The sequence below is a fragment of the Mustela putorius genome, unplaced genomic scaffold (assembly GCF_011764305.1).
Source record: "Mustela putorius furo isolate JIRA1106 unplaced genomic scaffold, ASM1176430v1.1 tig00004201_pilon_pilon_pilon, whole genome shotgun sequence".
Classification (NCBI taxonomy): Eukaryota; Metazoa; Chordata; class Mammalia; order Carnivora; family Mustelidae; genus Mustela; species Mustela putorius.
In genome coordinates, this window is record NW_025422316.1 from 714 (window position 1) to 72,802 (window position 72,089).

Sequence of the window (72,089 nt, forward strand, 5' to 3'; positions counted from 1 at the left end):
CTTACCCCTATCCTAATTACTTTAACTTAAAGTGCAATGACGAATCATCATTGAATGACTATAGAAAGGCATAGAATAGAATTAAAAAAACAAACAAAATCACACAAGATCCAACATATATGGTCGCATATAAAAAATCACTTTAGCTTTAAGGACACACATGCGGCAGAGAGTAAAAGGTGGATAAAAAGATATTCCAGCTAATGAGTAACAAAAAAAAAAAAAAAAACAAGGGCATGGCAATAACTATACACCGACAACAATAGGGTTTATATATAAGCTACAACATCACCACAGGAGTCAAGGAGGTCAATATACAATCAGAAAAGTGTCATCAATTCATCAATCCAGTATTGTATAATCATGTCCTAAGTATTGAGCCACATAAATATATAAACAAAGACTAACCCAAAACAAAAGAGCTAGAAATAATAGCAATACAATCATATCTGGGGACAATAATACCCCACTCTTACCTATTATGGATAGATCATCCAGAACACGAAAATCATAAGACACAAATAGTGAATTTAGTAACACTGATGCTGGACAACTGGTGTGTGGCTCAGCTGCAGTTAAGCCCTTGCCCTTGTGGCTCAGGTCTTTATCCCAGGTTTCCTGAGATTAGTCCACATTGGCTCACCTGCCTCAGAGGGGGTCTTTTCACTCTGTCCCTGCCCTGGCCCCGTGCCCATTTCTCTCGGCTCTGCTGCCGTGCTTCTCTCCTCTCCTCAACCAACCAAACAAACACGTAACAAACAAACAACAAGACTATGTCAATTGAACCTAATATATTTACAGGCTAGTTCCCTCCAATAGTATCATAATAAATATTCTTCTCAAACACAGGTGGGAAAATTTGCTAGGGATAGATAACACTTTGAAACCACAAAACAAGAGGTCCCCCCAAAACAATAATATAGAAAGCATATCAATATATTTTCCAGCCAAATAATATGAAAACTAGAAATCATACCAGAAGGAATTTGAAAATTTTACAAATACACCGACAGACATACACATTTTTAAACAAACAAAAAATCAAAAAAAGAAGACAAGTGGGAATAAAAATACATCTTGAGGAAAATAAAAAAAAAAATAAAAAAACCAAACAAATTATGAGAAGCAGCAAAGCAGTATAAAAGGAAATTTTAATAGCTATAAATGTATAAAAAAAAATATTTCAAATAAAAGAACTTAATATAAAAGTTCAAAAAAATACAAAAAGAACAAAGTAAACTTAAAAGTAGCAAAAGGAAGGAAAAAAATAAAAATTAGGGCAGAAATAAATGAAATATAGAATTAAAAAACTAGAAAGTCTTATGCTCTAAAGCTAGAACTCAACCACAAAAGGAAGTTTGAAAGAACCCAAATACATGGAGACTAAAGAGCATCCTTCTAAAGAATGAATGGGTCACCGGGAGATTAAAGAAGAATTGAAAAAAATCATGGAAACAAATGATAATGAAAATACAACGGTTTCAAAATCTGTGGGACACAAACAAAGGCAGTCCTGAGAGGAAATATATAGCGGTACAAGCCTTTCTCAAGAAACAAGAAAGGTCTCAGGTACACAACCTAACCCTACACCTAAAAGAGCTGGAGAAAGAACAAGAAAGAAACCCTAAGCCCAGCAGGAGAAGAGAAATCATAAAGATCAGAGCAGAAATCAATGAAATAGAAACCAAAAAAACAATAGAACAAATCAACGAAACTAGGAGCTGGTTCTTTGAAAGAATTAATAAAATTGATAAACCCCTGGCCCGACTTATCAAAAAAGAAAAGAGAAAGGACCCAAATAAATAAAATCATGAATGAAAAAGAGGAGAGATCACAACTAACACCAAAGAAATACAAACTATTATAAGAACATACTATGAGCAACTCTACGGCAATAAATTTGACAATCTGGAAGAAATGGATGCATTCCTAGAAACATATAAACTACCACAACTGAACCAGGAAGAAATAGAAAGCCTGAACAGACCCATAACCAGTAAGGAGATTGAAACAGTCATTAAAAATCTCCAAACAAACAAAAGCCCAGGGCCAGACGGCTTCCCGGGGGAATTCTACCAAACATTTAAAGAAGAACTAATTCCTATTCTCCTGAAACTGTTCCAAAAAATAGAAATGGAAGGAAAACTTCCAAACTCATTTTATGAGGCCAGCATCACCTTGATCCCAAAACCAGACAAGGATCCCACCAAAAAAGAGAGCTATAGACCGATATCCTTGATGAACACAGATGCGAAAATACTCAACAAAATACTAGCCAATAGGATTCAACAGTACATTAAAAGGATTATTCACCACGACCAAGTGGGATTTATTCCAGGGCTGCAAGGTTGGTTCAACATCCGCAAAATCAGTCAATGTGATACAACACATCAATAAAAGAAAGAACAAGAACCATATGATACTCTCAATAGATGCTGAAAAAGCATTTGACAAAGTACACAGCATCCCTTCCTGATCAAAACTCTTCAAAGTGTAGGGATAGAGGGCACATACCTCAATATCATCAAAGCCATCTATGAAAAAACCCACCGCAAATATCATTCTCAATGGAGAAAAACTGAAAGCTTTTTCCGCTAAGGTCAGGAAACACGGCAGGGATGTCCATTATCACCACTGCTATTCAACATAGTACTAGAGGTCCTAGCCTCAGCAATCAGACAACAAAAGGAAATTAAAGGCATCCAAATCGGCAAAGAAGAAGTCAATTATCACTCTTCGCAGATGATATGATACTATATGTGGAAACCCAAAAGACTCCACTCCAAAACTGCTAGAACTTATACAGGAATTCAGTAAAGTGTCAGGATATAAAATCAATGCACAGAAATCAGTTGCATTTCTCTACACCAACAGCAAGACAGAAGAAAGAGATATTAAGGAGTCAATCCCATTTACAATTGCATCCAAAACCATAAGATACCTAGGAATAAACCTAACCAAAGAGACACAGAATCTATACTCAGAAAAACTATAAAGTACTCATGAAAGAAATTGAGGAAGACACAAAGAAATGGAAAAAAAATGTTCCATGCTCCTGGATTGGAAGAATAAATATTGTGAAAATGTCTATGCTACCTAAAGCAATCTACACATTTAATGCAATTCCTATCAAAGTACCATCCATCTTTTTCAAAGAAATGGAACAAATAATTCTAAAATTTTTATATGGAACCAGAAAAGACCTCGAATAGCCAAAGGGATATTGAAAAAGAAAGCCAACGTTGGTGGCATCACAATTCCGGACTTCAAGCTCTATTACAAAGCTGTCATCATCAAGACAGCATGGTACTGGCACAAAAACAGACACATAGATCAATGGAACAGAATAGAGAGCCCAGAAATAGACCCTCAACTCTATGGTCAACTAATCTTCGACAAAGCAGGAAAGAATGTCCAATGGAAAAAAGACAGCCTCTTCAATAAATGGTGCTGGGAAAATTGGACAGCCACATGCAGCAGAAAAATGAAATTGGACCCTTTCTTTACACCACACACAAAAATAGACTCAAAATGGGGTGAAGGACCTCAATGTGTTAAAGGAATCCATCAAAATCCCTGAGGGAGAACACAGGCAGCAACCTCTTCGACCTCAGCCGCAGCAACATCTTCCTAGGAACAACGCCAAAGGCAAGGGAAGCAAGGGCAAAAATGAACTATTGGGATTTCATCAAGATCAAAAGCTTTTGCACAGCAAAGGAAACAGTTAACAAAATCAAAAAGACAACTGACAGAATGGGAGAAGATATTTGCAAACGACATATCAGATAAAGGACTAGTGTCCAAAATCTATAAAGAACTTAGCAAACTCAACACACCCAAAGAACAAATAATCCAATCAAGAAATGGGCAGAGGACATGAACAGACATTTCTGCAAAGAAGACATCCAGATGGCCAACAGACACATGAAAAAGTGCTCCATATCACTCACTCGGCATCAGGGAAATACAAATCAAAACCACAATGAGATATCACCCTCACACCAGTCAGAATGGCTAAAATCAACAAGTCAGGAAAGGACAGATGCTGGCGAGGATGCAGAGAAAGGGGAACCCTCCTCCACTGTTGGTGGGAATGCAAGCTGGTGCAACCCTCTCTGGGAAAACAGCATGGAGGTTCCTCAAAATGTTGAAAATAGAACTGCCCTATGACCCAGCAATTGCACTACTGGGTATTTACCCTAAAGATACTAACGTAGTGATCCAAAGGGGCACGTGCACCCGAATGTTTATAGCAGCAATGTCCACAATAGCCAAACTATGGAAAGAACCTAGATGTCCATCAACAGATGAATGGATCAAGAAGGTGTGGTATATATACACAATGGAATACTATGCATCCATCAAAAGAAATGAAATCTTGCCATTTGCGACAACATGGATGGAACTAGAGCGTATCATGCTTAGTGAAATAAGTCAAGCAGAGAAAGACAACTATCATATGATCTCCCTGATATGAGGAAGTGGTGATGCAACATGGGGGCTTAAGTGGGTAGGAGAAGAGTAAATGAAACAGGATGGGATTGGGAGGGAGACAAACCATAAGTGACTCTTAATCTCACAAAACAAACTGAGGGTTTCTGGGGGGGGGGGGTTTTTGAGAGAAGGGGGGGTGGGATTATGGACATTGGGGAGGGTATGTGCTTTGGTGAGTGCTGTGAAGTGTGTAAACCTGGTGATTCACAGACCTGTACCCCTGGGGATAAAAATATATGTTTATAAAAAATAAAAAATTAAAAAAAAAGACAGCTAGACTAACTCAGAAAAAAAGAGAGAAGATTCAATAAAATCAGAAATGAAAAAGGAGACATTATAACAGATACCACAGAAATATAAAGGATAAAAGACAGTTAAATGCCAGCGAATCAAAAGCCTAGAGGAAATGGACAAATTCCTAGGCACATACAACCAATCAAGACTGAATCATAAGGACATAAAAAATGTGAACAGACCAATAAGGGGTAAGGAGATTGAATCCGTAATAAAAACCTTCTAACAAATAAAAGTCCAGATCAGATGATTTCCACAGTGAATTCTACCAAACATTTTAAGGCAAAATAATACAAATACTTTTTAAACCCTTCCCAAAGAGTTGAAGAGGTTGAAATACTCCGAGGCACATTTTACAAGCCAGCATTATCTTGATATCAAAACCAGACAGGAGCACTACAAAAGCAAAACAAAACAAAACAAAAACAAACAAACAAACAAAAAAAACAAAGCAGCACAACAAAAGAACTACTGGATAATATTCCTGATAAATAAAAATGTAAAAATTCTCTACAAAATGCTACAAAACTGAATTCACCAGCACATATCAGTAAATGTGATGCATTATATTAATAGAATGATCAATAAAAACTCATATGATCAACTCAATATATGCAGAAAAGGCATTTGACAAAATTCAACACCCTTTCATAATAAAAATACTCACCAAACTGGGTACAGAAAGAATACACATCAACATAATAAAAACCACATATTCCGTGGAAGGATTCAAGATGGTGGAGAAGTAGCAGGCTGAGACGACATCAGGTAGCAGGAGATCAGCTAGATAGCTTATCTAACCATTGCAAACACCTACAAATCCAATGGGAGATCAAAGAGAAGGAGAGCAACCATTCTAGAAACAGAAAAATGATCACTTTCTGAAAGGTAGAGCCGGCAGAAAAGTGAACCCGAAGAACAGGAAGGTAGACCATGGGGGGTGGGTGTGCAGCTCCCGGCAAGCGGTGGAGCAACGGAGCACAAAATCAGGACTTTTTAAAAGTTTGATCCACTGAGGGATATCACCCCAGAGGCTAAACCAGAGTGAAGCCCAAGAGGGGTCAGCATAGTCCCAGGTCCCTCAGGGTCACAGAAGGACCAGGGGTGTCTGAGTGTCACAGAACTCACAGGTATTAGAGTGGGGAAGCCGGCTACAGAGACAAAGCTGAGGAGTGAGCTCTCAACCCAGGGTTACTTTGAACCAGGCATAGGCAGGATGAGCTTGGAGCATGGCCAAGGGCCAGGGAGACGGGAGTAATTGAGCTCTTTTCTCCAAGCATGGCCAGAGGCCAGGGAGATGAGAATGACCAAGGACTTTTCTCCAAGTACGAGTGACAGAGCACTTTTCTCCAAGCATGGCCAGAGGCTGGGAAGATGGGAGTAATTAAGCACTTTTCTCTAAGGGTGCACTGAGGAGCGGGGCCTTGAGCTCTCCACTACTCTGGGCAGGATTGTGAGACCGCCATTATCATTCCATCATCCAGAACTCTACGGAAAGCCTTCAGGGAATAAAAGCTCCTGGATTACTTAGCCTTACCCCAGGTAAGGGCAGGACAAATCCATCTCGGGCAAAGACACTTGAGAATCAATACAACAGGCCCCTTGCCAGAAGACCAACAAGAAACCCAGCCAAGATCAACTTCACTTAGTAAGGAGAACAGTGGAATTCCAGAGGAGGAGAAAGCAAAACAAGGAATTCGTGGCTTTCTCCCAATTATTCATTAGTCTTGCAGTTATATATTTTTTTCTTTTTTCTTCTGCTATTTTTTTTAACTTTTACCCTTTCCTCTTAATGATTTTTAACTAGTTTATTTTTAAAATACCTTACAAAAAATAATAATCTATTTTGAATCTTCATTATTATAGTCATATTTTATCCTCCATTGTACCTAACTATATATTTTTTTACACATAGGGTTTTTTCTTTTAAAAAATTTGGGGTATAACTTCTCCTAATAGAACAAAATATACCCTAAATCTATCTCCAAGATTGTTCTAGTGTCCAGCCTGAGCAAATTCTCTCCAGTTTATTTTTCTTTATTGTCCCAACCAACTTGCTTTATCAACTTGTTTTTTAGAACTTAAATTTATTTATCATTTTTTTAAAGATTTTATTTATTTATCAGAGAGGGGGGGGGAGAGAGTGAGCACAGGCAGACAGAATGGCAGGCAGAGGCAGAGGGAGAAGCAGGCGCCCTGCCGAGCAAGGAGCCCGATGTGGGACTCGATCCCAGGACGCTGAGATCATGACCTGAGCCGAAGGTAGCTGCTTAACCAACTGAGCCACCCAGGCGTCCCTTTTTTCCTCATTTTTATAGGTTTATTCCATCCCTTCATTGTGCCTACGCTTATATGCTTTTCATCCTTTAAAATCTTGGGAGGTAGTTTCTTCTAAGAGACCCAAATACTCCCAAAATTAAGTGAGTGACCCTGTTCTAGTCACAAGTCTAGTATATATATATATATTTTTTTCTTTTTTAATATTTTTTCCTTTTTTTCTTTTTTTTAAACCTTTTTTTCCCCCTTGAACTTCTTTTTTATCCCCTTTCATTCTCCCACAACTTGGGTCTCTTCTGATTTGGTTAAAGCACATTTTCCTGGGGTCTTTACCACCTTTTTAGCATTTTATTTGCTCCTTTATGTATTCTTATCTGCTCAAAATGACAAGGTGGAAAAACTCACCACAAGAAAAAGAACAAGAGGCAGTACCAAAGGCTAGGGACCTAATCAAAACAGACATTGGTAATATGACAGAACTAGAGTTTAGAATGACAACTCTCAAGGTTCTAGCTGGGCTCGAAAAAGGCATGGAAGTTATTATTAGAAAACCCTCTCCAGAGAGATAAAAGACCTTTCTGGAGAAATAAAAGAACTAAAGCCTAACCAAGTTGAAATCAAAAGAGCTGTTAATGAGGTGCAATAAAAAATGGAAGTTCTTACTGCTAGGACAAATGAGGCAAAAGAATTAGTGATATGGAAGACCAAATGATGGAGAATAAAGAAGCTGAGCTAAAGAGAGACAAACAAATACTGGACCACGAGGAGAGAATTTGAGAGATAAGTGAACCCATAAGATGACACAACATTAGAATAATTGGGATCCCTGAAGAAGAAGAAAGAGAGAGGGGAGCAGAAGGTATATTGGAGAGATTTTTTGTAGAGAATTTCCTTAATATGGCAAAGGGAACAAACATCAAAATCCAGGAGATGCAAAGAATGACCCTCAAAATCAATAAAAATAGGTCCACACCCCGTAACCTGATAGTAAAATTTACAACTGTTAACAACAAAGAGAAAATCCTGAAAGCAGCCTGGGAAAAGAAGTCTGTATTGTACAACAGTAAAAACATTTGATTGGCAGCAGACTTATCCACAGAGACCTGGCAGACCAGAAAGAACTGGCATGATATATTCAGTGTTAAATGAGGAAAACATGCAGCCAGGAATACTATATCCAGCTAGGCTATCATTGAAAATAGAAGGAGAGATTAAAAAGCTACCAGGACAAACAAAAGCAGAAAGAATTTGCAAACACCAAACCAACTCTCCAGGAAATATTGAAAGGGGTCCTCTAAGCAAAGAGAGAGCCTAAAAGTAGTAGATCAGAAAGGAACAGAAAACATATATACAGTAGCAGTCACATTATAGGCAATACAATGCCACTAATTTCATATCTCTCAATAGTTACCCTGAATGTAAATGGCCTAAATGCACCAATCAAAAGACAAAAAAGCAAAACCCATCAATATGCTACCCAAGAAACTCATCATAGACACGAAGACACCCCCAGATTTAAAGAGAGGGGGTGGAAAACAATTTACCATGCTAATGGACATCAGAAGAAAGCTGGGGTGGCAATCCTTATATCAGATCAATTAGATTTTAAGCCAAAGACTATAATAAGTGATGAGGAAGGACACTATATCATACTCAAAGGGTCTGTCCAACAAGAAGACCTAACAATTTTAAATATCTATGTCCTGAACATGGGAGCAGCCAACTATATAAACCAATTAATAACAAAATCAAAGAAACACATCGACAATAATAAAATAATAGTAGGGGAATTTAACGCTCCCCTCATTGAAATGGACAGATCATCCAAGCAACAGATCAACAAGGAAAAAGGCCTTAAATGACACACTGGACAAGATGGACATCACAGGTATATTCAACACATTCCATCCCAAAATAACAGAATACACATTCTTCTCTAGTGCACATGGAACATTCTCCAGAATAGACCACATCCTGGGTCATAAATCAGATCTCAACCATTATCAAAAGATTGGGATCATCCCCTGCATATTCTCAGACCACAATGCTCTGAAACTAGAACTCAATCACAAGAGGAAATTTGGAAAGAACACACAAATACATGGAGACTAAACAGCATCCTTCTAAAAAATGAATTGGTCAACCAGGAAATTAAAGAAGAATTGAAAAAATCCATGGAAACAAATGATAATGAAAACAAAAGTGTTCAAAATCTGTGGGATACAGCAAAGGCAGTCCTGAGAGGAAAATATAAAGCTGTACGTGCCTTTCTCAAGAATCAAGAAAGATCTCAAATACAAAAACATAACCCTACACCTAAAGGGGTCAGAGAACAACAAAGAAAGCCTAAACCCAGCAGGAGAAGAGGAATAATAAAGATCAGAGCAGAAATCAATGAAATAGAAACAAACGAACAAAAAAACACACAAACAAAACAAAACAAAACAAAAAAACCAATAGAACAAATCAACGAAACTAGGAGCTGGTTCTTTGAAAGAATTAATAAGATTGATAAAGAAAGAGAAAGGACCCAAATAAATAAAATCATGAATGAAAGAGGAGAGATCACAACCAACAGCAAAGAAATACAAACAATTATAAGAACATACTATGAGCAACTCTACGCCAACAAATTCAACAGTGGGGAAGAAATGGATACATTCCTAGAGACATATAAACTACCACAACTGAACCAGGAAGAAATAGAAAACCTGAACAGACCCATAACCAGTATGGAGATTGAAACAGTCATCAAAAATCTCCAAACAAACAAAAGCCCCGGGCCAGATGGCTTCCCAGGGGAATCCTACCAAACATTTAAAGAAGAATTAATTCCTATTCTCCTGATACTGTTCCAAAAAAATAGAAATGGAAGGAAAACTTCCAAACTCTTTTTTTTCTGAGGCCAGCATCACCTTGATCCCAAAACCAGACACGGATCCCATCAAAAAAGAGAACTACAGACCAATATCCTTGATGAACACGAATGCAAAAATTCTCACCAAAATACTAGCCAATAAGATTCAACAGTACATTAAAAGGATTATTCACCACGACTAAGTGGGATTTATTCCAGGGCTACAAGGTTGGTTCAACATCTGCAAATCAATCAATGTGATACAACACATTAATAAAAGAAAGAACAAGAACCATATGATACTCTCCAGAGATGCTGAAAAAGCATTTGGCAAAGTGCAGTGTCCCTTCCTGATTAAAACTCTTCAAAGTGTAGGGATAGAGGGCACATATTATCAATATTATCAAACCATCTATGAAAAACCCACTGCAAATATCATTCTCAATGGAGAAAAACTGAATACTTTTCCGCTGAGGTCAGGAACACAGCAGGGATGTCCGTTATCACCACTGCTATTCAACATCGTACTAGAAGTCCTCGCCTCAGCAATCAGACAACAAAAAGAAATTAAAGGCATCCAAATTTTGCCAAATTGGCAAAAGAGAAGTCAAACTATCCCTGTTTGCAGACGATATGACACTGTATGTGGAAAGCTTAAAGGACTCCACTCCAAATCTGCTATAACTTGTATAGGAATTCTGTGAACTGTCAGGATATAAATCAATGAACAGAAATTGGTTGCATTTTTTTTATACCAACAAGACTGAAGAAATAGAAATTAAGGAGTGAATCCCATTTACAATTGCACTCAAAACCCTAAGATACCTAGGAATAAACCTAACCAAAGAGACAAAGAATCTATACTCAGAAAACTCTAAAGTATTCATGAAAGAAATTGAAGAAGACACAAAGAAATGGAAAAATGTTCTATGCTCCTGTATTGGAAGAACAAATATTGTAAAAATGTCTATGCTACCTAAAGCAATCTACACATTTAATGCAATCCCTATCAAAATCCCATCCATTTTTTTCAAAGAAATGGGACAAATCATCCTAAAATATATATGGAACCAGAAAATATCTCGAATAGCCAGAGGAATATTGAAAAAGAAAGCCTAAGTTGTTGGCATCACAATTCCAGACTTCAAGCTCTATTACAAAGTTGTCATCATCAAGATAGTAGGGAACTGTCCCCAAAACAGACATAGATCAATGGAACAGAATAGAGAGCCCAGAAATACACCCTCAACTCTATGGTCAACTAATCTTCAACAAAGCAGGAAGGAATGTCCTATGGAAAAGAGACAGCCTCTTCAACAAATGGTGTTGGGAAAATTGAACAGCCACATGCAGAAAAATGAAGTTGGACCTTTTCCTTACACCATACATGAAAATAGACTGGAAATGGATGAAGAAGCATAATGTGAGAGAAAGGAATCCATCAAAATCCTTGAGGAGAGAACAGGTAATAACCTCTTCGACCTCAGCAGCAGCAACCAACTTCTTCCTAGGAACATCGCCAAAGGCAAGGGAAGCAAGGGCAAGAATGAACTATTGGGATTTCATCAGATCAAAAAGCTTTTGCACAGCAAAGGAAACAGTTAACAAAGCCAAAAGATGACTGTCAGAAGTTATCTGGGAGAAGATATTTGCAAATGACATACCAGATAAAGGGCCAGTATCTATCCAAAATCTATAAAGAGCTTATCAAACTCAACACCCTAAGACCAAATAATCCAATGAAGAAATGGGCAGAGGACATGAACAGGCATTTCTGCAAAGAATACATCCAAATGGCCAACAGACACATGAAAAAAATGCTCCACATCACTCGGCATCAGGGAAATACAAATCAAAACCAGAATGAGATACCACCTCACACCTTTCAGAATGGCTAAAATGAACAAGTCAGTCAATGACAAATGCTGGCGAGGATGTGGAGAAAGGGCAACCCTCCTACACTGTACGTGGGACCACTCTGGAAAACAGCGTGGAGGGTGCCTCAAAAAGCTGAAAAAATAGAACTAGCCTATGACCCAGTGATTGTAGTACTGGGTATATACCCTAAAGATACAAACGTGGCATTCTGAAGGGGCACATGCACCCAAATGTTTATAGCAGCAATGTCCACAATAGTTAAACTATGGAAAGAACCTAAATGTCCTTCAACAGATGAATCAGTAAATAAGATGTGGTATATATGTACAATGGGATACTATGCAGCCATCAAAAGAAATGAAATCCTGCTATTTGTGATGACGTGGATGGAACTAGAGGGTATTATGCTTGGCAAAATAAATCAATCTGAGAAAGACAACTATCATATGATCTCCCTGATATGATGAAGTGGAGATGCAACATAGGCGGTTTCGGGCGTACGAAAAGAAAAAATAAAAGAAGATGGGATTGGGAGGGAGACAAACCATAAAAGACTGAATCTCACAAAACAGACTGACTGGGGGTTGCTGGGGGGGGAGGTGTGTTGGGAGAGGATGGTGGGGGTATGGACATTGGGGAGGGCAGGTGCTATGGTGAGTGATGGTGAGTGCTGTGAAATGTGTAAAGCTGGTGATTCACAGACCTGTACCCCTAGGGATAAAAACACATTATATGTTTATAAAAAATCAAAAAAATAATTTAAAAAATCCATTAAAGAAAAAACACATATTGCACGCCCAGACCTAATCTCATATTCAATCAAAAAAGTTTGAAAGTTTTCCCCTTAAAGATCAGAAAAAAGACAATTGTGTCCACTTTCACTATTCTCATTTGACATAGTACTGGATGTCTTAGCCAGAGAAAAAAGGAACACAAAGAAATAAAAGACTCAAAAAAAAAAAAAAAGGAAGAAGTAAAATTTTCTTTTTTTGGATAACATGAACTTACATGTAAAAGAATCCTAAAAAATTCACAAAAAATTTTGAATTAACAAATTTAGTAAAGCTGCCAAATACAAGATCAATATATAAAAGACAAGAATTTTGTTTTGTTAAGTTTTCTTTTATATGGAATGCTTCCCAGTTTTTCATGTCATCCTTGTTCAGTGATCAAGCTAATCTTCTCTGCATCATTCCAATTTTAGTATATGTGCTGCCAAAGTAAGCACAAGACAGGAGCATTTTAACACTCTAATGATGAACTGTCTGAAAAAATAAAGAGAACAATCTAATTCACAATAGCATCAAAACTAATAAAATACTTAGGAAAAGATTTAACTAAGAAGATGAAAGATCTGTACCCCATAAACTATGACATTGATAAAGAAATTGAAGGAGACATAAATGGAAAGATAGCTCATATTTATGAATGGTAAGAATTAACATTGTTAAAATGTCCATACTACCGAAAACCATCTGTAAATTCAATTCCTATCAAAAATCCAATGTTAGGGGCGCCTGGGTGGCTCAGTGGGTTAAGCCGCTGCCTTCGGCTCAGGTAATGATCCCAGGGTCCTGGGATCGAGCCCTGCATCAGGCTCTCTGCTCAGCAGGAAGCTGCTACCCTCTTCTCTCTCTGCTTGCCTCTCTGCCTGCTTGTCATCTCTCTCAGTGAAATAATAAATAAATAAATAATCTTTTAAAAAAAAACCCAATATTGTGTGTTTTTTACAGAAGTAAGTAAAGAATCCTAAAATTTATATGAGACCATAAAAGACAACAAATAATTAAAGCAGTTCTGAGAAAGAATAAAGAAGCGAAATTACACTCTTGATTGGAAACTATACTACAAAGCCCTCATGCTCAAAACAATAAAGTATACTGGCATAAAAACAGACCCATAAACAAGTAGAACAGAATTGAGAGTCCAGAAATAAATCCTTTCATACAGTCACCTAATATTTGACAGGGGCCAACATATATAATGGGTAAAGATAGTCTGTTCAATAAATGATATTTAAAACTGAATAGTCACATAAACCAGCATGAAACTGGAACCTTATATTACTCATAAATCTTAACTTGAAATAGATTAAAGACTTAAATGTGATGCATGAAACTAAATTTCCTAAAGGAAAACATAGGAAAAATTCTCCTTGACATTGGTCTTGCCAATAATTTTTTGGATACCAGACCAAAAACACAAGCAAAAGAAGCAAAAATAAATAAATGGTATTACATTAAACTAAAGTTTCTGCATTGCCAAAAAAACAAAAGAGAGAGAAAGAATGAAAACACAATCCACAGAATGGAAGAAAATACTTACAAATCTTATATCTGAAAAGAGGTTAATAACCAACAGATACAAATAGAAAATAATATATAATTTAAAAAATAGCAAAAGTATCACAATAGACTTTTTTTTTTTCAAAAAAGTTATATAAATGACCAACAGGAGCATTAAAAAGTGCTCAACGTAAAAAACTCAGGGCAAAGTCATTATGTTGTTGTTGTTGTTGTTGTTTACCTCTGAAAAAACACAGCAAGATATTACTACTACCTATTAGAATATATACTACCAAAAAAATAAAACTAACAAATTTTGGTAAATATTGGGTAAAATGCGGAACTTATGCACTGTGATAGGGATATAAATTTGTATGGAAAACAGTATGGAGATTATTCATATTATTAAAAGTAAAATTACCATATGATTCAGTAATCCCACCTCTAGGTATATATCTAAAGGAAACGAAGTCACTATTCGAAGACATATCTGCACTCTTATGTTCATTATAAAATTATTAACTCTAAGCAAGAGATGGAAATAACTTCAGTATCCATTAATGGATGAATGAATAAAAAAGTATGGTAAATATATACTATGGAATACTACTTAACCATGAAAAATTAAGAAATACTGCCATTTACAACAGCATGGATGGATCTTGAAGGTATTATACTAATTGAAATATTTCAAAGATTTTATATATTTTTTTTAATTTATGTATTATGATATCCCTTACATACAGAATCTGAAGGAAAAGCAAACTAATGGAAACTTAGAGTTGAGTTGACAGGAGGTGAACCTGGGGTGGAATAAGGTGGTCAAAGGGGTACAAACTTGCAACTATAATATGAAAAAGTTCTGGGGATCTAATGTACAGCATGATGATCATAGTTAATAATATATACATACTTTTTTATTGTTCTTCCCTTTATTAAACTTTGCATATATCACATTCTTACAAGTTGAAAAGTTTATAGCAATCTTGTATAAAATAGGTCTGCTGCCACCATTTTTCTAAACATTTGTTCATTTTGTGTCTCTCTGTCACATGTTGGTAAATCTTGCAATATTTCAAGTTTTTTCATTATTATTGTATTTGTTATGGTGATCTGTGATCAGTAATTATGACCCACTGAAATCTCAGAACTAATTTACTTAAGGTATATACATTGTTTTTCCTTAAAGACATAATGCTTTTGAACAGTACAGTATAGTGTTTATTTTTTATATGCACTGGGAAACCAAAAAAAATAATAATGATTTGACTTAGTTAATTGAGATAATCGCTTTATTGAGGCAGTCTGGAACAAATCCCACAAGACCTCTGAAGTTCATCTCTACTGTACTATATACATAAAAGTTGCTAAGAGAGTAGATCTTAAAATTCCTTACCATACATGCATAAAAAACAGTGGCAACTATATGAGATAGTAGATGTATTAACATTTTTATGTAGATTATATTGCAATACAGATGTATGCCAATTTATCAAATTGTACAAAATTTACACAATGTTAAAGTTTGCAGTGTTATAAGAAATCATTTCTTAAATTTACAAATTACAATATGTCAATTATTTTTCAATAAAGCTGGAAAAAACTTTTTGTAGAATTAATCTATTTTTCAAAAAAGGAATTAAGGAAGTAGAAACTGCAACTAACTCTGAAATAATGATATACAACATCCATTTTAGTTATATACACTGTGACAAACACTATTAGTTAGTTTACAATGAAGGAATACTTATGAAGCATGAAGGATGGTCTATAAATAAGGCTGAAAGAGCTCAGTTTTAAGGTTTAAATTTAAAATCTTCTTTTGAAATACTAAACTGACCACCCAGTTTTCCAAACATAAATGTCTTAACTGCATGAATTTATTTCATACAACTCTATAATCTAGTTTTTCATAAGAAAGCAGCATGCAAATTTTGAATAAGACAGACTTGCTTAAGTTTCTTTATGTTCAACAGTAAAGGACACTTCCCTAAAAATAAATAGAAGAAAAATCAGCATATTTATTATGATAATTATTATTCATAATGAGATTCGTATTGAATTAAGGAATATATATCCTCAGAGGGGGTAAAGTAAAATGAAATTTATTTTGGTAAATGTGTCTATGAAGAGTCAATACAATGCATCAATATAAATGAATATTATCATTTTGAACAATTTAATTACTATTATTAGAATTATTAAAAGTATAAAAATAGCTATCATTTTAGCATGGAATAAGAGACTCTCGTGCTCCATGCTTCATTACATCCACACAACAACTCTGCATAATAAGTATTATCATCACCATTTCATGGGTGACAAAACTGAGGCTAACACATTTAGATAACTGGTTTATGATTACATGGATGATAAAGATGCATCACACTAATTTAGGCTTCATGATTTCAGAATTGTACTCTTTCCACTGCACATTCTATTACTCTGTAAATACTTGGCTTGTTTTCATTTAGTTCTTTAATTTTATTCATGTGGCGATGGCTTAAAGCTTCATTTAAAGGAAGCGTAAAAATTCATTTCGCCAAAAGCTCCCAAGAATTAAAAATGTCATGGATCTAATGTAGACATGGATATCATTAGTTAATGGGTAACTATATATTTTCCACTCTAGTGAGATAAAAATCAGAGTATTTTTCTAAGTTTTAGTCTCTGAGTATTAAAAATGACTTTGTTAAAATAGAAATATTTAGACAAAGGTGATCAAAAGTCTGGATCAGGTCACCTTAAGATAAATATTAGGAAACTGAGGAAACAAATGGAGATTTGAACACTGAGCTATGATATAATGAATGGTTTAAAGTATGGTAGTAGAGCATAGAAAAGCCCTTTAAAGCCTGGTCTTAGCCTAGCATTGCAGCTTCTGGGATATCTGTCTATCTATCATCTACCTATCTATCTATCTATCTATCTAGATATAAATTTGAAAACTTTTTTAGACAGGAGGGGATGAGGTGGGCAGGGCGCGTGCTCCTCTCTTAGGAAGGACTCTGGGCAGAAAGCATGCCTTTCCTGAGCCTCTGGGCCCAAGGAGAGGCGAACATGGCACCCCTGAAGGCAAGGCCCAAGAGGCACCAGCTCTCCCGAAGCTCTACTTCCCTGACACGACAGAAGCCTTGCTGAGGAAGCAGCAGAGAAGTGCTGTTCGCTCCAAGCCAAAGCCTCTGCGAAAGCACAGCATTCGATGAGAAATGTTCTGCGGGCTGCTGCTGCTTGCCTGAGCCCAGTCTCATGGTGGGAGAAACCCGCATACAGCAAAAGCCTCTTTGCCTGGGCATCTCCCCTGGGAAAGCACAGCGTTCCTTGGGAAATCAGAGTTGGGTTTAGGGCTGCTGCTGCTGCTTGCCTGGGCTAGTCTCTGCAGCTGGGTGGAAGATACCCGCATGGAGCAAAATACCCTTTGCCCTAGCATCCCCTCTGCCTGAGAGAGAAGCCATGTGTGGGGAAGGCGCAGCATGCCGCCCCCGGAGAAGAGAAGGAGCCGTGGGCCTTGGGGTCGGGAAATGCTCGGGAAGCAGGATAGCCTGCCGTGGCACGAACAGCAGGCCGCTGGCAAGACAAGTGTCACCCGCTCCCTGTGTGGAGAGATGGAAGCCTGGCTGCTAAGGAGACATGAGGCGACGTCTAGGGCAGGGTCGCGTGCTCCACTCTAAGGCAGGAGTCTGGGCAGAAGGCACGCCTGTCCTGTGCCTCTGGTCCGAAGGGGACAGCATCTCCTTGGCCACCTGTCCCAAGGGCAGACTTGGGCTTGCCACCAGGTGCCATTCCTGGAACTCGCAGAAACAGCCCCATGGAGAAACGGGGCAGTCAGATGCCGTCTTCCACCAAGATGTGGCAGGGAATTGGGTGGCAGGGCGTGTGCCAGGGAAGGAGTGGAGACAGTCCCCCACAGTTCCCCATCCCAGTGCACGGGTCGTGTGCAGTGATCCTGTCGCCTCCTCTCCCATGTGCTGAAGGACTGGCCTAGACCCCGAGTCTGCCTGAGCACCGGACAAAAGGCAAAGCCTTACCTACCCCAGGAGATGGTAATAGGCATAGAGTGCCATGCTAGGCCACGCACGCTGCTGCAGGGTTGTGACTGTGTCTGCTTAGTTCGGCTTAGTAAGGTGAACCCCGGGCGTGAACTTGGAGCCCGGGAAAGCAAGTCCCAAGAGGCACCAGCTCTCCCGCGGCTCTTCTTCCCTGCCGCGACAGAACGAAAACCCAAATTCTTGCTGAGGAAGCAGCAGTGAAGTGCGGTTCATGCCAAGCTGAAAACCTCTGGGAAAGCATAGCAGTCGCTGGGAAATCAGAGTCGGTTCTGTGGGCTGCTGTTGCTGCTTGCCTAGGCCTAGTATTCATAGCAGGATGGGGAGAAACACGCATAGAGTGAAAGCCTCTATGTCCGGCATCCCCTCTGGGAAAGCACAGCATTCTTTGAGAAATCAGAGTCCAGTCTGAGGGATGCTCCTGTTTGCCTGAGCTGGTCTGCACACCACGGTGTAATAAACCCGCATGGAGCGAAATCCTCTTTTCCTGGGCATCCCCTCTGCCTGAGAGAGAAGCGCGGTTGCGCCTGTGGAAAGAGCCTTAAGGAAAGGGACACGTCTTTCACTGGGCTCCCCAGGAGCATCTGTGGAAGGTGCAGCACGCTGCCCAGGGAGAAGTGCAGGAGCCATTGGCCTTCTGGTCTGGAAACGGTTGCGAAGCAGGAGAGCTGGCCCTGGCAGGCACAGCAGCCGGTGGCAATACAAGTGTCTCCCGCTCCCTGTGCAGAGAGAGGGAAGCCTGGCTGCTAAAGAGAGAGGAGGGGATGAGTAGGGCAGGGGCGAGTGTGCTCCACTCTTAAGATGGAGTCTGGGCAGAAAGCATGCCTGTCCTGAGCCTCTGGGGCCGAAAAAGAGATAGCAGCTCCTTGGCCACCTGTCCCTGGGGCAGACATGCTCTAGCCACGAGGCGCCTACCCTGAACTCGCAGAAACAGCTCCCTGAAATAACGGGGAGTCAGATGCCGTCTTCCTCCAGGATGTGGAAGCTTGGAGGAGGCACGGGGTTTAAGGGGAAGGAGTGGGGACAGAGTAGATGTCCATTATCAGATATATAATTTGCAAATCCCTTCTCCATCTTTACGGTTTCTCAATGGAGCTTTGATAGCTGTGTCTTTCAAGAAATATGCTAATACTTTCCTGGTACACGGAGGTATGACTAGAACATTATCAATGTTGACCTTTGCAAAGAAAATCATGGCTTAAGATATATGTCGTCTGCAGCTGTTGGGAGTGTTCTGTAATATCAAGCATATCTAGTTAGTTGATAAGTTTGTTCAAGTCTTACATATCTTACCAATTTGATGACCATTTGTCTATATAATCTTAAAATAAAGGTGTTGCAATTTTTTTCCATTTCTCTTCTAAGGTAGAAGTTATGATTTTTGTTCTTAGTTTTTCCCTATATATCCCCAAATCTGTTATTAGGTATTAAAAGTCAAGAATTATTATACTCCCTGATGAATTCATCCGTTTACTCTTCTGTAATTTTGACTTGATCTTTATGTCTGATAATGAAATTTGCTTTAAAAATCACTTTTCATTATCTTGATATAACCACCAAAGTTATAGTGTGATTACTGTTAATATAGCATATTTTTTCCTTTACTTTATAAAGCACTTCTATATTTAATCCTGAAAAAATTAAACAGCTTTTTAGCTCCGGAAGCATCTTTCTAAATTATCTTTTCTTTTTTTTTTTTTTTTTTTTTAATGAATCAGTAGCAATTTTGGTTAAGGGACCTAAACTGAAAGTAGGTTTAGAACTTTATTTATTTATTTATGTATTTAGTAAAAGATTTTTATTTTGTTATTGACAGCGAAAGAGAGAGAGAGAGAGAGGAAGCGCACAAGCGGGGTAAATCACGTGCAGAGGGAGAGGAAGAAGCAAGCTCCTTGGGGTGCAAGTAGTCCCATGCAGGGCTGGATCCTTGTACACTGGAATCATGACCTCAGCCAAAGGCAAACATCTGCTTAAACAACTGAGTCATCCAGGCACCCCTAGAAAATTAAAAAAAAAAAAGACCTTTTAAAAACATTTTTTGTTTTTTTTTTTTTAATATTTTATTTATTTGACAGACAGAGAGACAGGAAGAGGAACTATAAGCAGGGCAGAGGGAAAAGGAGAAGCAGGTTTCCCACTGAGCAGAGAGCCTGATGTGGGGCTCCATCCCAGGACCCTGGGATCATGACCTGAAAAGAAGGGACACTTATGGAGGAAGCCACCCAGACACCTCTTTTCTTTGTTTTTTAATATATGGCAACTGATGCTTCCCAGCCACGAGGAGCATATTACCCATTGATTAAATCTTTGATAACAACCTATTTAAAGAGGTGTGTAAATATATACTTACTCAGATTTATACACTTTGTGTTTTCTTCATAGTTTGGGGCTGGACCCCATGGTCACAACACTGCTTCCAGTCTTTGCTTTCCCATCTTTTGATACCAGGTATTTGGTCAGCAAAGCAAATTAGTATCAAAATTGATAAGCCCTTGGCACCATATCTCTGGAGCAGGGGTTTCTCTTAGCCAAGGCCCAGAGCAGTTGACCTCCCCTCGCTAGAGCTATAGCCCCAAGGACTAGGTCCCTGCCACCAGAACTCAGTCTTACATGTTATGCTAAGCAGACAAAACCAAAACAGGAAAGCTCCGACAGCTTTCACTGGCATGCCTCATCTCCCACTCCCTCCCTCGATGTCCAGGCAGTACCAGATGCCAGGGAGGGGTCTTGGTCCAACATATGGGAGGGAAGGAAGTAGCCACGAGCAAGTACCTGCCTCTCTGTGCCTTTCTTTCATGAGCAGGTTGTAAGGAGGAGGAAGAGGAAGGGGAAGAGAGGTGAACTTCAAGGGGTGAAGGCCTCAGGTAGGCAGCTGGCTCCTGCCAGTAGGAAAGGGACAAAGGAGAAGGCAGTGAGTCTTGCAGGGAGGGTGGGGGGTAAGGGTTACAGCTTATGACGGAATCTGGACAGGAATAATAGGGATACTAGTCATTTGAGTCCACCATTGGCAAGCTGGGCTGGGTGTCATGGCAGATAGGCCTCCCTGAGCAACGGCACATGAGAGAAGGTGGAATTCTTCTCTGAGGAGCAGGTGGAGCTTTGGGTGTTGGGAAAGCATAGACAGTATTGTTCCAGGGCCAAGGACAGGTCCGGGTACACCTGGATGGAGGTTAAGGCCACAGTATGATCCAGGTCTCCTACCACCAGCTTGAAGGTACCACATGCCAGCCACCCCTCATTATTGTGTAGTAGAACTCTCTGGTGCACTTATTGTCTTATCCATCAAATGACTCCTTCAGCAGCTTGAAAACCACCTCCACAGGCATTCCAGGATATGGGAGGCTTCCAGAGTGAAAATTTTGCACAGGATCACCCCAAAAGACCAGAATTCACTCTGGTGGATGTAGATCTGGTCAAACATGGCCTTAGGGACCATCCACTTCACAGGCAGTCCACTGTTGGTTGTCTTTTTATAGTAACTGATGTGGTGATATCTCTGGCAAGGCTGAAGTCTGAGATCTTCATCATGCTGTCCTTTGTCACCAGCACTTCCCTGGTGGCCAGGTCTTGGTGTATGCACTTCTTGGAGGCAAGGTACTCCATGCCTCAGGCTACCTGATAGGCACAGGATACAAGGTCCTTGGAGGAGAGTTGCTCTGCTGCATTGTGGCTGATATTGTAACAGTACTCCAGGTCAGGAGGCCTCTGGGCCTGCAGGTACTCCTGTATGTTGTCTTTGGAGGCATATTCCGTGAGAGTGTACAAAGGACCGTCCTGTGTGTGCAGGACCCAGCAGGTTGATGGTGTCCTTGTGCTGTCCAATCATCTTCATCATCTCCATTTCTGAGATTAGGTTTGACAGGCCTTTCTCTGTTGCATCTGACTTCAACATCTTCACAGACACTTTAGTCAAATGGTTGGATTTGTTTTTTGTCCAGCCCAATCGCCTCCTCCAACACCACCTGCCCAAAGTAGGCCTGTCTTAGGGGTCTGCCTAAACTGCCTACAACCAGCCTGCCTCAAGGCAGTTATGAACTCTAGATTATCCTCAAAAACATTAAACCACAAGCTAAAAGTTCTCTTCACTAGGTCTCTGTTGCAGGTCTAATTTTCTTATCTTTCATCATTTTATCTTTTTCCTAATTCTTATTTTCAGTATAGTTCATTTTGCTTCCAGGTGTGTTTCCCTGGTTTCTGTATGCTGTTTCATAGGGAAGAATTATCCTGTCATAAAATTATTTCTTGAGCATTCATTACATCTCTCAGTTTAAAATGGGTTCTTTTATGGTATTGATTCATTTAAGTTTTCTCAAAATGGGAAGAATTTTCAAAATGGTGTTTTCCTCAAGTTTCAGAGTATGTCTTAGCCTCATCTTTACTCTTTTTGAAATTCACTTATCACTTTTTGAAATTCACTTATCTTGTCCCTCTTTTTATCTTTTCGAATTAAAATGTTTTATTTTTACTATTCTTTTATTTGAGTATAGTTGATATTCAGTGTTACATTGGTTTCAGGTTTTCAATATCTCCATACATTATTCTATGATCACTACAAATATAGCCACCATCTGTCACCATATAACACTATTATAATATCATTGACTATATTCTCTACACTGTCCCATATCTCTTTTTAAAATCTCTGATTTTTATGTTTTCTGTTATTCCAATTTTCGACCATCATTTTACTTGGTTACTTTAATAAAATATGCCTGATTACACACACTTTGCTGAAAACCATAGCATTTGATTTATAGTAGTTTTCTTCTTTTTTTTTTTAAATTAACATATAATGTATTATTAGCCCCAGGGGTACAGGTCTGTGAATCGCCAGGTTTACACACTTCACAGCACTCACCACAGCACATACCCTCCCCAATGTTCATAACCCCACCACCCTCTCCCTACCCTCCCCACCCCCCCGGCAACTCTCAGTTTGTTTTGTGAGATTAAGAGTCTCTTATGGTTTGTCTTCCTCCCGATCCCATCTTGTTTCATTTACTCCTTTCCTGTCCCCCATATTGCACCTCCATTTCCTCATATCAGGGAGATCATATGATAGTGTCTTTCTCTGGTTGATTTATTTTGGTAAGCATAATACCCTCTAGTTCCATCCATGTCATCGCAAATGGCAAGATTTCATTTCTTTTGATGGCTGCATAGTATTCCATCATATATATATATATATATATATATATATGGCTATATGATGGATCTATATATATATATATATATATATATATATGATATATAATTCATTTGTTGATGGACACTCTAGGTTCTTTGCATAGTTTGGCTATTGTGGATATTGCTGCTATAAACATTTGGTGCACGTGCCCCTTTGGATCATATAGTAGTCTTCTTTACCTCTATCAAACCCCAGGAAGCTTTATTTATTTATTTACTCACATAAACAGATGATCCAACACAACGTTTTTTTTTTGATGTTCAAATGTATTATAATGTCTTACCGCTTAACACTATGCTTACTGCTCTCTTTCACTGTCTGACTAAATCCTCATCATCACTATGCCATTTAATCAGAAAGAACATTTGAACTCAGAGTTCTCTCCATATCAGGGAATGAAGACTCCACCCTTCTGTTTGTGCAGGTAAAATAAATGTTGATATTGTCTGTCCTGCACATACTCCATCCTGTTCACCAGAATATTCACCATCAAAATATATACAAAATAAAAACCATACCTCACCACTTCTATTACCACCCAGCATGCTAAAAAAAAACACCATCATATGTTCCTGAATTATTGACTTGATTGATAACCCCACTTCCACACGTACTGCACTCCTTTCTCCCTGCAAATTTATTTTGGTACAGCAACTTAACCTAAAAATCAAGTCAGATGATTTTATTCTGCTGTCGAACGTCTTTTGGTATCTACCCCTTTCATATTAAATAAAAACTGAAGGCGTTTCAATGTACTAGAAGGTCACGCATCAATACGTTCTTACCTCTCTCCACCACTATGAACTCCTCATTGGCCTCCTTGCTTTTCCTCAAGAGTAACAGACCAGTTGTTCACACAAAGTCTATATACTTACTTGCTCTGCCTAGAGCAATCTTTTCCTTTAATATGTGTATAACACCCTCCCTCACTTCCTGGGTCTTTGTGGAAATAACATCTCATAAATGAGATATATAACCACCCAACACAAAATAAAATTAACTTTCCTCCCAGCATTCTCCAATGGCTTTTACCTTTCTTGTATTTCTTTGTAACACTTATCACCATCAACCATCAATCATTATTCTATTACTGGTTTATTTTCTTATTGGAGACAGCGCGAGAGAGAGAATTGGGAGGGGGCGCAGAGGAAGAAAGAAAAAACACCCCACGGCCTAGAAAGCCTGCTGGGGAGTTACATCCCAGGACCCTGAGATCATGACCCAAGCCAAAGGCAGTCACTCAATGGACTGAGCCACCGAGGTGCCCCTCTATTATTGGCTTATTTCACTATTGTATTTCAAAAGAATGTAAGCTCTTTGTGGTCAGGTATTTTATATGTTTTATTAATTGAAGTATTTTCAGAAAGGTAGCTGGCAGATTGTAAGGGCTCACTAAACTGTATTTTGTTGTTATTATTGGGCTCCTTTGTGGGCTTTACCTCTTACGCTAGACGTCTATCCTTCAGATGTAAGCAATAAGAATAGAACCCTGCTGCCTGTTCAAATGAGTAAAAAGCCTGTATTAAGTGGATATTTTAAAAGCTAAATGAATGGCTTAATAGTTGTATATAGGGGGAAAGGGAACATATTTTCCACGGTTTAGAAGTGGAGTTCTTTTTTTAGAGTTCTTGTACAAGCCTACACTATTGAACGATAATGGGCAGTTTTACATTCCAATTATACAAACACTTTGGTAATTTATATCCTTTTTTTTGTAATTCATGACTGGATCATTTAATTCCTTAGGAGCATTATAGCATTTCAACTTTTCCTGTTCAATAAACTTATTGGGGTTGCTACCTTTTTTATTCAAATGGAGAAATAGTCATGATTTAATCTAAATAAAGTGTTATTGATTGTGTTGTTTTCTAGGAATGAGTCGCACATGCTAGTTTAAAAGTTTTGTTAAATTCCCAAGTCTGTCACCGATAAAAGCCTTTTGTAGATTAGTAACTTGATCAAAACAGAAAAGTTATGTAACACTCAATTGTTATACTATCTTTGTTTCCATCTTGCATTGTAATAACACCCATCTTAACTCTATTTAAGAAAAGTCATCGCCAGATGGCTTTCTGGCATTGATTGCATGATATGAAATCTAATATAACTAAAAGTTTTTGTTTTTTAGTAGCATATAAATCAATTTAGAAAAATATATGTATTTGAATATAAGGTAAAGTTTTAAATTATTTGGCAATAGTAAACTAAACTTTTTTTTGTAAATTTTTATTTTCTAAAATTTCATTGAGCTCTTTTGCAATAAGAAACAAGTTACAAAAAATTAAGGTTTATTTACCCCAATTCAAAATTATTAGGAATATAATCATAGAGGTTGAAGTATTTAAAATATTGAACCCAAAACATTTTATTAGGTAAATTCGTGAATGCTGAGCATTCACTGTTAAAATATACTAATACTATTGATAGACTGGTAGAAGCCTAAATCAAATATTTATTAAATATTTATATCCATATCTTTTCATGGCGTGGTCATTCATTTAGTTAGCATTAAATAATATTCCATTGTTTGCATGTACTACACTTTACACTTTTTGACCTTTCACCTATGGAAGGATATCTTGGTTGCTTCCAAGCTTTTGTCAGTTATGAATAAAACTACTATAGACATCTTTGTGGGTATAGATTTCATCTTCTTTGGATAAATACCAAGAACTGCTACTGCTGAATCATCTGGCAAGAATCTGTTTAGTTTTGTAAGAAACTGCCAAGTTGTTTTCCATTCTTTATTCTCAATAGACATGGAAGAACATTCCTGTTGCTCCACATCCTCACCAACATTTCGTGTTCTGTTGTCAGTGTTCTGGATTCTGGGTATGTACTGGTGTCTCTCTTTTTTGTTTTAATTTGCATTTTCCTGATGACATATGATGTGAAGCATCTTTTTATATGCTTATTTGCCATCTGTAATATTTTCTTTTGTGAGGTATCGGCTAAGGACTTTGGCTCATTTTTAATCAGGTTTTTCCCCCATTGTTGAGTTTTAAGGGGTCTTTGTGTGTATTTTTGATTAACAGTCCTTTGCCAGATGTGTATTTGGCAAATTTTTTTTTCTCATAGTCTGTGCTTTGCCTTTTCATTCTCTTGGCATTGTGTTTCACAAGGTAGACATTTTTAAATTCAGTGCTTGTGCTTTTGAAGCTAAAGTTATTTCCAAAACCAAGGTCATTTAAATTTTCTTCTATATTACCTTCTACATTTTTCATGTTTAGGTTTATAATCCAATCTGAGTTAATTTTTGTGAATAGTGTATATCTGTCTGGATTTATTTTATTTTATTATTTTATTTTATTTTTATTTTATATTTTTACATTTAGCTTCACCATTACTCCAGAACCATTTGTTTAAAAGATTGTATTTTGCTCTCTTGTATTGCTTTTGCTTTTATATTAAATATAAAATATAATTGATAATATATATTCCATTTCTTTAGTCTTTCTGTGGTATTACAATATCTTGCTTACAATTATCGTTATGGTATACTTTTCTTAAGATTTTATTTATGTATTTGACAGAGAGAGAGATCACAAATAGGCAGAGAGACAGACAGAGAGAGAGATGAGGAGAAGCAGGCTCCCTGCTGAGCAGAGAGCCCAATGTGGGACTCGATCCCAGGCCCCTGGGATCATTACCTGAGCCGAAAGCAGAGGCTTAACCCACTGAGCCACCCAGGCGCCCCATCGTTATGGTAAACTTTGAAGTCAGTCCTCAGTCTTTGTTCTCCTTCAACACTATGTTGAATATTGTGAGTCTTTGCCTCTCCATATAAACTTTAAAATAAGTTTGTTAATAGTAAAAAAAAAAAAAAAAGAACTTGCTGGAATGCATTAATTGTATAGATAAACTTGGAAGCCAGTGATCTCTTGAGCTTAGCAGGAGATAGACCATGGACATCAGTTGTCACAGTGGTGCCTCTGGCAGAACCTATTGCAAATCCCTAGGCAAAATGAGACCTCAAGGATCTGAGAGAATGTCTAAGAAGTACTTGATACATCCCTTGGGTATGGTTTATTGAAGTGTCCACCTGTCTGAAAGCTGGGGAATCTAGATAAGGGAGGGAAAATTAGTTATGATAAAACATATCAACAAACATCAATAAATTTTGTAAAACTAATTGTCATGGCTCATATACAATATGACCAACAGAGGGACCATCGAAAGGAAAGTGTCCATTATGTTTATAGTGAAATTTTTTATTCAAAATAAAGCAATGAGAGGGGAAGACACAATGAGAAAATTACCATTTTTTAAATGGTAAACTTCTTACAAAATGGATTAGGTTTTATATTCTAAGTAGTATATTGAAAAGTAAAACATTGGGGCGCCTGGGTGGCTTAGTGTTTTGGGCTGCTGCCTTCGGCTCGGGTCATGATCTCAGGGTCCTGGGATCGAGCCCTGCATCGAGCTCTCTGCTCAGAAGGAAGCCTGCTTCTCTCTCTCTCTCTCTCTGCCTGCCACTCTGCCTACTTGTGATCTCTGTCTGTCAAATAAATAAATAAAATCTTTTTAAAAAAAAGAAAAGAAAAGTAAAACATTAAAAAATAAAATTTTAATTTAAAAAATTATGTAATTTTAAAAAAAGTTTAAAAATACCAGAACCATTTTTCTTATAACTGGAAAATACATTGTATATATATCTATCAAAAATAACTTGTCGGGCTCCTGGGTGGCTCAGTGGGTTAAGCCGCTGCCTTCCGCTCAGGTCATGATCTCAGGGTCCTGGGATGGAGCCCCACTTCGTGCACTCTGCTACCTCCTCTCTATCTTTGCCTGCCTCTCTGCCTACTTGTAATCTCTCTCTGTCAAGTAAATAAATAAAATCTTTTTAAAAAAAATAACTTGTCATGGGGGCACCTGGGTGGCTCAGTGGGTTAAAGCCTCTGCCTTCGGCTCAGGTCATGATCCCAGGATCCTTGGATCGAGTCTCACATCGGGCTCTCAGCTCAGCAGGGAACCTGCTTCCCCCCCTCTCTCTGCCTGATTCTGCCTACTTGTGATCTCTGTCAAATAAATAAATAAAATCTTTTTAAAAAAATTAAAAAAAATAACTTGTCATGTCTGGAATCAGGAGCATATGGAAAAAAATAATATCTGAGGACAATACTTCTCTGCCATGTTTTGTGCCTTGTTAATATTTTTAAACATTCAGGCAACTTTTAGCTTTATTGAAATACCTGCTAAGATACCAGCAGTGCCTTTTGGAGCCCTATGTGTATAAAAATTAATTGCAAATATTCAAAATGTTTACTATGGTGTCACTATTTAGGGCCACCACAAAGCATGTTTCAGAAGTAAGCATAACTGTTACTCTTCTGTAAGGCAAAAGGGCATGTTTTCAGGAGAGTTCCATCTGCTGTACCAGGAGGTGAATCAAGTAATGATTTTTGTCTATAAAATAATTCACTTTTCAATCTAACATTCCTCATTCCACATTATAATAATAAAAGCTAGGAGGAGACTAAAACAAACAAACAACTACAACAACCAGCTTTACCTTCAGTGGTAAAGTAAATAGAACCTTATGAGTAGCCTGAAATTTATTTTTAAATATTTTTAAGATAAGCGTTTTTGTTAGAAAACCATATATTTTATATTATTAAGAAATAACAGGCAAAGTTTTAGTAACTTCTAAAAAGTCTAGTTACTTCTATTTATCTATTAACTCATCTCTTTATGAAGTAGAACATGATCACAACTATTGTATCTACCCAAGTTTGTATGCTTTGGTTATTTCATGTTTGCTACTTCCTTGCTTAATTTTTACAATATTTGATACATAATAGTATCTTTAAGTCCATCTATGGTTTCACAGAATTTGTTTGAACTTCATAAAAATGTACCATACTTTCGCACTGTCCTTGTTTTACTTCTCTATTAACTTTCCAAGATTTATTCACTTTAGAGTGTGTAGCTATCATTTATTTTTATTCCTCCATAATGCTATGTTTACAAATTTGTACTTATCTGTACTTTTAAAAAAATATCTTAATTATAAACCATTTCTCACCTCACGTAACACTCAGCAACAATATAGCACCATTTTTCAAAATTAAAATGGCTACCCAGAATTCTTTAATTCTATCCTTTATTTGTATTAGATGACCCTTTATTCTGGTATTTGGCATTGTTCATATGCAGGAAAGCTTATAAGTTGATATTCCATAAATAGAATAGAATAGAATAGAATGCATAGAATATGGTTGATTTAATATTTCTTTCTTACTCTCTGCCTGGAACATAGTGCTATCTATGTAATAGCCACTAAAATATTAAGTTAATTACCTAGACTTTAAACTTCATATGAATAGGAATAACATACAGAACTCTTCTCAGATGGGAGACCTGGGTGGCTCAGTCAGTTTAAACGCCTGAGCCTTTAGCTCAGGTCATGATCTTAGGGTCCTGGGACTCAGTTCTGCAACAGATTCCCTGCTTAGCCGGGAGTTTGCTTCTCCCTCACCCTGCTGCTCCCCCTGCTTGTGCTCTCTCTCACTCTCTCTCTCTTACAAATAAATAAAATTAAAAAAATAAATTCTTCTTAGATAGCTAATATAGAATATCGTCTTTGTATTCATCAAAGGGAAAGTGCCATATAATAATGAAATTCAGACTACTTCAAATTCATTTTTTAACCAGTAAGAAAGTACTGGAAACAAGCCAAAAATGTCTTTAATGAATTAAAGAAATAGATTGATTTTCAATATCTTAATGTTTCTAAAATAAATTGCAAGATTTTTATACTAGATATGAGTGTAAATATTCATTATACAAGGATATTCTAAAAATAAACCTGAGAGAAAACTACTTGACATATATGATGACAAAAACGAGTTTGACAAAAGTCAGTTTGGGTAAAACTTACAACACCTACCACCTGAAACTCTTGTTCTATAATTTAATTATTTTAATTTACAAAAATACAAAAATAACATATCAGAGTAAGTCTATTGATAGCTTTGAAGGTATGCTCTGGTTGTGCACTGTTTACAATTGAAAGGGGAATCAAATATGTGATGTTTATGGTGGGACTATATTAAAATTCAACAAGTTCAGAAGCATACGAGGAATAGAATAAAGACAAAAGATGACCCTTACTTATCCTAAAGATAGACAATGGTATATATGTGCTAGTTGGGGAGAGAATCCAGTCAGCAGATGGAGGATGTGGTAGTGGAAAAAAAAAAAAAGACACAACGTTTTGGTTGAACGTTTAGCAGTATATTTAACAAAGTGAAATTGTGTGTTAATAGCCTTGAATAAAATCCAAAAATATTTTCAATTCATTGAAGATTATTTAGGAAAAACTTGAAAAATACAACTTTATAAGGATTCCAATAAAAGATTCATAAGCAATACAAGTTTCAGAATTTTTAGTATATTTTCCCTAAAAAGCCATTTGATTTAAATTAAAAAGAATTCTATTTACCTGCCACTTAAATAAGAGGAAATTATTTGGTTTTGTAATAAGTCAATCAAATAAATTAACATATCTTTAGAAAACAGATATGCACACTAAGTTAAAAATAATAGTGCTTAAGCTGTTCAGCAAACATTTGCAAAATTCCTTGCCATCAGCTAGCTCTGAAATTCTGCTGGGTGAGTAAGGCCATGTATGTTACTGCTCAGAGTACTGACGCAAAGCAATTGTCCCCTTCACATCCATTTTTTGCCGTTGATATGTCATGCTATGTTGTTTAGAGATACATAGATGGCCCTACATGAAGGCCTTTTTTTTGTGTGTATATGGGTGACTGTGATTTAACTTTCAAATCAGATGGCTCCTGATTTACAATGATTCAACTTACGATATATTTGGCAATGATGTGAAAGTGAAAGTGATTCAGTAGAAACTGTACTTTGAATTTTGTATTTGGGTCTTTATAAAAAGGGCCAGTGACATGTGGTATGGTGCCGTCTTGTGATGCTGGCAGGGGCAGTGAGCCACAGCTCCCAGTCAGCTAGAGGATTACAGGGGTGAACACCTGATATTCTTACAACCATTCTATATATAACCATACTTCTTTTTTTAAGTGTAATATTTAATAAATTGCATGTGATATTTGATACTTTGTTATAAAATAGGCTTTGCTTAAGATGATTTTGCCCAAATGCAGGCAAATGTAAGTGTTCTGAGTATGTTTAAATAAGCTTAAGGTAAGCTATGATATTTGATAGTTTAGGGGTATTAAATGCATTTTCAATTTTTGTATGTGTTTCTCTGTACATATCCCCCTTGTAAGCTGTGGAATATCTCTATATGTATATGTAGCCTTGGTATGGCTTACATATTATTGGCATGAAACATCTAGAACAGTACGTGTGCCCTATAATTGTCTACAACATCAAACAAGTTTCTTGAAAACTTGTGCCAAAGGGGTTATGTCTTTAAGGATTCTTATTTCAGAAGGGTTCCCTCAAACATAAGATTTTTCAGAAGTTAAGTGAAAATCTGACCAAACTAAACATTTTTCCATTTTCCCTAGTGAGCAAAGATAGCTAAAATCTTTCTGCCATTTTCAACACTGTGTACTCAACGACTGTAATTCTAATTTAAGAACAGATTATTTATATCAAAACCACATGTTGGCCTAATCTTACACAAAATTTATATAAATCTCACTCAGAGCCTTGGACACTTTTATTTGTTGAGTCTATATGGTACTACGGACATTCATCTTTTTTGACCTCATAGCTTCATGTATGTCTATACTTTTGAAAATACATGCATCATAGTTCCATTGTAAAATGTCTGGGTTATAAAATGTGCTATGCTATCAAAATGGTAATAAGAACATACAAATGACCTGATGTAATGCACTGGACCAGATTGCCAGATATCATATTTCATACCAGAAAGATTCAGTGGTAAGTTTTAAAATGGCCAGCTATACTTCGACTGAATTATAACTCATTTAACTTCTTTCTTTGTGTCCAGTATTATACATTAGTCAGTATTAAAGTAAATAAGTACTTTGGACAGATGTAAATATGCTGTAAGAAAAAATGTTTTTCTTCTTTCTTTTAGTCCTTTTTACTTGTAAGACTAGCCACAAATACCATGCCTCCTCCAAAATAATTTGCAATCCAAATTTATCTCTAAATGAATTTATTGCACAGAAAAAATATATATATATACACTTACATTAGACATATCCAAAAATAGTTACACAACAGCAGGGCCCTAAATGTAAGCAGTAAAGTTGTTTTGTTTTGTTTTTTCTTTAAATAAAAAGAGGTTATGTGAAATACTGGAATTTTATTTCCAGGCCTAGTATTTCAAGACAGTTAACTACACTTACGGTGTCAACAGCCTCTTGTTGGCAGTATGATTTTATTGGCTCCATGGAATAACAGCAAGAATTTACTATTGCTTCCTTCTTTTATGACACACACAGAAAAAAAAATTTGAATCATTGGCTCAAGACAAACCAGAATCATTTTAAACTATCAAAATTGATGGGAGGCCTTCACTGCCAAAGTCACTGCTGGGTTTTCACAATTCATTGCAGACAATCTGCTACTCCCATTATGATAAAGGAGAGAAGAGTCATAATCAGGGAAGAAAGCTAGATTAATACTTGTAATTATCATTGAATTATTATCCTGCTATAGGATTATTGTTATTGTTAGTGTCATTTGATTTTTTTCTCTCATTTTATTAAACACAACTGTGAGTAATTACCCTACCTAATATTTCTCTGTATTGGCTGACTAGCTAGCAAAACATTCATGAAAATATCCGGTAGCCACACATATAAAATGCTGCATTATGATGCTGTTGAATCAGAACATACCACTACATGATCCTGTAGCTCTTTGAGGATTTGCAAATCAATTAATTCTATGTTTATTGGATTCTTCCCCTACAATTAGAAAATTTATAATAGAGTCCATGAACACTATAAGTTTTACCATTTTAAGCCAGCAATCACACTTTGATTTTTACAACAAAAGCAGAAATATAAACACACACATTTGGATCAGTTTTCTATTAGTCTGTCTGGACTTCAAAATCCTATTCCTCAAGATAATGCACACCAAAGTTCTGGATTAAACAAGAAATTAGATGGCACCTGAACACTTGGTTTAATATTCTCCAAAGGACTATGCAACTTATTTCTTACATTATGACATTGTTTTACAAAGATCCATACTTTTATAATTTTAGTATTTTTAATAATCAATAAAGTCAATTAATCATGATTAAAAATCAAACATAAAAATTTCTACTTTTTGCTTTTGCCCCCTCTATTTAGAACTTATTTATAGCCTGATAATTCAAAGGTCCCTATGTTTATGAAAATCTGGACAGAAATAGCTCTAAGATCCCATTCAGAACTTGATATTAATCTAAGTCTTTTGGCTCCATTTATCCTGAGAGCAAAGAGTAGGACAAAGGATTTGAGTACTGTTAGTTTATCTGGGAGATTATCCAAGGTAGAAAAGAATGGGAAAGTGAGACAGTGAAGAAGCAACTTTGTCAAAGAGGTACATTGTTGATATAATTGTTGTGGATAGAAAATGAAGGCTTGCATTTACTGAAAGGTCCTGAGAAACTTCTTTAAGTTGTCCTCATGAAGACCAGAAAACTGACAATTTTATCTATGGTTCTTATTTTCACTTCACTGAGAGCTGTCCTCAGAGGACATTAACTCTCCTACACTTTTGGGTTGTGTTGGAGACATTCTAAAATGAGAGAGAGAGAACACGAGATACTATCAGTGTTAAGTAACTGCAATTTCCCATGGAACTATCCAACACAGGTTTGGCTATAATCAGGTGTTGGGCCTTGATATCAGAGGGATTTGAGGCAGTATCATTTTAGGTTAATCATTATATCTGAAATTTCCAAAAACTTCAACTGATGAAACTTTGATTATAAATCTATAAATATAACAATAAATCTACAGTATTCCAATTATTTTCCTAGAAATACACAGACAAAGCATCAATTGATTAATATTTAAATGTTACAAAATACTGAACTGAAAGAATTTGGTCATATAACAACGTGTAAGAAGTAGAACTTAGGTTTAGGTTAGAACTCAGGATGCATTTGATACTCAGTTAAGAAATTGAATGGAGGGACGCCTGGGTGGCTCAGTGGGTTAAGCCACTGTCTTTGGCTCAGGTTATGATCCCAGGATCCTGGGACCGAGCCCCAAATCGGGATCTCTGCTCAGCAGGGAGCCTGCTTCCTCCTCTCTCTCTGCCTGCCTCTCTGCCTGCTTGTCAACTCTCTCTGTCAAATAAATAAATAAAATCTTAAAAAAATTAATTGAATGGATGTCTGACTATCTTATAGGTTTGCTAAAAATTAGTGACTTTGTGTTCACGTGTGGCTATGCAGGAATTTTTAACTTTCTCTAAGAAGTTATTAGATTTGATTATATAATGGCAGTAAAGGATGGGGAAAAGCAAAGTACAAACCCCATAAAGACAAAGACTCTGAGTATGAGAAAAGAGTAATAGATAAGAAGAATCAATGCATTTGAGGAAAATGGGAATTGAAATACACAATGATTGTTGATTTTTTTAGATGGAAAACACAAAACTAGCTTGCAAGAAGGAAATAACAGAAGACATGTTGTGATGTGAGACAGAATCCTGGAAAAGGCATTAACGTGGAATAAAGGAGTAGGGAGAGCATATCAGGTAATTGGATAGGATAGGAATTAGTTAGGAGGTAATTGCTTGATAAATTTTATATGGCCCACTTAAATGCACAGATTTCTCTTTAATTTATATGGAGAACAGGGTGTCCTTTCTCTTCCCTTTCAGAGCACCAGAGGTGTACTCTTTCAGACTGAAAACCTGAAAAGCTCAGGACTCAGTTGCTTAAGCACAGCTGAGAGGACATATTTCAATTAAGATTTACATTTTGCTGTATGTAGTAGACTGTCAAAAGTGGTTTAACCATATTTTTTCATTTAACAAGAAGACTACAGAGAGTGTTTTCTGGTGTTGGTTCAGAGTGTCCATCCCTCTGAACAGATTTTTCTCTGAAAGTCTGGGGCAAGAAATCAATTGTTACATATGTATTCACTAAAAAAGCAGCTGGAAGATGCTGAACACTGTGGCCCATGAGATCAAGGCACCAGCACACACTTGTGAGTGGTGAGCTCCCAAGGCTGGAGGAAAATTCTAGAATAAAGTGCTTATTAGAGAGCCATACCTTTTCTCCTGTTTCCTTACCTCTCTGCACTACCCTCTTGTATCCACAGCATTGGAAATGCTTTTAGCAACACAACACACTGAATCACCACAAATTATGTGATTCTCTTGGTGGAAAACCAAACACTGTGTAAAAAAACTGTGGGTTTCTAGTTCATGCTTCTGGATTGAAAATAATTCAGAATAAGCTGATAGGAGTAGCCAAGAGAGATTTAATCTTCTGTTTTGGAAAAGAGCTTCTCTATAAGTGAGTGGAGGAACCTTTAGGAATTATTAATGTTTAGGGGCACCTGGGTGGCTCAGCGGGTTAAGCCTCTGCCTTTAGCTCAGGACATGATCTCAGGGTCCTGGGATTGAGTCCTGCATTTGGCTCTCTGCTTGGCAGGGAGCCTGCTTCCTCCTCTCTCTGCCTTCCTCTCTGCCTACTTCTGATCTGTCTCTGTCAGAGGAATAAATAAAATCTTAAAAAAAAAGAATTATTCATGTTGAGGGGCACCTGGGTGGCTCAGCGGGTTACCCCTCTGCCTTTAGCTCAGGTCATGATCTCAGGGTCCTGGGATCAAGCCCCACATCAGGTTCTCTGCTCAGCGGGGAACCTTTCCCCCCCCCCCACTTTCTGCCTTTGTCTGCCTACTTGTGATCTTTGTCAAATAAATAAATAAAGATTTTTTAAAAAGATAATTATTCATGTTTACATATATGCACCAGAATGCTATGTCCCTTGTCAGATAGGCTTCAAATCAACAGAAATGATAATATTTTACTTAATAAGTTTTTTAATTCCTCTGTTAACATTTTGGAATACATCATTTTAATGCACATCTGCAAATTTGTAATCACTTCATGTGAGACAAGGAATGCTTAAAAAGGCAACCAGGGGCACCGGGGTGGCTCAGTGGGGTTAAGCCTCTGCCTTTGGCTCAGGTCATAATTTCAGGGTCCTGGGATCGAGCCTCATCATTCTCTAGGCTCAGCCGGGAGCCTGCATCTCTCTCTATCTTTCTGCCTGCCTCTCTGCCTGATTGTGATCTCTCTCTGTGTCATATAAATAAATACAATCTTTAAAAAAAAAAGGCAACCAAAAAACATTTACAGTTTTGGACAGGAGTTTCCCTTACGTTTGAATAAGAATGCAAATTCAACTTCATAATAAATTACACTGCATCATAAAGATTAAATGCACTTGGGATTGCGTTCTCTCCTCCCTCCATCCTATCGTAGACACAGCTGCCCGACTAATCTTCCAAAAACACACATTTTTTCATGTGCTGCTTTTCAAAACTAGCTTCCTGTTGCCTGAAAAAATAGTCTCAAATGCTTTTGTCTGGCATTCAGGGCTCTCTAGGATGGGCACTCTGGCCAACACATCACTGCTCGTTTGTTCCACCACACACAAGTGGATCTCGGGCTAGTTATTCAGAGACCCACCTCCTCCTCACTGACCCAGCAAAGGTCTCGTGCATCTACTAAACTCACGGCTCACTCAGTGATGTTCTCAAAGGCCATTAGTGGGTGACATGCCACTGCTAGAGTCAGGAGCCAGTGTGAAGTTGCCGCTGCCTAAGTGCATGGACTGAAAGCGAGAACGTTGATTCTCCAGGAGAAAACTGGGGCATTGTTATGAGAAGGCAGACGGCAAAACCACCCAGGTCCCCTATGACTGCTTTAACATACTCTGGACAAAATTTAAGGAGACAAGTGAACGTATTAACTCCCACTTAGGCTGTAGAAGGCAAATGCAACGGAGGAAGGCGTTATCTTCTTCTGAAACAAACCACTTAGCTCCAGCTACTTTTATAAATAGATCAGACCCTGTCCAGGAGCCCACTTAGCTGGGTTCATTTGTATACAATGTCCATACCCTCAGGAATATTAACATTTTATCTCAGATTGCATTAATTTAAAGAAAACTTAACAAAAATGGTGTGAAATGAAAAAACAAAAACACCATATTCTGTGATGAATCAAATGAAATACATTTTCAGTTGCTGTTTTCCCCATTTAAAGATAAAATTTCTGATAACTGTCATTATTTGTGAAAAGATACAAGACCAACAGTTTTGTGTGTATATGTGTTTTTGGTTTTTTTGTTTTTTTTTCTTCCCCTTAAGGCCATATTGTCACTAATAAAGATCTCAAATTTGCCTGGAAGCTTTCATGGCAAATTGTCAGTCTGAGGGTAGTCACCATGCAGCCAAATGGCTTTAAACATCATCAGTGCCTTTCTTCCACACACATTCTCTTCCTGGTTTAAACATTAGTTACCCTGGTTCTATACTGACACGGTATTTGCATCTCTCTCCTGTCCATAACTCCTAAAAGTTGGGGACCTCTCACTTTGGTTTCCCCAGAGCATGACATTTTATTTGTTGCTTGGGGGGCAATGGGCAGTTCAAGAAGTATGTTAATACTATCACTCAATGTATTGATCCATGCTATGCACCAACAGTGTAGTAAATATCATTCATTTCTTGTAACAAAGGCAGTAGGAACTTCTCCCAAGGGACGGAATTCCAAGGACAGAATGAAGGCAGGAAGGGAGCTGGTCTATTTGGACCTACTTTGTGAGAGACACTGGTTTAGGTATTTTTATGTATATATTATACCACTGAACTGTCACAATCCTGCAAATTCTTACATGCTTGGGTTTCTATGTAGCAAGTTTAGCAAGCCACCCAAATTCACAGTGACAGGCCCGTGAGTCAAATCCAGCATGCTTGACTCCATGATTGTCAAGTCCACTAGCCCCATATATCATGAATCTGAGATTCATGAGTGTGTAGGTGCTATCAGGAAATGTCAAAAATGACCATTTCAGGGACACATGTATGGCTCAGTTGGTTAATTGTCTACCTCCAGCTCAGGTTATAATCCCAGCATCCTGGGATCGAGTCCCCCATCAGGCTTCTTGCTTACCAGGAGCCTGCTTCCCACTCTGCCTGCCTCTCCCTCTGCTTGTGCTATCTCTCTGACAAATGAATAAATTAAATCTTTTTTGTAAAAATCTTGTTAAAAAGGCCCATTTAAAAGAATGTTTTAAAACATTGTTTGGACAGCAATAGAAGCGAAAGCAGAATGACATAATGTAACGACAGATAGTTTATGTGGGAGCCCTTTGGGTACTCTGGTGGATGAATGTTTTTAAATTAGTTTTTCGTGGACATGGGGAGTTAGAGAGGAGAAGGGAGGTGGGAGAAATTGGAAGGGGAGCTGAACCATGAGAGACTATGGACTCTGAAAAACAATCTGAGGGTTTTTTGAAGAGGCGGGGGGTTGGGAGGTTGGGGTACCAAATGGTGGGTATTATAGAGGGCACTGCTTGCATGGAGCACTGGGTGTGGTGCAAAAAGAATGAATACGGTTATGCTGAAAATAAATAAAAAATAAATTTAAAAATTAGTTTTTTGTAAACTGCCCAAAAAAAGAAAAGCACTCCCATTTATAGCGTACACTTTATGGTTCACAAAGCACGTGCCAACAATAAAAATAATGATGGGTTACCGTTACAATTCATAGAAAAGAAGGTACAGGGAAATTGAATGAAAGGGAATAACAAAGTAGGTTCATAAGTCCATCTTCCCTGTAAAAAAAATTAACCTGAAAGTGCGTTTCTGCCACCTCTCCCCTTTTGATCTGATAAAGAATGACCACGTAACATGAATTATAGTTCGGGGTTTTGAAAAGCATAATAGCTTTATACCAACACTTGAGCTTTTATTTATTTATTTATTTATTGCTAACAAGATAGCTCGATTTGATATGTGGTTCCTGACAACCAACCTCAGAAGTAATTCCATCTTCATGAGAATTCAGAAAGAACCACAAACCAAACCTCAAAATAGATTCAAAGAGAAAATACTCTAAAAAAAAATTTCCCTTCCTGGGGCACCCGAGTGGCTCAGTGAGTTAAAGCCTCTGCATTCAGCTCAGGTCATGAATCTAGGGTCCTGGGATTGAGCCCAATGTCTGGCTCTCTGATCACCGGGGAGCCTGCGTCCACTTCTCTCTGCTTGCTCTCTGCCTATTGCTGATCTATGTCTGTCAAATAAATAAATAAAATCTTTTAAAAAAATTTCCCTTCCTATCAGAAGCAGACCAAACCACTAACAAATTCCCCAGATAGCTTCATCTAAAAGGTTGTACTTTCCTCAGTCACCCAGCAGGACCTTCTTCTCTGGGCCTGGTATTTCTTCAATGGCCTATTCCAGAGAATAAGACACTAAACTACTGAGCACCAAGGGCCTCAGAACCACAAAAGACATGATGAGGGGCACAAAGCACGCCTCTGGTCACCAAGAGGGTATGTAAACGTTTTGCTGCTTTTCTGCATTTTTCAAAGCTGAGTTTTTAGCTGGAGGCCGTTCCTTTATGATAAATTGCTGATACCATATAGTAATAGCCATTATATGATCTTTTACAAACCATTTCCTATCTTTGCATTCTCATGTGCCAAGACAGACACGGATTATTTTAAAAACCCTGAAGAGAGTGCTATTGCATTTAAATTGCCTGTAACCTTCGTGCAATAGATTTATGATTGATGATAGATTTAGTTAAAATATAACTGTTTTAAATATTTATTCTCAGTAAACGATTTCAAACTATGCTCATTTAAGTAAGTGGGTGCATATTCCCTTTTCTATTAAACCATAGTGCAAGGACCAATGCCGCGCTTCCGCGAGAACCCCAAGCTCTTTTTCTAGAATGGCCATATGCGTATGTATCAGGTGTCCTCTTTTCAATCCCTTTGTGGAGCACCTACCATGGAGGTCATGTAATAACCAATGACCAAAAAACAAACAAAAAACCCAAACATCCAGGTCGAAGTGATTCACGCCTGCCATCATGCAAAGGCAGACCAGGGGACTGCTCAAATAGGAGGCAGGCATCTCAGCCCAGGCCTGTGTGGGGAAGTTGGTTTCGGGCTTCTGGCGCAATCAGAAGCCAGCGAAGTGACCTGAGAGTGCAGCCGGGTTTAGGGCTGATGATCTTTTTCCAGCCAGGCTGCACCCGGACACCCGCTCAGGGAGCCAGGCTAGGAGGCCGCTTAGCGCGGGCGTTGGCCACGCTCGCAGGCCCCCGGGGCTTCACCCAGTGCCCAGGCCCAGGCCTCCGCCTCAGGAAGGAGGGGAGTGGGGGCGGGGGCAGCCCGGAGAAGGGGCTTTGCTAATTGCCGAAGCGGGAAGTGAGCACGCAGAGGACATGGAGGAGAGTCTGGGAGGAGGTGGAGGGGCTGGCGGAGGAGGGGCGTGCAGCGCCCCGGTGCTGTGCTGCGGCCCAGTCGGGACTGGAGGACCCACAGGACTCGCCGCCCATGCGCTCCTCTGCTCCAGCCCAGCCCTGGAGTCCGCGCTGCCCCTCCCAGCCCCAAGGCTTCTCCAGACTACCCTCTGCTGACAGGTAAATTGAATCCGCGCTGCGCCCTCACCTGGAGCAGAAAGCGCAGGCCGCGAGCTCGCGGTGGTGTGGGGACCCAGCCTCCCGCGACCCCCCGGGGGCACCGGGACCACCCCGGATGCCACGCCGCACCCGGGTCCGCACGGGGTCGGGCCAGGGATGGCGCCGCCCGAGGTTCCCCCCGCCAGTGGGCGCGCTAGCCCCCATTGTTCGACACCACCATGCCTGCATGCCAAGGTCCCCCTTCCCTCGTCTCCCGCCATGGCCCCACCGCTTTTGTTCTGGACTTGGGATCCTAGGTGGAAACTAGTCCCTCAGACCTCCCTGGCAGCAAGGAGCACAGGGAGGGATTCTCGGTTTTTCCACCCTGGCTCTTCCTCTCTCCACATTCACATGCCTTCTTGTGTCCTTTCCTCTCCTCTTTGTCACTTTTATTAAATGGTTTTGTTCTGCATGTTGACCCGCAGAGCGATTTCATGAATGAATATATAGGAAACTAAGTCGGAGCCCACCTGTGAGAGCCCACCTGTGGAGGCCTTTCATTAGAATGGTCTCTGGTTCTAGCCTCAGTTCAGAATACTGCGTGTACCTGAGGATCGAGTCCAGATGTTTCTTTCCTCTCTGACTTGAATTTGAAATCCTCCTCAGACTTCAGCTTCCAGGATTGCTCCCGTCCTTGCTCTCCCACTGTCTCGGTGGGGATCCGCCATGAGTGTTGAACACAGGAATGAATGAATGAATGATATATATCCCCAGGTCGCTGGGGATTTTTCTTGTTTTGCTGAGGTTGGAAAGGCTTGGGAGAGACCCCCTGTATGCAGATACAGAGCTGCATGCAATTGCTTAGATAAACGTGTTCCCCACTTAATTGCTTGGGCATTGAACATTTTGCCTTTAACCTGTGGCTTGAGCAGTTAGGAGGAGACAATCTGGAGGTGAATCAGAAGATGGCTGAATCCACATGGTGGTGGGCTGGGTTTGGGAGATTTTCCTGGAGATTCTAAAGAAAGATCTCTAAATTCTTCCAATGGGGAGTGGTAAACATCTTATCAATGGGAGATGGAAAATAAATTGTCTGGTTAACCTTTCCCTCCCCTTCAAAACCCATTATTTGAAAAAACAAAAAAGGAAGTGAAGGGAGAAATCCTCCCACTCCCATCCCCACTCACCTCCATAGCCACCTCCTCTTCCAAGAACTAACAGACAAGGTGCCAAGAAGTGTTAGGTACCAGCAGTGGTCTCAGAGCTCATTCAAGGATCATGGTGAAAGTCATTCAAAGAGATTGTGGGGGCACAGGGATCCAATTAAGGGGGACAAGTTTAAGGTTTGCCTGGTCCCCTAAAAATTAATGGCACTAGAGAAGATGAGCTTTGGGAACTATAGCTTAATGGATACAACGTGTAAAAAGCTTCAGTGAGTCATGGTGGGAAGAGGCTATGAGGGCAGCAAAGACAGTCTTAGATGATGTTATTAATAGCACTACAGGCTCTAGATTTCCTGTGGTGGTGTTCTTGGCAAGACCAGCCCGGCCAAAGTGGATCCTCACAACCTGGAACAGAGGGTCATGGAGATCCCAGCAAGTGTGGTATGATGAGAGCGTAAAATTATAGGAGGTGTCCTTTGGAAGGACTGTCTTCTTGACTTTAAAAGGGAGAACCCAAATCTGTAGGTGAAATCTTCTTGGCTACAAAGAAGGCCGAGGCCTTCTAAGGTCAAGGTCTCCTCGTCATTTTAAAAGATGTCAAAGAACATATTCAGACATTTCAAAGATATCCTCATGTCCATCCGTTCCCACTCTGGAATTCTATCAATAAGGTGAGAGTTCCTCTAGTTGGAAAAAAGATCTAAAAAGACTTCCCTTTCTCATGTAATTTCTGTAACCTCCAGGACACACCCACCTACCCCTTCCAGCGCTGTAATGAAGCTACAGCTGGTGCCAATTTGTGGAACTCCTTAAAGGCTATTTTCCCTTATATAACCCCGGACCAAGTTCCCATGCTCCCTCACCTGATTTCCTGCACTCACCTCCCACCTGGTGTGTTCACACCTGCACGTGCCTTTTACCAACCCCTTTGCCAAAAGGCAGCCAGAGTGACCTTTCAAAGACCTATCAGTTCCTGGCCTTTGTCTCCATAGAAATCTGCACTGATCTTCTAACAAATTCTCAGTCCTCCAAAGGCATCCATAATCCTCCCATCCATCTCTTCCTACCCTTCCAACTGACTGATGCCTGTTCTGCCCTGTCTTTCTGCCCTTCAACCACGCTGCCTCCCTCTTCCTGTGGAGACCCCACATGGTGCCTGCCTCCAAGCACAGGTGATTCCCATTGATGGGAAGACCCTCTTCCTCTCCCCCGTCTCCCCACTCCAGTTACTCCCACTTATTCGTGAGCTCACAAGCCCCATGGTACACACTCTCCATGCAGCCCTGCTCTCTCTTTTCTAGCACTGGCCTCCGTTTCTAGCTGTGGTTGTGTCACGGATGTCCCTCCCCAGCCTGCCTCCAAGCTCTCCGTCCGTTTAGCTCCAACACCTGACACAGTGCCTGGCACGTAGTAAGCCCTGGCTAGCTTCTAAGAGCCTCACTGAGGGACTGAAAGCGTTTTAAAAATGTCACCACGTAGGCTCCAAACTGTAGGCAGAAAAAGCTTTGCCTGGATTGACATTTTAGAGACGTATTCGTCATGTTAGATGTGTTCACTGACTTTACCTTGTAAAATTAAAAAAAAAAGGACCTCTGTATCACTTCACATCTAACGAAGGCACATGTATACTATTAGACCACGTTATGAGCTTAATGGAAGGAGACAAGATTTTTTCGCTAAGAAAATGTATAAGACTGTTGAGGTCACGTGGGAGGAAATAGTCCATTTGTTGGAGCATTGCTATCTTACTCTATCACAGCCACTAATAAAAATCTGACACGGGGTGAGTCAGAATTGTCTGTCGGAGATGAGTTAGATCTGGCTCATGTTCGTACAGACATGAAAGCCAGGAACGAAGAAGCAGGCTTTTGAAAGCCTGGGTTGAGGAGGAGGCGGTGTGGTTCACTGCGATGAGCTAAGTGCCCAGGGCCACTGGCAGACACGCGGGCCTGTGTCCTTCCTTTGTTCTGGGGTCCCTCTTGCACCATGTGGTGAGGCTAGCAGCTGGGAGCAGCTCAGGACAGGACCCGGTGGCATCTTACCTCTCCCACCCTCCTGTGGGCTCCAGTGGGCTCCAGTGGGCTCCAGTGGGTCCCAGGGGACAGCCTGCCTTCCTTGCAAAGCCCAGTAGCACTGGGAGCAGAAACTGGGACCAAAGAGTGAGCACCCTGTTTGACAAGCTGGACCAGCCACCTCTTCTTCAGATGCAGGGGGAGCCCTGGCGTGCTGACTCCTCCCTTCTTCCTTTCCCCTTTCCTCCCTCCCTCCCTCTTCCCTTCCCCTCTCTCCTTCCCTGGTGCTGCGCTTTCATGATGCCCACTTCATCCCTTTTCCTTTCTTACATGCCTGTCTTCTAGAGTTTCTTCTCCCTCCCAATTACTTCCCTTCGTCTGAATCTCCTCTTTGGTCCCTTTGTTCCCGCGCTCTCTGCTCCTCCTCCCCTTCCCTGGCCCCTGTTCAGCTCCATCCAGACTGCAGGCAGAGGTGGACTAACACTCTCACTCACTAGCTCAGCCACCCTCCAGAAAAGTCACTCTTCGGTGGCCACCTTCCTGACCCCCTGGACCTTTCCCCGCTTATTCAGCTATTGCTCTGAAGTCTGTGGAGGACAGAGCGGGGCTGCCACAGAATCAGGCCAGAGGAGAAACCAAATCATGTGTCCACACTGTCCCCCAGTACTGCTTCTCTGAGAGCTTTCTGAGTCCTCAACAGGGTTAGGATTTAGGGGCTTCTTCAGAACTGGGAGTGAAAACAGCCATAGGTCAAAAGAAAAGCTATGGCCCCCACACAAAATAATAATCACAAATGAAAACTAAGTTAACTCTGAAGTCCCAAAGTCAAAAAATTGCCTTGAATCTGTCACTAAAAAAGCACCCAAGGCCTCATTATCTGGGTTCTGCGTGCCCTGGGAATGGCAGGAGGCTTTGACCCCCTTCCCTCTTCATCCACTCCCAAAGAAAGTCCTCGGAGGTGGTCTTCAAACTTCCTCTGAGAAACTGTCTCTGGGAACTGTAGGCTCTTGGCTCCTGGGACAAATGAGGGTGATGTCAGTACCTGATGGGAAGCTTTACCAGGAGACTGTGGCTTCTGGATGCAGTCCTCAGGTCTCATGGTCTGGGTGAGATCAGGGTCTTTCAGTGGAGGCGGACAGATGAGATTTCAGATTTTGAGTTGATTTTGGGATGATTAGTGCTTTGGAGGGCATTGGGTGAAGGTATTTTGCACACGGGAAGGACACGAATTTGGGGAGCCAGAGAGTGGACTGTTAAGAGCTGACCTGCATTTCCCCCAGAAACCTTGCTGCTGTCCTTACCTCTGGTACCACAGAACGTGACCTTATTTGGAACTAGAGTCCTTACAGATGCAATCACATTACAGTGAGGTCGTTAGAGTGGGCCCTAATCTCCTGTAACTGACCTCCTTATGTAAAGGGAAAATCTGGACAGAGAGATGCCCCTACTGTCAGTGGTGGGCAGTGTATGAACTTCTAGAACCCTGACAGTAGTGGAAAACAGACTCAGGCTGGGCACTAGGTAAATGGGAGCTCTAGTGGAATTTCAGATGAAGATACTGTGGACCTCGGCTTCCCAGGTCATAGTGACGTTAGGATTTCAAATTCAAGTCAGAGATGAAAGAAACATCTGGACTCGGTCCTCAGGTACATGCAGTATTCTGAACTGAGGCTAGAACCAGAGACCATTCTAATGAAAGGCCTCCACAGGTGGGCTCTCACAGGTGGGCTCTGACTTAGTTTCCTGTATATTCATTCATGAAACCGCTCTGCAGGTCAACATGCAGAACAAAACCATTTAATAAAAGTGACAATGAAGTGAGGAAAGGGAGGCCAGAAGGCATGTGAATGTGGAGAGAGAGGAAGAGCCAGGGCGGGGGCTGAAAACCCGAGAATCCCTCCCTGTGCTCCTTGCTGCCAGGGAGGTCTGAGGGACTAGTTTCCACCTGGGATCCCAAGTCCAGAACAAAAGTGGCGGATACAAGGCTCGGGATGAAGGAAGGGGGTCCTGGGCACCCAGCATGGGGGTGCCAAACGATGGGTGCTATTGCGCTCGGTGCGGGGGGGCACCTCGCCAGGCTCCGTCCCCGGCCTGACCCCATGGGGTCCCGGGTGTGGCGTGTCATCAGGGGTGGTCCCGCTGCCCCGGGGGTCGTGGGAGGCTGGGTCCCGACACCCCTGCGAGCTAGCGGCCCACGCTTTCTGCTCCAGGTGAGGGCGCGGCGCTGTGTCACTTTACCTGCTTGCAGAGGGTCCTCCGGAGAAGCCATGGGGGGGGGGGGGGGGGGGGCAGCGGGCCCGGGCCGGGAGAGCGGGACAGCGAGGCCACAGGGGCTGGGCGGGAGCGCGGGAGTGCGGGGGTCCTGCAGTGCTGACTGGGCCCCAGCAGAGCACCGTGGCACTGCCCGGCCCTCGTCCGCCAGCCCCTCAACCTCCTCTCAGACTCTCCGCCACGTCCTCCGAGAGCTCACTTCCAGATTCCGCAATTAGCAAAGCCCCTTCTCCGGGCCGCCCCAGCCCCCCGCCCCTCCCCCTCCGTCCTGAGGCGCGGGCCCAGGGCAGGGGCGCCGGCGAAGCCCCGGGGGCCTGCGAGTGTGGCCAGCGCCAGCGCTGAGCGGGCTCCTAGCCTGGCGCCCTGAGCAGGTGTCCGCGCGCTGCCTGGCTGCAAAAAGATCATCAGCCCTAAACCCTGGCTGCACTCTTGGGTCACTTCGCTGCCTTCCTGATTGTGCCCAAAGCCGGGAACCAGCTTCCCCAGCACAGGCCTGGGCTGAGATGCCTGCCCGCGATCTGTTTGAGCAGTCTCCTAGTCTCCAGGCAGGGTCCGCCATTGCATGATGGCACCCACGAATCACTTCGACCTGGATGTTTGGGTTTTTTGTTTGTTTTTTGGTTATTGGTTATTACATGACCTCCATGGTAGGTGCTCCACAAAGGGAGTAAAAAGAGGACGCCTGATACATACGCATATGGCCATTCTAGAAAAAGAGCTTGGGGTTCTAGCGGAATCACGGCATTGGTCCTTGCACTATGGTTTAATAGAAAAGGGATTATGCACCAACTTACTTAAATGAGCATAGTTTGAAATCGTTTACTGAGAATAAATATTTAAAACAGTTATATTTTAACTAAATCTATCATCAATCATAAATCTATTGCACGAAGGTTACAGGCAATTTAAATGCAATAGCACTCTCTTCAGGGTTTTAAATAATCCGTGTCTGTCTTGGCACATGAGAATGCAAAGATAGGAAATGGTTTGTAAAAGATCATATAATAGCTTTTACTATACGGTATCAGCAATTTATCCTAAAGGAGCGGCCTCCAGCTAAAAACTCAGCTTTGAAAAATACAGAAAAGCAGCAAACGTTTACATACCCTCTTGGTGACCAGAGGCGTGCTTTGTGCCCCTCATCATGTCTTTTGTGGTTCTGAGGCCCTTGGTGCTCAGTAGTTTAGTGTCTTATTCTCTGGAATAGGCCATTGAAGAAATACCAGGCCCAGAGAAGAAGGTCCTGCTGGGTGTCTGAAGAAAGTACAACCTTTTAGATGAAGCTTTCTGGGGAATTTGTTAGTGGTTTGGTCTGCTTCTGATAGGAAGGGAAATTTTATTTTTAAAGATTTTATTTATTTATTTGATAGAGATCACAAGTAGGGAAGAGAGGCAGGCAGAGAGAGAGGAAGAAACAGGCTCCCTGCTGAGGAGTGAGCCTGATGTGGGGCTCGATCCCAGGACCCTGGAATCATGACCTGAGCCGAAGGCAGAGGCTTTAACTCACTCTGCCACCCAGTGCCCAAGGTAAAATTTTTTTTTAAAGATTTTATTTATTTATTTGACAGGCAGAGATCACAAGTAGGCAGAGAGCAGGCAGAGAGAGAAGTGGATGCAGGCTCCCTGCTGAGCAGAGAGCTAGACATGGAGCTCAATCCCAGGACCCTAGGATCATGACCTGAGCCGAACGCAAAGGCCCAGTGAGCCAAACTCACTGAGCCACTCGGGTGCCCCAGGAAGGGAAATTTTTTTAAGAGTATTTTCTCTTTGAATCTATTTTGAGGTTTGGTTTGTAGTTCTTTCTGACTTCCATTGAAGATGGAATTACTTCTGAGGTTGGTTGTCAGGAACCGCATATCAAATCGAGCTATCTTATTAGCAATAAATAAATAAATAAATAAATAAATAAATAAAAGCTCAAGTGTTGGTATAAAGCTATTATGCTTTTCAAAACCCCAAAGTATAATTCATGTATCGTGGTCATTCTTTATCAGATCAAACAGGAGAGAGGTGGCAGAAATGCACTTTCAGGTTAATATTTTTACAAGGAAGATTGACTTATGAACCTACTTTGTTATTCCCTTTCACTCAATTTCCCTGTACCTCCTTTTCTATGAATTGTAACGGTAAACCATCATTATTTTTATTGATGGCACGTGAGAATTAGAGATCAATGCCCAAAGTGAAAGCAGAAGGCAGGTTTATTAAAGCAACGGCACATTATCGCAGGGAGAGCAGGTGGTATTCCATGAGGTGGAGCTGGCCCTTACTTTCTTTTGGGATTGGATGAAGAATATTTTAATCAGCAGTGAAGGTCAAAATGTCATAGCTCCAGGATCAGAGTAAACATATGGGATTAAAAAATAAAAAATAAAAAAAAAGATTTTTTTGAAAGGACTTTTTTTTTTTAAAGGACTTTAAACAAAAGTCCATTTTTTTAAGAGACAGTTGGCTGTTTAAAAAAAACCAAAAGTACAACTCACTGAGAGAATCGCTGCATTATTTATTGGGGTAGAAAGGACCTGGAATGTAGAAAGACCCATTCTGCAGAGGAAAAAATAGAATAGAATCACTAACGGGCCTCATGCCTTGCACAGCCAGTGGCTAGAATCCCTGCCTCATAAGACCCTGTGCTGGAAGGCCGCTAGAAACATCTCAACTATGTTAGTCTATCTTGGAAGCCAACAAGTGTTTTCCCAGTTAAGAGCACGGTAACAATCAGTCACGTTATGTTATAATGATTGTCGATATCTTTAAAAGCCTTGTCAAGTTCATTTTTGAGTAACCCTCACCCCACCCTTAGAGAAATTTATCTGTGGTTCACCTCTTTGAAATATCTCATTGTTGTTCCACATTTACCATAGCAAAAAAAAAAAAAAAAAAAAAAAAAAAAAAAAAGCTTTTTATTAACCAAGTGTTCAGAAGGGGGCGCCAATGTAAACAATGAGAGTTTTCCCTGCTGTGACAACTTTGTTGCAGAAACACCTGAAAGCAATCAGGTCAGACAGAGCCAAGGGCAGGAAGGATTTTTAAAATTACAAAAACCGAACCAATCAAACCAAAACAAAAATCAAAACCAATGGCCAAGGGCGCCTGGGTTGCTCAGTGGGTTAAGCCGCTGCCTTTGGCTCAGGTCATGATCTCAGGGTCCGGGGATCGAGTCCCTCATCGGACTCTCTGCTCAGCAGGGAGCCTGCTTCCCTCTCTCTCACTCTGCCTGCCTCTCCATCTACTTGTGATTTCTCTCTGTCAAATAAATAAATAAAATCTTAAAAAAAAAAAACCAATGGCCAAGATTTCATGTTTGCTACTAAAGTTAGGACATCTCCTAAGACATGTGCGTGACTTGATCAATATATATATATATATATATATATATATATATATATTTGAAGAAGAAGGAACTATTTGATGCAGCAAATCCACGTTGGCTAAAAATGACCAGATATGGAGTCTCCTGGGTGGCTCAGTGTTTGAGGCCTCTGCCGTCAGCTCAGGTAATGATTTCAGGGTCCTGGGATGGAGCCCCACATCAGGCTATCTGCTCAGCGGGGAGCCTGCTACCCCCTCTTTCTCGGCCTGCCTCTCTACATACTTGTGATCTGTCAAATGGGTAAATAAGATTTTTAAAAAAAGAATTACTAGGTGTGAAATACATCGAGGGTATGGGTAGGAAAATGATTTCAACTGATCAGACTTGGAAGTGGTTGAACCTGAATTGAAGTGCTATAAAAAGAGTAAAGACCTGGGAAATATATGGGGAAAAAATCCCTAAAAAACAGCAATAATAACTGGCTGCTCTTTATTGATCCAGATCCTGCGGTAGGCAAAGAAGAGCTGGTTTTAGCCAGAGGATGATCTCCGTTTGTCTTCATGATCTGGCATTTCCTGCAAGCCAGGCATGGGGCTCTGCACTAGAGCTGCAAATGCTTGGGGGCCCTCACTGTCCCTTTCCTCTTCTCAGGGGGACAACGGGCATGTCCATGGTGCAGTGTGACAGGCTTTACCACAGGGAGATAAAAGACTGCCAAGGGTAGTTTGGAGCTGGGAAAAAAGCCACTTAGGAACAGATTGTCAGGGGAGGTGATAGACAAGGGCAAAGCGAAGAATGAGGATGAGAGGGTGAGTGCGTCACGTTTCAAAGTGCCAGGAGGCAGCACAGTGCATTCGGGAAACTATAGCAAGTTCATGACAACCGACAGCTGATCTCACAGCATCACCTGGGGATGGAGGCTGAGCACCGGTTTAACACTGGGGCTGAGATGGTTTGTATACTATGCCGAGGAGGTGAGGTACTACACTGTAGGGGCACAGGGAACTACCGGAGGATTTCAAATATCAGAATCGTAAACATAATAGAGTATTTAATTGCATCCTTGCTTTCATCAAGGGTAAGATGCACTATAGTTTATGTTCGACTAAGAAAGAGAAATGCTGTCAGTTAAAATAGGATATGTCCTCAAGTGCAAGGTGAGTGCCACCTTAAGAGATATTAAAATGGGGGGGAGGACAAATCTTAGAACAAGTAAACCGTGTTACTAGAATAATTAAGAAAGGTCGAACACTTGGATCAACAAAATAAGTGATTATTGCTTCCCATGTGCCCCAAACTATATTAAGTCTTAGAACAAGAGACATTCTCATCTTCATGCCCGGCAGCTGTTAGACCCAAGGTACAGAGAGCAGTGTCCAACGACCAGCAGGCCCCAAGTGCCATGTGCAGACTCTAAGAGCAACTGCCTTTGAGAGAGGAAACGGTTGAGAGTGGGTTGTCTGAGGTAGAGAATTACTAGCTAGGAAAGGAGGAAAACTGACACAGAATCGGAATTGATGCCCCTACAACACAGAGTTGGTGAAACTTCCCTTCTCAGAGATCTTGAGGCTCCTCAGAAATGTATTTTTCATTTTGGATGGAACATTCAGGATAAATATGATCTGTTCGAGTTTCTGGTTCTCTTATCAGGACTGTTTCTTAGGCTTCACTGGCACAAGAAAAGGGTTTTGATAGTCCAGGGTCAATCCTGACAAAAGCAAAGAACAGTATCTATGAAAAACTAACCACTCAGTAGAGAACAACAGATAAAAGGCCAGGCCTACCAGACCCTGCAGGATAGGTAAGGTTGGTCCGGCAACAGGGGTCGAGGGGAAGTGCCCATCTCCTGCTAGAAGAGCTAGAGAGAAGACCCCTTCCGGAGAGACCACCAGGAGAGGAGAGCAGTAGGTGCTGATGATGAAGAATATTTAATCAGCAGAGAAGGTCAAAATGACAAAGTTCCAGGATCAGAGTAAATATATGGGATTAAAAAGTAAAAAAAAAAAAAAAAAAAAAAGATTTTTTTTGAAAGGACTTTTTTTTTTTTTTTTTTGAAAGGACTTTATACAAAAGACCTTTTTAAGAGACAGTTGGCTGTTTAAAAAAAAACCAAAAGTACAATCAACTGAGCGAATCGCAGCTTTATTTATTGGGGTAGAAAGGACCAGGAATGTAGAAAGACCCATTCTGCAGAGGAAAAAATAGAATCACTAACAGGCCTCATGCCTTGCACAGCCAGTGTCTAGAATCCCTGCCTCATGAGACCCTGTGCTAGAAGGCCGCTAGAACCATCTCAACTATGTTAGTCTATCTTGGAAGCCAACAAGTGTTTTCCCAGTTAAGAGCACGGTAACAATCAGTCACGTTATGTTATAATGATTGTCTATATCTTTAAAAGCCTTGTCAAGTTCCTTTTTGAGTAAGCCTCTCCCCACCTTTAGAGAAATTTATCTGTGGTTCACCTCTTTGAAATACCTCATTGTTGTTCCACATTTACCATAGCGAAAAAAAAAAAAAAAAGCTTTTTATAAACAAAGTGTTCAGAAGGGGGCGCCACTGTAAACAATGAGAGTTTTCGCTGCCCGGACACCTTTGTTGCAGAAGTAGCTGAAAGCAATCAGGTCAGACAGAGCCAAGGGCTGGAGGGATTTTTAAAATTACAAAAACCGAACCAAATCAAACCAAAACAAAAATCAAAACCATTGGCCAAGATTTCAAGTTTGCTACTTAATGTTTGACATTCTCCTAAGACATGCACGTGACTTGATCAATATATTTACATATTTATATTTGAAGAAAAAGGAACTATTTGATGCAGCAAATCCATGTTGATTATAAATTACCAGATATGGGGCTCCCGGGAGGCTCAGTGCTTTAGGCCTCTGCCTTCGGATCAGGTCAAGATTTCAGGGTCCTGGGATGGAGCCCCACATCTGGCTCTCTGCTCAGCGGGGAGCCTGCATCCCCCCCCCTCTGTCTTTCTCTCTACCTACTTATGATCAGACAAATGGGTAAATAAGATTTTTAAAAAAAGAATTACTAGCTGAGAAATACATCGAGAGTATGGGAAGGAAAATGATTTCACCTGATCAGACTAGGAAGTGGTTGAAGCCTGAATTAAAGTGCTATAAAAAGAGTAAAGACCTGGGAAATATATGGGGAAAAAATACCAAGAAAAACATCAATAATTACTGGCCGCTCTTTATTGATCCAGATCCTGCAGTAGGTAAAGAAGAGCTGGTTTTAGCCAGAGGATGATCTCCGTTTGTCTTCATGATCTGGCATTTCCTGCAAGCCAGGCATGGGGCTCTGCACTAGAGCTGCAAATGCTGGGGCGCCCTCACTGTCCCTTTTCTCTTCTCAGCGGGACAACGGGCATGTCTATGGTGCAGTGTGACAGGCTTTACCACAGGAAAATAAAAGACTGCCAAGGGTAGGTTGGAGCTGGGAAAAGCCACTTAGGAACTGATTTTCAAGGGAGGTGATAGACAAGGGCAAAGCAAACAATGAGGATGAGAGTGTCAAGTTTCAAAGTGCCAGGAGGTAGCACAGTGCATTCGGGAAACTACAGCAAGTTCAAGACAACCGACAGCTGATCTCACAGCATCACCTGAGGATGGAGGCTGAGCACCGGGGTTAACACTGGGGCTGAGATAGTTTGTATACTATGCCGAGGAGGTGAGGTACTACACTGTAGGGGCACAGGGAACTACCAGAGGATTTCAAATATCAGAATCGTAAACATAATAGAGTATTTAATTGCATCCTTGCTTTCATCAAGGGTAAGATGCACTATAGTTTATGTTCGACTAAGAAAGAGAAATGATGTCAGTTAAACTAGGATATGTCATCAAGTGCAAGGTGAGTGCCACCTTAAGAGATATTAAAATGGGGGGGAGGACAAATCTTAGAACAAGTAAACTGTGTTACTAGAATAATTAAGAAAGGTCGAACACTTGGATCAACAAAATAAGTGATTATTGCTTCCCATGTGCCCCAAACTATATTAAGTCTTAGAACAAGAGACATTCTCATCTTGATGCCCGGCAGCTGTTAGACCCAAGGTACAGAGAGCAGTGGCCAACGACCAGCTGGCCCCAAGTGCCATGTGCAGACTCTAAGAGCAACTGCCTTTGAGAGAGGAAACGGTTGAGAGTGGGTTGTCTGAGGTACAGAATTACTAGCTGGGAAAGGAGGAAAATTGACACAGAATCGGAATTGATGCCCCTACAACACAGAGTTGGTGAAACTTCCCTTCTCAGAGATCTTGAGGCTCCTCAGAAATGTATTTTTCATTTTGGATGGAACATTCAGGATAAATATGATCTGTTCGAGTTTCTGGTTCTCTTATCAGGACTGTTTCTTAGGCTTCACTGGCACAAGAAAAGGGTTTTGATAGTCCAGGGTCAATCCTGACAAAATCAAAGCACAGTATCTATGAAAAACTAACCACTCAGAAGAGAACAGATAAAAGGCCAGGCCTACCAGACCCTGCAGGATAGGTAAGGTTGGTCCGGCAACAGGGGTCGAGGGGAAGTGCCCATCTCCTGCTAGAAGAGCTAGAGAAGACCCCTTCCGGAGAGACCACCAGGAGAGGAGAGCAGTAGGTGCTGATGATGAAGAATATTTAATCAGCAGAGAAGGTCAAAATGACAAAGTTCCAGGATCAGAGTAAACACATGGGATTAAAAAGTAAAAAAAATAAAGAAAAAAAAAAGATTTTTTTGAAAGGATTTTTTTTTTGAAAGGACTTTATACAAAAGACCTTTTTAAGAGACAGTTGGCTGTTTAAACCAAAAGTACAACTCACTGAGCGAATCGCAGCTTTATTTATTGGGGTAGAAAGGACCTGGAATGTAGAAAGACCCATTCTGCAGAGGAAAAAATAGAATCACTAACAGGCCTCATGCCTTGCACAGCCAGTGTCTAGAATCCCTGCCTCATGAGACCCTGTGCTAGAAGGCCGCTAGAACCATCTCAACTATGTTAGTCTATCTTGGAAGCCAACAAGTGTTTTCCCAGTTAAGAGCACGGTAACAATCAGTCACGTTATGTTATAATGATTGTCGATATCTTTAAAAGCCTTGTCAAGTTCCTTTTTGAGTAAGCCTCACCCCACTTTTTGAGAAATTTATCTGTGGTTCACCTCTTTGAAATACCTCATTGTTGTTCCTCATTTACCATAGCGGAAAAAAAAAAAAAAAAGCTTTTTATAAACAAAGTGTTCAGAAGGGGGCGCCACTGTAAACAATGAGAGTTTTCGCTGCCTGGCCACCTTTGTTGCAGAAGCAGCTGAAAGCAATCAGGTCAGACAGAGCCAAGGGCTGGAGGGATTTTTGAAATTACAAAAACCGAACCAAACCAAACCAAAACAAAAATCAAAAACAATGGCCAAGGGCGCCTGGGTGGCTCAGTGGGTTAAGTCGCTGCCTTCAGCTCAGGTCATGATCTCAGGGTACTGGGATTGAGTCCCGCATCGGGCTCTCTGCTCAACAGGGAGCCTGCTTCCCTCTCTCTCTCTCCCTGCCTGCCTCTCCATCTACTTGTGATTTCTCTCTGTCAAATAAATAAATAAAATCTTTAAAAAAAAAAAAAAACAATGGCCAAGATTTCATGTTTGCTACTAAAGTTATGACATCTCTTAAGACATGCGTGTGACTTTATCAATATATTTATATATTCATATTTGAAGAAGAAGGAACTATTTGATGCAGCAAATCCACGTTGATTAAAAATGACCAGATATGGGGTCTCCTGGGTGGCTCAGTGTTTTAGGCCTCTGCCTTCGGCTCAGGTCATGATTTCAGGGTCCTGGGATGGAGCCCCACATCAGGCTATCTGCTCAGCGGGGAGCCTGCTGCCCCTCTTTCTCGGCCTGCCTCTCTACATACTTGTGATCTGTCAAATGTGTAAATAAGATTTTTTAAAAAAGAATTACTAGGTGTGAAATACATGGAGGGTATGGGAAGAAAAGTGATTTCACCTGATCAGACTTGGAAGTGGTTGAACCTGAATTGAAGTGCTATTAAAAGAGTAAAGACCTGGGAAATATATGGGGAAAAAATCCCTAGAAAAACAGCAATAATAACTGGCTGCTCTTTATTGATCCAGATCCTGCGGTAGGCAAAGAAGAGCTGGTTTTAGCCAGAGGATGATCTCCGTTTGTCTTCATGATCTGGCATTTCCTGCAAGCCAGGCATGGGGCTCTGCACTAGAGCTGCAAATGCTTGGGGGCCCTCACTGTCCCTTTTCTCTTCTCAGGGGGACAACGGGCATGTCCATGGTGCAGTGTGACAGGCTTTACCACAGGAAGATAAAAGACTGCCAAGGGTAGTTTGGAGCTGGGAAAAGCCACTTAGGAACAGATTGTCAGGGGAGGTGATAGACAAGAGCAAAGCGAAGAATGAGGATGAGAGGGTGAGTGCGTCAAGTTTCAAAGTGCCAGGAGGCAGCACAGTGCATTCGGGAAACTATAGCAAGTTCATGACAACCGACAGCTGATCTCACAGCATCACCTGGGGATGGAGGCTGAGCCCCGGGGTTAACACTGGGGGTGAGATGGTTTGTATACTATGCCGAGGAGGTGAGGTTCTTCACTGTGGGGGCACAGGGAGCTACCGCAGGATTTCAAATATCAGAATCGTAAACATAATAGAGTATTTAATTGCATCCTAGCCTTCATCAAGGGTAAGATGCACTATAGTTTATGTTCGACTAAGAAAGAGAAATGCTGTCAGTTAAACTAGGATATGTCATCAAGTGCAAGGTGAGTGCCACCTTAAGAGATATTAAAATGGGGGGGAGGACAAATCTTAGAACAAGTAAACTGTGTTACTAGAATAATTAAGAAAGGTCGAACACTTGGATCAACAAAATAAGTGATTATTGTTTCCCATGTGCCCCAAACTATATTAAGTCTTAGAACAAGAGATTGATTGATTGATTCCCGCAGCTGTTAGACCCAAGGTACAGAGGGCAGTGGCCAACGACCAGCAGGCCCCAAGTGCCATGTGCAGACTCAAGAGCAACTGCCTTTGAGAGAGGAAACGGTTGAGAGTGGGCTTTCTGGGGTAGAGAATTACTAGCTGGGAAAGGAGGAAAATTGACACAGAATCGGAATTGATGCCCCCTACACACACAGAGTTGGTGAAACTTCCCTTCTCAGAGATCTTGAGGCTCCTCAGAAATGTATTTTTCATTTTGGATGGAACATTCAGGATAAATATGATCTGTTCGAGTTTCTGGTTCTCTTATCAGGACTGTTTCTTAGGCTTCACTGGCACAAGAAAAGGGTTTTGATAGTCCAGGGTCAATCCTGACAAAAGCAAAGCACAGTATCTATGAAAAACTAACCACTCAGAAGAGAACAACAGATAAAAGGCCAGGCCGACCTGACCCTGCAGGATAGTTAAGGTTGGTCCGGCAGCAGGGGTAGAGGGGAAGTGCCCATCCCCTGCAAGAAGAGCTAGAGAAGACCCCTGCCGGAGAGACCACCAGGAGAGGAGAGCAGTAGGTGCTGATGATGAAGAATATTTTAATCAGCAGAGAAGGTCAAAATGACAAAGTTCCAGGATCAGATTAAACATATGGGATTAAAAAAAAAAAAAAAAAAAAAAGATTTTTTTGAAAGGACTTTTTTTTTTTTAAAGGACTTTATACAAAAGACCTTTTTAAGAGACAGTTGGCTGTTTAAACCAAAAGTACAACTCACTGAGCGAATCGCAGCTTTATTTATTGGGGTAGAAAGGACCTGGAATGTAGAAAGACCCATTGTGCAGAGGAAAAAATAGAATCACTAACAGGCCTCATGCCTTGCACAGCCAGTGGCTAGAATCCCTGCCTCATGAGACCCTGTGCTAAAAGGCCGCTAGAACCATCTAACTATGTTAGTCTATCTTGGAAGCCAACAAGTGTTTTCCCAGTTAAGAGCACGGTAACAATCAGTCACGTTATGTTATAATGATTGTCGATATCTTTAAAAGCCTCGTCAAGTTCCTTTTTGAGTAACCCTCACCCCACCCTTAGAGAAATTTATCTGTGGTTCACCTCTTTGAAATACCTCACTTTGTTCCACAGTTACCATAGCTAAAAAAAAAAAAAAAAAAAAAAAAAAAAAAAAAAGCTTTTTAAAAACAAACAAAGTGTTCAGAAGGGGGCACCACTATAAACAATGGGAGTTTTCGCTGCTGGGACAACTTGTTGCAGAAACAGCTGAAAGCAATCAGATCAGACAGAGCCAAGGGCTGGAGGGATTTTTAAAATTACAAAAACCGAACCAAATAAAACCAAAACAAATATCAAAAACAATGGCAAAGGGCGCCTGGGTGGCTGGCTCAGTGGGTTAAGTGGCTGCCTTCAGTTCAGGTCATGATCTCAGGGTACTGGGATCGAGTCCCACATGGGGCTCTCTGCTCAGCAGGGAGCCTACTTCCCTCTCTCTCTCTCTCTGCCTGCCTCTCCATCTACTTGTGATTTCTCTCTGTCAAATACATAAATTAATTAATTAAAAAAAATACCAATGGCCAAGATTTCATGTTTGCTACTAAAGTTATGACATCTCCTAAGACATGCGCGTGACTTTATCAATATATTTCTATATTTATATTTGAAGAAGAAGGAACTATTTGATGCAGCAAATCCACGTTGATTAAAAATGACCAGATATGGGGTCTCCTGGGTGGCTCAGTGTTTTAGGCCTCTGCCTTCGGCTCAGGTCATGGTTTCAGGGTCCTGGGATGGAGCCCCACATCAGGCTATCTGCTCAGCGGGGAGCCTGCTGCCCCTCTTTCTCGGCCTGCCTCTCTACATACTTGTGATCTGTCAAATGTGTAAGTAAGATTTTTTAAAAAAGAATTCCTTGGTGTGAAATACATCGAGAGTATGGGAAGGAAAATGATTTCACCTGATCAGACTTGGAAGTGGTTGAACCTGAATTGAAGTGCTATAAAAGGAGTAAAGACCTGGGAAATATATGGGGAAAAAAATCCCTAGAAAAAAACAGCAATAATAACTGGCTGCTCTTTATTGATCCAGATGCTGCGGTAGGTAAAGACGAGCTGGTTTTAGCCAGAGGATGATCTCCGTTTGTCTTCATGATCTGGCATTTCCTGCAAGCCAGGCATGGGGCTCTGCACTAGAGCTGCAAAAGCTGGGGGGCCCTCACCGTCCCTTTTCTCTTCTCAGGGGGACAACGGGCATGTCCATGGTGCAGTGTGACAGGCTTTACCACAGGGAGATAAAAGACTGCCAAGGGTAGTTTGGAGCTGGGAAAAGCCACTTAGGAACAGATTGTCAGGGGAGGTGATAGACAAGGGCAATGCGAAGAATGAGGATGAGTGCGTCAAGTTTCAAAGTGCCAAGAGGCAGCACAGTGCATTCGGGAAACTATAGCAAGTTCATGACAACCGACAGCTGATCTCACAGCATCACCTGGGGATGGAGGCTGCACCCGGGGTTAACACTGGGGGTGAGATAGTTTGTATACTATGCCGAGGAGGTGAGGTTCTTCACTGTGGGGGCACAGGGAGCTACCGCAGGATTTCAAATATCAGAATCGTAAACATAATAGAGTATTTAATTGCATCCTAGCCTTCATCAAGGGTAAGATGCACTATAGTTTATGTTCGACTAAGAAAGAGAAATGCTGTCAGTTAAACTAGGATATGTCATCAAGTGCAAGGTGAGTGCCACCTTAAGAGATATTAAAATGGGGGGGAGGACAAATCTTAGAACAAGTAAACTGTGTTACTAGAATAATTAAGAAAGGTCGAACACTTGGATCAACAAAATAAGTGATTATTGCTTCCCATGTGCCCCAAACTATATTAAGTCTTAGAACAAGAGACGTTCTCATCTTGATTCCCGCAGCTGTTAGACCCAAGGTACAGAGGGCAGTGGCCAACGACCAGCAGGCCCCAAGTGCCATGTGCAGACTCTAAGAGCAACTGCCTTTGAGAGAGGAAACGGTTGAGAGTGGGCTTTCTGAGGTAGAGAATTACTAGCTGGGAAAGGAGGAAAATTGACACAGAATCGGAATTGATGCCCCTACAACACAGAGTTGGTGAAACTTCCCTTCTCAGAGATCTTGAGGCTCCTCAGAAATGTATTTTTCATTTTGGATGGAACATTCAGGATAAATATGATCTGTTCGAGTTTCTGGTTCTCTTATCAGGACTGTTTCTTAGGCTTCACTGGCACAAGAAAAGGGTTTTGATAGTCCAGGGTCAATCCTGACAAAAGCAAAGCACAGTATCTATGAAAAACTAACCACTCAGAAGAGAACAACAGATAAAAGGCCAGGCCGACCTGACCCTGCAGGATAGGTAAGGTAAGTCCGGCAACACGGGTAGAGGGGAAGTGCCCATCTCCTGGTAGTAGAGCTAGAGAAGACCCCTTCCGGAGAGACCACCAGGAGAGGAGAGCAGTAGGTGCTGATGAGGAAGATTATTTTAATCAAAAGAGAAGGTCAGAATGACAAAGTTCCTGGATCAGAGTAAACATATGGGATTAAAAAATAAAAAATTTAAAAAAAGATTTTTTTGAAAGGACTTTTTTTTTTTTAAAGGACTTTAAACAAAAGTCCTTTTTAAGAGACAGTTGGCTGTTTAAACCAAATGTACAACTCACTGAGAGAATCGCTGCATTATTTTTGGGGGTAGAAATGACCTGGAATGTAGAAAGACCCATTCTGCCGAGGAAAAATAGAATCACTAACAGGCCTCATGCCTTGCGCAGCCAATGGCTAGAATCCCTGCCTCATGAGACCATTTTAAAAGCTGTACTCATAATGGAATGGAAGGTGTCATTTCCCTATATTTTTATATATGTCATTAATTTGCTGCAAAGCCCAGTAGCACTGGGAGCAGAAACTGGGACTAAAGAGTGAGCACCCTGTTTGACAAGAGAAACCAGCAACCTCTTCTTCAGATGCAGGGGGAGCCCTGGAGTGCTGACTCCTCCCTTCTTCCTTTCCCCTTTTCCTCCCTCCCCTCCTTCCTCCCTTCCCCTCTGTCCTTCCCTGGTGGTGCCCTTTCCCGATGTCCACTTCATCCCTTTTCTTTTCTTATATGCCTGTCTTCTAGAGTTTCTTCTCTACTCCCAATTACTTCCCTTCCTCTGAATCTCCTCTTTGGTCCCTTTCTCCCTGCTCTCTGCTCCTCCTCCCCTTTCTTGGCCCTTGTTCAGCTCCATCCAGACTGCAGGCAGAGCTGGACTAACATGCTCACTCACTAGCTCAGCCACCCTCCAGAGAAGTCACTCTTCGGTGGCCACCTTCCTGATCCCCTGGTCCTTTCTCCACTTATTCAGCTATTGCTCTGAAGTCTGAGGAGGACAGAGCGGGGCTGCCGCAGAATCAGGCCAGAGGAGAAACCAAACCATGTGTCCACACTGTCCCCCAGTACTGCTGCTCTGAGAGCTTTCGGAGTCCTCAACAGTGTTAGGATTTAGGGGCTTCTTCAGAACCGGGAGTGAAAACAGCCATAGGTCAAAAGAAAAGCTATGAACCCCACACAAAAATAATAATCACAAATGAAAACTAAGTTAACTCTGAAGTCCCAAAGTCAAAGAATTGCCTTGATTCTGTCACTAGAAAGCACCCAAGGCCTCACTCTCTGGGTTCTGGGTGCCCTGGGAATGACAGGAGTCTCTGACCCCCTTCCCTCTTCATTCACTCCCAAAGAAAGTCCTCGGAGGTGGTCTTCAAACTTCCTCTGAGAAACTGTCTCTGGGAACTGTAGGCCCTCAGCTGCTGGGACGAATGAGGGTGATGTCAGGACCTGATGGGAAGCTTTACCAGAAGACTGTGGCTTCTGGATGCAGTCTTCAGGTCCCATGGTCTGGGTGAGATCTAGGTCTTTCAGTGGAGGCGGACAGATGAGATTTCAGATTTTGAGTTGATTCTGGGATGATTAGTGCTTTGGAGGGCATTGGGTGAAGGTATTTTGCACACGGGAAGGACACGAATTTGGGGAGCCAGTGAGTGGACTGTTAAGAGCTGACCTTGCATTACCCCCAGAAACCTTGTTGCTCTCCTTATCTCTGGTACCACAGAACGTGACCTTATTTGGAACTAGAGTCCTTACACATGCAATCACATTACAGTGAGGTCGTTAGAGTGGGCCCTATTCTCCTGTAACTGACCTCCTTATGTAAAGGGAAAATCTGGACAGAGAGTTGCCCCTACTGTCAGTGGTGGGCAGTGCATGAACTTCTAGAACCCTGACAGTAGTGGAAAACAGACTCAGGCTGGGTACTAGGTAAATGGGAGCTCTAGTGGAATTTCATGAAGATGCTGTGGACCTCGGCTTCCCAGGTCATAGTGACGTTAGGATTCAAATTCAAGTCAGAGATGAAAGAAACATCTGGACTCGGTCCTCAGGTACACACAGTATTCTGAACTGAGGCTAGAACCAGAGACCATTCTAATGAAAGGCCTCCACAGGTGGGCTCTCACAGGTGGGCTCCGACTTAGTTTCCAGTATATTCATTCATGGAATCGCTCTGCGGGTCAACATGCAGAACAAAACCATTTAATAAAAGTGACAATGAGGTGAGGAGAGGGAGGCCAGAAGGCATGTGAATGTGGAGAGAGGAAGAGCCAGGGTGGAAAACCCGAGAATCCCTCCCTGCGCTCCTTGCTGCCAGGGAGGTCTGAGGGACTAGTTTCCACCTGGGATCCCAAGTCCAGAACAAAAGTGGCGGGTCCAAGGCTCGGGATGAGGGAAGGGGGTCCTCGGCACCCAGCGTGGGGGTGCCAAACGATGGGGGCTATTGCGCTCGCTGGCGGGGGGGGGGGGCACCTCGCATGGCTCTGTCCCTGGCCCGACCCCGTGGGGTCCCGGGTGCGGCGTGTCGTCCGGGGTGGTCCTGCTGCCCGGGGGTCGCGGGAGGCTGGGTCCCAACACCCCCGGAAGCTCGCGGCCCGCGCTTTGTGCTCCAGATGAGGGCGCGGCGTGGTGTCACTTTATCTGCTCGCAGAGGGTCATCTGGAGAAACCATGGGGCGGGGCGGGGCAGCGGGCCACGGGAGCGGGACAGCGCGGCCTCAGGGGCTGGGCTGGAGTCCGGGAGTGCAGGGGCAGCGAGGAAGGGGGTCCTGAGTCCTGACTAGGCTGCAGCACAGCACCGTGGCGCTGCGAGCCCCTCCTCTGCCAGCCCCTCCACCTCCTCTCAGACTCTCCGCGGCGGCCCTCCGCGAGCTCACTTCCCGCTTCCGCAATTAGCAAAGCCCCTTCTCCGGGCCGCCCCCGCCCCCCTCCCCCTCCGCCCTGAGGCGCGGGCCCGGGCACGGGCGCCGGCGAAGCCCCGGGGGCCTGCGAGCGTGGCCAGCGCCAGCACTGGGCAGCCTCCTAGCCTGGCTCCCGGAGCGGGTGTCCGAGTGCTGCCTGGCTGCGAAAAGATCATCAGCCCTAAACCCGGCTGCACTCTCGGGTCACTTCACTGGCTTCCTGATTGTGCTCAAAGCCGGGAACCAGCTTCCCCAGCACAGGCCTGGGCTGAGATGCCTGCCTGCGATCTCTTTGAGCAGTCTCCTAGTCTCCAGGCAGGGTCCGCCATTGCATGATGGCACGCGCGAATCACTTCGACCTGGATGTTTGGGTTTTTTGTTTGTTTTTTTTTGGTTATTGGTTATTACATGACCTCCATGGTAGGTGCTCCACAAAGGGAGTGAAAAGAGGACGCCTGATACATATGCATATGGCCATTCTAGAAAAAGAGCTTGGGGTTCTCGCGGAAGCGTGGCATTGGTCCTTGCACTATGTTTTAATAGAAATGGGATTATGCACCAACTTACTTAAATGAGCATAGTTTGAAATCGTTTACTAAGAATAAATATTTAAAACAGTTATATTTTGACTAAATCTATCATCAATCATAAATCTATTACACTAAGGTTACAGGCAATTTAAATGCAATAGCACTCTATTCAGGGTTTTAAATAATCCGTGTCTGTCTTGGCACATGAGATTACAAAGATAGGAAATGGTTTGTAAAAGATCATATAATAGCTTTTACTATACGGTATCAGCAATTTATCCTAAAGGAGTGGCCTCCAGCTAAAAACTCAGCTTTGAAAAATGCAGAAAAGCAGCAAACGTTAACATAAGCTCTTGGTGACCAGAGGCATACTTTGTGCCCCTCATCATCTCTTTCGTTGTTCTGAGCCTTAGCCCTTAGCGCTCAGTAGTTTAGTGTCTTATTCTCTGGAATAGGCCATTGAAGAAATACCAAGCCCAGAGAAGAAGGTCCTGCTGGGTGTCTGAAGAAAGTAAAACCTTTTAGATGAAGCTTTCTGGGGAATTTGTTAGTGGTTTGGTCTGCTTCTGATAGGAAGGGAAATTTTATTTTTAAAGACATTATTTATTTATTTGATAGAGATCACAAGTAGGAAGAGAGGCAGGGCAGAGAGAGAGGAAGAAACAGGCTCCCTGCTGAGGAGTGAGCCTGATGTGGGGCTCGATCCCAGGACCCTGGAATCATGACCTGAGCCGAAGGCAGAGGCTTTAACTCACTCTGCCACCCAGGTGCCCAAGGTAAATTTTTTTTAAAGATTTTATTTATTTATTTGACAGACAGAGATCACAAGTAGGCAGAGAGCAGGCAGAGAGAGAAGTGGAAGCAGGCTCCCTGCTGAGCAGAGAGCCAGACATGGGGCTCAATCCCAGGACCCTAGGATCATGACCTGACCGAACGCAAAGGCCCAGTGAGCCAAACACACTGAGCCACTCGGGTGCCCCAGGAAGGGAAATTTTTTTAAGAGTATTTTCTCTTTGAATCTATTTTGAGGTTTGGTTTGTGGTTCTTTCTGACTTCTCATGAAGATGGAATTTCTTCTGAGGTTGGTTGTCAGGAACCGCACATCAAATCGAGCTATCTTATTAGCAATAAATAAATAAATAAATAAATAAATAAATGCTCAAGTGTTGGTATAAAGCTATTATGCTTTTCAAAATCCCGAACTATAATTCATGTATCGTGGTCATTCTTTATCATATCAAACAGGAGAGAGGTGGCAGAAATGCACTTTCAGGTTAATTTTTTTACAGGAAGATTGACTTATGAACCTACTTTGTTATTCCCTATCATTCAATTTCCCTGTACCTCCTTTTCTATGAATTGTAATGGTAAACCATCATTATTTTTATTGTTGGCCTGTGAGAATTAGAGAGCAATGCCCAAGAGAAAGCAGAAGGCAGGTTTATTAAAGCAACAGCACACTATCTAAGGGAGAGCAGGTGGTATTCCATTAGGTGGAGCTGGCCCTTACTTTGTTTTGGGATTGGATATCTCTTGGTCTTTTTGAAGTGGGAGGACCTTCAACATGCAGTGGATTGATCTCTAATGGAGGCTGCTTCCAATCATTTGGGGGACTCCTACCACATGTTGGGAAAAGGAGTTGTTGTCATTTTTATTTTATTTTTTTCAGGGTTCCAAAATTCACTGTTTATGCACCACACCCAGTGCTCCATGCAATATGTGCCCTCCATTACTCCCATTAACAGGCTTACCCAACCCTCTGCCCCCTCCCCTAAAAACTCTCAGTTTGTTTCTCAGAGTCTCTCATGGTTTGTCTCCCCCTCCAATTTCCCCCCACTCACTTCTCCTCTTGATCACCCAGTGTCTTCTGTGTTATTCTTTATGCTCCACAATTAAGTGAAACCATATGGAAATTGACAATCTCTGCTTGAATTATTCCACTCAGGATTATCTCCTCCTGTCCCGTCCATGTTGATACAAAAGTTGGGTATCCTTCCTTTCAGAAGGAAGCATAATACTCCATTGTAAAAATGGATCATATCTTCTTTATCCGTTCATCCACTGAAGGTCATCTTGGTTCTTTCCAATGTTTAATGACTGTGGCCATTGCTGCTATAAACATTAGGGTACAGATGTCCCTTCTTTTCACTGCATCTGTATCTTAGGGGTAAATACTCAGTAGTGCAATTGCAGGGTCATAGGGTAGCTCTAATTTTAATTTCTTAAGGAGTCTCCACACTGTATCCCAAAGTAGCTGCACCAACTGGCATTCTCACCAATAGTGTAAGAGGGTTCCCCATTCTCCACATCCTCTCCAACACTTGTTGTTTATTGCCTTCTTAATTTTGGCCATTCTAACTGTGTAAGGTGGTATCCCAATGTGCTTTTGATTTGAATCTCCCTGATGGCTAATGATGATGAACATTTTCTCATGCATCTGTTTGCCATTTGTATGTCTTCTTTGGAGAAGTGTCTGTTCATGTCTTCTGCCCATTTTTTGACATGATTATCTGTTTTGTGTGTGTGTTGAGTTTGAGGAGTTCTTTATAGATCTTGGATATCAGCCCTTTATCTGTAATGTCATTTGTGAAAATCTTCTCCCATTCCGTGGGTTGTCTCTTCATTTTGTTGACTGTTTCCTTTGCTGTGCAGAAACTTTTGATCTTGATGAAGTCCCAAAAGTTCATTTTTGCTTTTGTTTCCTTTGTCTTTGGGGACATGTCTTGAAAGAATTTGCTGTGGCCAGTGTCCAAGAGGTTACTGCCTATGTTCTCCTATAGGATTTTGATAGATTCCTGCCTCACGTTGAGGTCGTTTGTCCATTTCGAATTTATCTTTATGTATGGTATAAGAGAATGGTTGAGTGTCATTCTTCCATACATAGCTGTCCAATTTTTCCAGCACCATTGATTGAAGAGGCTGTTTTTTTTTTTCCACTGTGTAATTTTCTCTGCTTTGTCAAAGATTTTTTGACCATAGAGTTGATGGTCCATATCTGGGCACTCTACTCTAATCCACTAGTCTACAAGTCTTTTTAACCCACTGAGCCACCCAGGTGCCCCTTTTAAGCTATTATTTAAAAGTAGAGTCATTCTTTTTTTTAAGATTTTATTTATTATTTATTTGACAGAGAGAGAGATCACAAGTGGAGAGGAGGACAGGCAGAGGGTTAGGGTTAGACGTCGTTGGGGTCAGGGTTAGAGTAAGGCTTAGGGTAGGGGTCAGGGTTAGGGTTAGGTTCATGGTTAGGTTTAGGGTCAGGCTCACAGTAGGTTCAGGGTTAGCGTTACGCTCAGAGTCAGGGTCAGGGTCAGTGTTAGGGTGACGGTTAGGTTTAGGGTCAGGTTCAGGGTCAAGCTCAGGTTTAGGGTCAGGTTCAAGTTTTGGTTTGGGGGCAAGGTTCATGTCAGGGTCAGGGTTAGGTTTGGGACAGGTTTAGTGTCAGGGTTAGGGTTAGGTCAGCTTTATGTTTAGGTTCTGTTTTATGAGTAGGTTCAAGATCAGGGTTAGATTTAGGGTTAGGATTCTGTTCAGAATCACGAATTGGGTCAGAGTTAGGTTTACAGACAGGGTTAGGGTCAGTGTTAAGGTCAAGGCCAGGGTCAGGTTTAAGGTTAAGGTCTGACATAGGCACAGTTCAGAGTTAGGTTTATGATCAGGGTCAGGGACAGGGTCAGGTTTATTGTTAAAGTGGGGTTATGGTTAGGGTTAGAGGTAGGTTGAGGGTTAGGGTTAGACCGGGTTAGGGTCAGTGTCAGGGATAATGTTAGGGGTTAGTTTTAGGGTTAGGTTCAGCGTTAGGTTTCGGGTCAGGGCCCGTGTTAGTGTCAGGGTCAGGGTTACGTTTAGGGTTAGAGGTAGGGTCAGGCTCCCATTCAGTGTCAGGGTTAGTGTTAGGGTCAGGGTCAACGTCACTGTTAAGGTCATGGTAAGGATAATGGTCTTTTCCTGGTTCAGAGTCAGGGTGAAGACTAGGGCCACTGACAGCTTTACGGTCAAGATCAAATATTGGTTTAAAGTCCACATTCGGGTCAGGGACAGGGTTATGTGGTGGAAAGTGTTAGAATCATGGTTAGGTTTAGGGTCAGGTCCAGAGTCAGGTTTAGGGTCAGGGTCTGGTATAGGCAAAGTTCAGGGGTAGGGTTATGATCATAGTCAGGTAGGGGTCAGGGTTATTGTTAATGTTTAAAGTTAGTGTTAGGGTTAGCGTTAGGTTGACGGTTATGGTTAGAACTTGTTAGGGTCAGGGTCCGTGGTAGGGTTAGGGGTTAGTGTTAGGGTTAGGTTCAGAGATAGGATTCGGGGGAGGGCCCATGTTAGTGTCAGGGCCCATGTTAGCGGTAGGGTTTGGGATTCGGGTAGGGTTAGAGATAGTAGTAGGGTTATGGTTAGGGTTAGGGATAGCGTAAGGTCAGGGTTAGGGTTTGGTTTAGGGTAGGGGATAGTGTTAGGGTCAGGGTCAGCGTTAGGTTTAGGTTCAGGGTCCGTAGAGGGTCTTGGTTAGAGTTACCTTTAGGTTTAGGATTAGCGTCAGGCTCACAGTCACGGTCAGGGATAGGGTTAGGGTCAGGTTTAGGTCAGCGTCAGGGTTAGGATTAGGGTCAGGGTCATGGTCATGGTTAGGTATGAGTCATAGTTACAGTAATGTCAGAGTTAGGTTTAGGTTCAGGGTCCACATCAGGGTCAGTGTCAGGCTTAGGTTTAGGATTAGGGTTCAGGGCAGGTTCACAGTCAGGTTCAGGGTCAGGGTCATGGTCAGGGCTTGGGTTGGGGTTTGGGGCAGGCTCACAGTCAGCGTCAGGGTCAGTGTTATTGGTTACTCTTAGTGTTAGCCCCGCTCCTGGGTCATGGACCCATACCTTCAGGGTCTCAGGATAAACCATGGGCAGAAGGTGTAGACCCTACACCCGATACCAATTAACCAGCCTTAAACTGCGGTGTGATCATGACTTTTCCACCAGACATCTAACCCCTCATCAGCCTGATCCTGCTTGGGGCATCCCCACCCACGATAGCATGGCCAGGTCCTCTTTACACACAGACACACAGACACCCAGAGGCACACACATGCACACACACACACACACACTCACAGAGAGAGAGACGGGGAGGAGACTTAGGGCTAAACCGGTTGATCAGGAGGTGTGGACTCTCATACTTTGAGCCCCCTGGTGTCCCCTTTGATATTATTAGCCAAAGGGCCTGAGGCGTTGGGGAAACCTGATATGAACTGCCAGGGAGGGGACGTGTCTGGCAGGCGAGCTCTCTTTTCCCTGCATACTCTGGGCTTCAGTACAGAAGAAAACTGTCCCTTCCTTTAGGATGTGCCTAGAAATGAGCGGGGCACGGCGTTTTTTCTCTGTAATGCGGTGCCTGGATACGTGGGTTCCAATTACGTTGCGCTCTGTCTTCAGAGAAGTGAGGTCACCACTGCCTGGGGGTTCCTTACCGTACTTTCTGCTTCACCAGAGCTCCCTGATCCGCCGGTCCGCAAGCTGCTCAAGGCTCACACACCACTCAATGCAGTGCCAATCCAGTGACCCCCATACAGCCTCCTCATGCCCGTGGAGGGCTGGGTGCAGCTGTTGTCCCTGCTGAGTGACAGAACTGGGTTTAGACCAGGTTAGTGTTAGGGTTAGGGTTAAGAAAGACTTAGGGTCAGGTTTGGAGTTAGATGTCTTTGGGGTCAGGGTTAGCATAAGGCTTAGTGTAGGAGTCAGGGTTAGGGTTAGGTTCATGGTTAGGTTTAGGGTCAGGATCACAGTAGGTCCAGGGTTAGCGTTATGCTCAGAGTCAGGGTCAGGGTCAGTGTTAGGGTACGGTTAGGTTTAGGGTCAAGTTCAGGGTCCTGGTCAGGTTTAGGGTCAGTTTCAAGTTTTGGTTTTGGGGCGAGGTTCATGTCAGGGTCAGGGTTAGGTTTGGGACAAGTTTAGTGTCAGGGTTAGGGTTAGGTCAGCTTTATGTTTAGGTTCTGTTTTATGAGTAGGTTCAGGATCAGGGTTAGCTTTAGGGTTACTATTCTGTTCAGGATCACGGATTGGGTCAGAGTTACGTTTACAGTCAGGGTTAGGGTCAGGGTTAAGGTCAAGGCCAGGGTCAGGTTTAAGTTTCAGTTCTGACATAGGCAAAGTTCAGAGTTAGGGTTATGATCAGGGTCAGGGAGAGGGTCAGGATTATTGTTAAAGTGGGTTTAGGTTTAGGGTTAGAGGTAGGTTGTGGGTTAGGGTTAGACCGGGGTAGGGTCAGTGTCAGGGATAATGTTCGAGGTTAGTTTTAGGGTTAGGTTCAGCATTAGGTTTCGCGTCAGGGCCCGTGTTAGTGTCAGGGTCAGGGTTACGTTTAGGGTTAGAGATAGGTTCAGGCTCCCATTCAGTGTCAGGGTTAGTGTTAGGTTCAGTGTCAGGGTCACTTTTAGGGTCAAGGTTAGGTTTCTGGTCTTTGCCTTGGTCAGGGTCAGGGTGAAGTCCAGGGCCAGTGTCAGGTTTACGGTCAGGATCAGCTATTGGTTTAAAGTCTCCATTCGGGTCAGGGCCAAGGTTATGTAGTGGTCATTGGTAGGGTCATGGTTAGGTTTAGGGTCAGGGTCTGGTATAGGCAAAGTTCAGGGTTAGGGTTATGATCAGAGTCAGGTATAGGGTCAGGGTTATTGTTAATGCTTAGGGTTAGTTCTACGTTTAGCGTTCAGTTGACGGTTAGGGTTAGAACTTGTTAGGGTCAGGGTCCGTGGTAGGTTTAGGGGTTAGTGTTAGGGTTAGGTTCAGAGATAGGATTCGGGGGAGGGCCCATGTTAGTGTCAGGGTCAGGGTTACATTTAGGGTCAGAGTTAGGTTCAGTCTCACAGTCAGGGACAAATTTAGTGTTCAGTTCATTGTCAGGGTCACTGTAAGAGTCAGGGTTAGGTTATCGTCATGGTCTGGGTCAGGGTCAGGGTGAAGTTTAGCACCAGTGTCCTTTTTAGGGTCAGGTTCAGGTATTGGTTTAAAGTCCACATTTGGGTCAGGGACAGGGCTATGTAGTGGTCAGAGTTAGTGTCAAGGTAAGGATTAGGTTCAGAGTCAGTGTTAGGTAAAGGTCATGGCCAGCGTCAGGTTGAGGTTCAGGCTTTGGTATAGGGTCAATGTTCGGTTCAGTGTCACATTTAGATTTTGGCGGTAGGGTTTGGGATTGGGGTTTGGGTTAGATTTAGAAGAAGGGTTATGGTTAGGGTTATGGTTAGAGTTAGACAGCGTAAGGTGAGGGTTAGGGTTTGGTTTAGGGTAGGGGTTAGTGTTAGGTTCAGGGTCAGCATGAGGTGTAGTTTCAGGGTCCTTATTAGGTTCATGGTTAGAGTTACCATTAGGTTTAGTGTTAGGGTCAAGCACACTGTCACGGTCAGGGGTAGGGTTAGGGCTCGGGTTAGGTCCACGTCAGGGTTAGGATTAGGGTCAGGGTCAGGGTCCTGGTTAGGTTTGAGTCATGGATACGGTAATGTCATAGTTAGGTTTAGGTTCCGGGTCCACTTCAGGTTCCTTGCTTGGCTTAGGTTTTGTTTAGGGTTCAGGTAAGTATCACAGTCAGGGTCAGGGTCAGAGTCAGTGTCAGGGCTTGGGTTAAGGTTTGGGGCAGGCTCACAGTCAGTGTCAGGGTCAGGATTAGTGGTTACTGTTAGGGTTAGCCCTGCTCCTGAGTAATGGACCCATCCATTCAGGGTCTCAGGATATACCCTGGGCAGAAGGGTGTAGACCCTACAACCGATCCCACTTAACCAGCCTTAATCTGGGCTGTGAACATGAGTTACCCACCAGACATCTAACCCCTCATCAGCTCATCTTGCTTGGGGCATCTCCACCCACGATGGCATGGCCAGGACCTCTTTACACACAGACACACAGACACCCAGTGGCACACACACACACACACACACAAACACACACACACACACACACGCAGAGACAGGGAGGAGATCTAGGGCTACAGCCATAGATCAGAAGGTGAGGGACTCTCTGACTCTGAGCCCACTGGTGTCACCTTTTGATTTTATTAGCCAAAGGGCCTGCGGCGTTGGGGAAACCTGATATGAACTGCCAGGGAGGGGATGTGTCTGGCGGGCGAGCTCACTTCTCCCTGTATCCTCTGGGCTCAGTACAGTAGAAGAACATGTTGCTTCCTTTAGGATGTGCCTAGAAATGATCTGCACATGGGGGTTTTCTCTGTTATGGGGTGCCATGGTAGGTGGGTTCCAATTGCATTGGGCTCTGTCGTCAGGGCAGTGAGGTCACCACTGCCTGGGGGCTCCTTACCGGACTTCCTACTCCACCAGAGCTCCCTGAGCCGCCGGTCCCCAAGCTGCTCAAGGTTCACACACCACTCAATGCAATGCCCATCCAGTGACCCCCATAGAGCCTCCTCCCAGACCCTAGGAGGCCTGGGTGCAGCTGTTGTCCCCGCTGGAGGGAACAGAGCTGGGTTTAGACCAGCTTAGTGTTAGGGTTAGGGCAAAGAAAGATGTAGGGTCAAGGTTAGGGTTAGACGACTTTGGGGTCATGGTTAGCGTAAGGCTTAGGGTAGGGGTCAGGGTTAGGGTTCGGTTCATGGTTAGGTTTAGGGTCAGGATCACAGTAGGGTCAGGCTTAGCGTTACGGCCACAGTCAGGGTCAGGTTCAGTGTTAGGCTGACGGTTAGGTTTAGGTCCAGGCATGGTCAT

The 72,089-nt window shown here is 41.9% G+C and overlaps 1 non-coding gene across 1 annotated transcript; it reads right to left on the minus strand.

The window, feature by feature from the left end:
* Positions 1–12,921: 12,921 nt before the first annotated feature.
* Positions 12,922–13,028, minus strand: LOC123389931. Its single transcript, XR_006604600.1, has one exon. It is a non-coding gene; the product is annotated as a U6 spliceosomal RNA (small nuclear RNA).
* Positions 13,029–72,089: the final 59,061 nt, after the last annotated feature.